The sequence below is a fragment of the Oncorhynchus clarkii genome, chromosome 12 (assembly GCF_045791955.1).
Source record: "Oncorhynchus clarkii lewisi isolate Uvic-CL-2024 chromosome 12, UVic_Ocla_1.0, whole genome shotgun sequence".
In the NCBI taxonomy this organism is placed as follows: Eukaryota; Metazoa; Chordata; class Actinopteri; order Salmoniformes; family Salmonidae; genus Oncorhynchus; species Oncorhynchus clarkii.
The window spans coordinates 12,587,300-12,659,388 of record NC_092158.1 but is presented as its reverse complement, the minus strand read 5'-3'; the positions used below and the strand labels follow the sequence as shown (position 1 = coordinate 12,659,388).

The following is a 72,089-nucleotide window of genomic DNA, read 5'->3' as shown; positions in this document are numbered from 1 at the left end:
TGGTTTTCAACAGTGAATGACCAAGTCTTTTCATTCAAGACACAACAAAACTAGTTTTTCCCACCACCCTCTCCTTCTCTTTCACTTTTGTGGTTAAGGTCTGGGAAAATTCCCTCAGCATAGACCTGACCAAGACAGTGGGTAACATTTCTGGCAAGCTCCTAGTGGATTTGGATGGTTCAATTGACCTTTGGTCCACTTCCTCTTTGCAAAGCTGGGGTAAAGAGAGGAGTGCTAAAGGAAGCGTACATGGGACTGGGGTCCAAAACAGTCCCTGAAAGAAGAACTGAAAGAGAGTGAATGAAGGGAAAAGGAGAGAGAAAGAGATAGCGGAAACACAACCCTTAGAGAGACTTTGGTCTAAATGGCACCCTATACCCTAGGGTAGTGTGGTTCCAAACTGTTTATAGTCCCGCACCCCTTAAACCTCCAGCTGCGTACCCCCTCTAGCACCAGAGTCAGCACACTCTCAAATTTATTTTTTTCCCCGTCATTGTAAGCCTACCACACACACACACACACGATATGATACATTTATTAAACATAAGAATGAGTGTGAGTTTTTAGTCACTCTTATAGGACCAGAACACAAATAATAATATAATAATAATCAATAATTTTGCTCTTTATGTTATTACCCCCTTTTCGTGGTATCCAATAGTTAGTAGTTACTATCTTGTCTCATCGCTACAACTCCCGTACGGGCTCGGGAGAGACGAAGGTCGAAAGCCATGCGTCCTCCGAAACACAACCAAGCCGCACTGCTTCTTAACACAGCGCGCATCCAACCCAGAAGCCAGCCGCACCAATGTGTCGGAGGAAACACCGTGCACCTGGCTACCTTGGTTAGCGCGCACTGCGCCCGGCCAGCCACAGGAGTCGCTGGTGCGCAATGAGACAAGGATATCCCTACCGGCCAAGCCCTCCCTAACCCGGACGACGCTAGGCCAATTGTGCGTTGCCCCACGGTCATTGCATAATGCAGAAAATACACGAGAGTTCAGGGGCCTTGCTTTAACAAAAGGTAACCATTTTTACTGTAGTGTCCAAAACATATTTCAAGCTGTCAGGCATTCCCTTGGCAGCAAGAGCCTCTCGGTGGATGCTGCAGTGTACCCAAGTGGCGTCGGGAGCAACTGCTTGCACGCGCGTTACCACTCCACTATGTCTCCCTGTCATGGCTTTGCGCCATCAGTACATCAGTACAGACAACACATATTGACCACCAGTCCATTTAATGTCACAAAGCTGTCCAGTACTTAAAAAATATCCTCTCCTGTTATCCTGGTTTCCAGAAGAGGAAGTCTTCCTTAATTGACCCCCCATAAACATAACAGACATATACCAGGAGCTGTGCCAGGCCCGCCACGTCTGTTGACTCATCCAGCTGTAACACACAGAATTCACTGGCTTTGTATGCAAAGCAGTAATTGTTTCAAAACATCTCCTGCCATGTCACTGATGTGCCGTGAAACAGTATTGTTTTTGGGGCCTTTTCTCCCAGCCATATCCGAGGCAGCAGGAAGAATTAAGTCCTCTACAATAGTATGGGGCTTTCCTGTCCTAGCCACTCCTCTACAATAGTATGGGGCTTTCCTGTCCTAGCCACACGGTAGCTCACCATATAAGACGCTTCTAGACCCTTCTTATTAATGGTATCTGTTGCTTTTACACGTCTTACAACTCGAAAGTCGTCTTAATTCTCTCTCTAAAAACTCCCGTGGCTTATTTTTCAAATTGGCATGTTTAGTTTCTAAATGTCTCCACAAGAGTTAAGGTTTCATTGAGTTGTGAGATAGTACTTTTGCACATGTAAAATATATATGTGAATCATATTTTTATTTGGCTTACCCGCGACGGCATTGCGCGTACCCCCTATTCCCTACGTGGCACCCTATTCCCTACGTGGCACCCTATTCCCTACGTGGCACCCTAATCCCTACGTGGCACCCTATTCCCTACATGGCACCCTATTCCCTACGTGGCACCCTATTCCCTACGTGGCACCCCGGGACTTTGGTATTGCCTCTCCACTCTGTAGCCCGGAGGCCCGGGGACTTTGGTATTGCCTCTCCACTCTGTAGCCTGGAGGCCCGGGGACTTTGGTTTTGCCTCTCCACTCTGTAGCCTGGAGGCTCGGGGACTTTGGTATTGCCTCTCCACTCTGTAGCTTGGAGGCCCGGGGACTTTGGTTTTGCCTCTCCACTCTGTAGCCTGGAGGCCCGGGGACTTTGGTATTTCCTCTCCACTCTGTAGCCTGGAGGCCCGGGGACTTTGGTATTTCCTCTCCACTGTGTAGCCTGGAGGCCCGGGGACTTTGGTATTTCCTCTCCACTCTGTAGCCTGGAGGCCCGGGGACTTTGGTATTTCCTCTCCACTGTGTAGCCTGGAGGCCCAGGGACTTTAGTCAAATTAAATTCAATTCTATTGGTCGCGTACACATATTTTTCAGATGTTATCGCAGGTGCAGCAAAATGCTGATTTTTCTAGCTCCAACAGTGCCTCTCCTCTGTGTAGCCTGGAGGCCCAGGGAGTTTCAAAGAAACACATTCACAAAGACAGGGTTTATCTGATTCTCAAAGCAATTTCTTCCAATCTGATCCTTTCAACCCTGTACAAGCACTGCAAATCCTGGGTTTTCTTCTAGAGGAATTCATAAATTAAAATCCATAGCAGGGCCCCTCGTTTAATTAAATATTTTGGGAGGGTAAAGACAACAGTGTTTGGGATTGTATGGCTTTAAGTCTAAAACCAAATCAACGGTTGTATGAAAATATGTAAACATGTATTAAATCTGATGCATTTCACATCAAATCTATGAGATATAAAACATCTTTATAACTTCCCATAGAAGCCTATCTATTTAAAATCATAGAAATCAAACATAATAACAGATGCATAACAGCAAACAACATCAAACAAGACAGACTTCACCTTGCGTTTACTTCACAACAGTCTACCAGTGCCACAGTTGGTACACATCCAGCCACAAAACCAACTATATACACCAACAGAGGGACATAAAGCTTATTCAAAGCCAATGGGGGTATACCATCAGATGATTGGTCCAAACCAAATGACGGCTAATACCAAGCCGATAAAGTCTTCCACCAATACCAGTGGATAAAACAAACAAACAGGGGGTAGATAGATAAATCACTGACAGACAACTTTCAATTGGTTCATTTACTCCCTCTCCCTTGCAACTATACCAAGTGTCTTTGCTGTAAAAGAGAATGTGTTCTCAGTATATTTACCTAGTAAAGTAAGAGTTAATCATCTACTCACATGGGAACCAGGTGCTCAGTCAGTGAGGGGAACGGGATGGTCGACGCCCCCTGTCTGTCCCTGAGGGCGTGTGGTGTGGGGGATATTATGGCTCACCTTTTTTTAACAACCTACAAGTTAAAGGGCAAAGAAGCTTCAGTGTGCTTAAACTTTGCACCTCCTCCCCCATCCACCTCTCCTCTTCCTTTAACTCCATCAGCTCCTCAAGTCCAAAGAGGAGTTTCTGGTTTATCTCCATGGTAATGAAGGGAAAGGAAGGACAGGGGAGGGGGTGCTTGAGGCCTTCTGACTTAATTAAGGAGATGGCAGCTCCCACCATGTGCTTGTTGTGATAGTCTTTCTAACACAAACCATTCTTGAGATCAATGGTTTTATACGACGTCACATACATGACCACAATGATCGAATGGCATACAGTATGTGACGTAGTGACGAGAGGACATTCGTCCCCTGCTGTATTCACATACCATTGTCAGACCTAACGAGATGGCTACCATCACAAAGAGTGGAGATAGACAGTAGCGGTTCGTTGAAGGTCTTTAACGCCGAGTAGTAGTTTCACCGCCACCCAATACTCCAGTTATAATGGACCAGTCACCTCCAGGCCTCCGGGTGTTGGTGTCATTAAGCTGGTCTAACTGGGAGGCAGTTCGCCTGGCAGGGATTAGGAGATTGCCCTCAAAACAGCCCTCCACCTCTCCCCTGTGGTGTGGTCTGCCTGCATCAGAAAAGACTACACCCTGATCTGGAGACTCTTCCCAGTGTGACCATATGCTCCTAGATATTTTGCTGTGCGTCAGTGCAACCAGGAAACAAATCACCCGGATAACAATTGTTGTACTGATAGGCTTTCACTGTGCAGTTGTTTCCGAGTGCCCTAGAGAAAAAAATATAGTGCAGATTAATTCAATCCAAAGTCTACATATAAGGAATATTAAAGGATGCATCAGTGATTTGTATTTCTTGCTCCTTTCTGAAGAGTTGATGGCATGGGAATGCCTGTAACTACCACATTGTGCAGTCAGTTAGCAATGACGAAAACAGTCATTTCTAAAGAGTTTTCCCTAAAAAGTTCCAAATGAAACGCTCACTGCAAGTAGGCTTACTTGGCAGAAGGATAAGATATCATGATGATTTGTATCAATCGTATCAATCGGGTGCTCTTTTGTCAAACAACACCCACTTGTCACAGACGTCTATTCCACGTTGGTTCAATGTGATTTCATTCAGTGTGTGCCCAGTGGGATAGGACAGTCTCTTGAAGTGAACAATTCAAATTACAGGGCAACTATACCCTCCAAAATATATATTTTTATTTACTTCCTCAGACCTCAAAAGTGTTCTCCTGAAGTGGTTTAAGCATCCAATTGACTTGTTTTTCTATTCAAATAGTGTGATTTTGAGAGTGAAAATCGAAACCTGGAAAAACAAAACTGATACATTTTTTTGTGTGGTTTTAGGTGTTATTATGGCTAATAAATGCATTGGCCTATAATTCTGAGTGGCTGGTATATTTTTTCATCTACCTGCCACAGTGGATGGTGGACCAAGAAGTTAGTTTTTATTTATCTAGGCAAGTCAGTTAAGAACATATTCTTATTTTCAATGACAGCCTAGGAATAGTGGGTTAACTGCCTTGCTCAGGGGCAGAACAACAGCTTTTTACCTTGTCAGCTCAGGGATTTGATCTTGCAACCTTTCGGTTACGAGTCCAACACTCTAACCACTAGGCTTCCTGCCTCCCCAGTTTGGAGGTACAGAAAGAAAAGGAAAGGGATAGCTTCTTTAGAATATCAACGATCATCACAATGAATGAATGAATGACTGATCTCTTGCATGTTATCACTCACAACATGAGACAGTGTAGAATTTGCTATGTATTACATCTCAATAGGTAGTGCTTTTACACAATTTTTAGCATAGGCCCACTATGCTATAGCTCAATCAATAAAAATAAAAACATCTTCTGGTGCTCCTGGTGCTTCTGATGTTTTTAAGTTGGGAACACCAGTGCTACTGAAAAAACGTTAATTTAATGCCTGTGGATTCTGTCAGACCAGAGATGGATAGAGAGGCTGAGTGTATGTGTGAGAAAGAGTGAGAAAGGAGCGAGAGGAAGACAGAGAGAGAGAGAGAGAGAGAGAGAGAGAGAGAGAGAGAGAGAGAGAGAGAGAGAGAGAGGAAAAGAGAGAGAGAGAGAGAGTCCCCCAAGCAAGCTGGTCCTGGGGCTCTGTTCACAAACACAAACACACCCTACAGAGCCCCAGGACAACAGCACAATTAGACCCAACCAAATCATGAGAAAACAAAAAGATAATTACTTGACACATTGGAAAGAATTAACAAAAAAACAGAGCAAACTAGAATGCTATTTGGCCCTAAACAGAGAGTACACAGCGGCAGAATACCTGACCACTGTGACTGACCCAAAATTAAGGAAAGCTTTGACTATGTACAGACTCAGTGAGCATAGCCTTGCTATTGAGAAAGGCCGCCGTAGGCAAACATGGCTCTCAAGAGAAGACAGGCTATGTGCTCACTGCCCACAAAATGAGGTGGAAACTGAGCTGCACTTCCTAACCTCCTGCCCAATGTATGACCATATTAGAGAGACATATTTCCCTCAGATTACACAGATCCACAAAGAATTCGAAAACAAATCCAAATTTGAAAAACTCCCATATCTACTGGGTGAAATTCCACAGTGTGCCATCACAGCAGCAAGATTTGTGACCTGTTGCCACGAGAAAAGGGCAACCAGTGAAGAACACACACCATTGTAAATACAACCCATATTTATGCTTATTTATTTTATCTTGTGTCCTTTAACCATTTGTACATTGTTAAAACACTGTATATATATATATATAATATGACATTTGTAATGTCTTTACTGTTTTGAAACCTCTGTATGTGTAATGTTTACTGTTAATTTTTGTTGTTTTTCACTTTATATTTTCACTTTGTATGTTGTCTACCTCACTTGCTTTGGCAATGTTAACACATGTTTCCCATGCCAATAAAGCCCTTGAATTGAATTGAATTGAATTGAGAGAGAGGAAAAGAGAGAGAGAGAGAGAGAGGAAAAGAGAGAGAGAGAGAGAGAGAGAGGAAAAGAGAGAGAGAGGAAAAAAAAGAGAGAAAAAGAGAGAGATCGAGAGAGCTTGACGGAAAGAGAGAGAGGAGGGAGGAAGAGCCAAAGAGAGAGCGAGACGAAGACAGGGACAGAGGAAGCGAGTGCAAAAGAGTAAGGTTGAAGCCAACAATCCCCCAGCAGCCTTGGCGACATACAGGAACCCTCAGCAGCATTCCCAGCTTTCTCTGTTCCGCTCGGAAAACAGCCGCCACATCCGGAGAAGGAAACATCTCCTGCCAACATCACAACAACAATCACACCAGCTAGATCTTTCCCACATCCTAGAACCGTTGAATGTAATGGCTTTTTCCATCGCAATTATAAGAATATAAAGATAGTTGTTGGTGGGGTATTTTGGATCTATCTATCTATCTATCTATCTATCTATCTATCTATCTATCTATCTATCTATCTATATCTATCTATATCTATCTATCTATATCTATCTATCTATCTATCTATATCTATCTATCTATCTATCTATCTATCGATCTATCGATCTATCTATCGACCTATCATGTTATTCCCCTTCATTTTACAGCAATTGAAAAATGTTCCATTGCAATTTCAAAGACATTTCAAGGATGGTTGTTGGTGCTGTGTATTGGAGCTCAGCTATCAAGTTGTACGTAATCCCTTTTTGATTGTGGACTTTCTGGTTAAATAACGGTGTTACTAAGGCAGGGCCTGATCTGACGTCAGCTGCAGTGTTCCATGTGTCGCTGTATGGTTTGGTCAGAGTGTGTGAGGCAGTGGAGGAGAGAGTCATCACAGAGAGAGTGAGACGGATGTGCGGAGCCCGAGGGGTGGTGGGGTGGGTGGTGTGATACATGCATGGAAGGACTGTGGCGAGGTCACATAATCGACATTGACGGTCTGACATTCCTGTGAAGGAACAATGCTGAGTCATAGAGTGACCTACACATCCCCTCTAACCCACTGCAACCCCCTCTAACCCAATCTACCCAATGTAACTCACTCTAACCCACTGTAACGCACTCTAACCCATTTTAACCCCTATAAACCACTGTAACCCACTGTAACCCCTCTAATCCACTCTAATCCACTGTAACCCACTGTAACCCACTGTAACCCACTCTAACCCACTGTAACCCACTGTAACCACTGTAACCCACTCTAACCCACTGTAACCCACTGTAACCCACTGTAACCCACTGTAACCCCTCTAACCCACTGTAACACACTGTAACCCACTGTAACCCCTCTAACCCACTGTAACCCCCTCTAACCCAATGTAACCCCTCTAACCCACTGTAACACACTGTAACCCACTGTAACCTACTGTAACCCCTCAAACCCACTGTAACCCACCACGCTCTCAGTCAGGACAGTAGCAGGATGTACTAACTCTCTCTCTCCACAAAGTATTCTGCAGTGCAGACTCATAAGGGAAGGGCCAGGCAGGAAGGGCCAGGCAGGAAGGGCCAGGCAGGAAGGGCAAGGCAGGAAGGGCAGGGCAGGAAGGGCCAGGCAGGAAGGGCAGGGCAGGAAGGGCCAGGCAGGAAGGGAAGGGCAGGAAGGGCCAGGCAGGAAGGGCCAGACAGGAAGGGCAAGGCAGGAAGGGCAGGGCAGGAAGGGCCAGGCAGGAAGGGCCAGGCAGGAAGGGCCAGGCAGGAAGGGCCAGGCAGGAAGGGCAAGGCAGGAAGGGAAAGGCAGGAAGGGCCAGGCAGGAAGGGCCAGGCAGGAAGGGCAGGGCAGGAAGGGCCAGGCAGGAAGGGCCAGGCAGGAAGAGCAGGACAGGAAGGGCCCTAAATGGAACTGTTGGCTCGACGCCACCGTCTGATTGAAACCAATTGTCTTGATTTCATACAATTAAAGTTCACCAGATGAGATAAAACGTTTGAAAAGAACAGGGATTAATCAGCTGTGTGTGTGTGTGTGTGTGTGTGTGTGTGTGTGTGTGTGTGTGTGTGTGTGTGTGTGTGTGTGTGTGCGCGTGCGCGTGTCCACAGTCATCTTCGGCATACCAGGGTAGCCTATTACTCTCAATCTCTTTATCATTAGGGGTAGCAAGCTGGTGGATTTAACAGGCAGACCATGGGGTCTTTGTATGGGTCCACGGCATACCCCTGTTTAAGCAGCGTGACAATGTGCTATTCACAGACTGAATGAGGAATATGCCACCAGTATAACCTCTTCCATGGGTTGTCATACTTGGTCTGAAACCACCAAAATGACACTGGTCTCAGGCCTCAGATATGTCGAGGCTCCTTCCACCCCTGCTCTTTCTACGGATTAGTGGGCAGAGAGAGACTGTATGACAATGTGTATGTGAGTCACCATTTGCAGCCTAGCGTGACTGTGTCCTAAAGGGGTAGCACTACTATAGCTCCTCTCTCTCTGACATTGACGTTTACATTTGTGTCAGAAATATAAAGCAACCAAAATGACATTTCAGGAAGATTATGGTGGTGGGAGCTATACTGTCATCATAGACTTCTCAAAGTCAGCGTTTCACAAAATGTCATATGATATCCACACTGTGAGAAAACCCACCACAGCCTTTAGACAAGCTCATATTCAGGAGGGGGGAAAAATATGATTTTTTAAATAATAAAATGTGACTTGTTTCAGGAAACTAGGTACAGTTGAGGTCGGAGGTTTACATACACCATAGCCAAATACATTTAAACACAAGTTTTCACAATTCCTGACATTTAATCATAGTAAAAATTCCCTGTCTCAGGTCAGTTAAGATCACCACTTTATTTTAAGAATGTGAAATGTCAGAATAATAGTAGAGAGAATGATTTATTGCAGCTTTATTTCTTTCATCACATTCCCAGTGGGTCAGAAGCTTACAATTAGTATTTGGTAGCATTGCCTTTAAATTGTTTAACTTGGGTCAAACATTTTAGGTAGCCTTCCACAAGCTTCCCACAATAAGTTGGGTGAATTTTGTCTCATTCCTCCTGACAGAGCTGGTGTAACTGAGTCAGGTTTGTAGGACTCCTTGCTCACACATGGTTTTTCAGTTTTGGTCAGGGCTTTGTGACGGCCACTCCAATACCTTGACTTTGTTGTCCTTAAAACTTCTTGGCGCACCCATCCATTTAGCGGGATCATTTTCGTCAACATCCGCTGAATTTTCATGAAATCACAAGTGCAATATAGCAAAACACAGCTTAGCTTGTTGTTAATCCACCTGGCGTGTCAGATTTCAAAAAAGCTTTTCGGCAAAAGCTATCCAAGCGTTTATGTAAGGACATCTCTCTCAGCAGACAAAACATTACAAACAGCTAGCAGCAAAGTAGATTGGTCACGAAAGTCAGAAAAGCAATAAAATGAATCACTTACCTTTGATGATCTTCGGATGTTTGCACTCACGAGACTCCCAGTTACACAATAAATGTTCCTTTTGTTCCATCAAGATTATTTTTATATCCAAAATACCTCCATTTGGTTGGCGCGTTATGTTCAGAAATCCACAGGCTCGAGCGGTCACGAAGGGGCAGACAAAAATTCCAAATAGTATCCGTAAAGTTCGTAGGAACATGTCAAACGTTTTTTATAATCAATCCTAAGGTTGTTTTTACAATAAATAATCGCTAATATTTCAACCGGACCGTAGCATTTTCAATAGGAGAGAGAGAGAAAATGTCTGCTCCAAGCTGCTTGTGCATGCAAAACGCTGCTGGCACCCAGCCATCCACTTTCTCGCAAATTTTTCAGAATAAAAGCCTGAAACTATGTCTAAAGACTGTTCTGACCATGTGGAAGCCATAGGAAAAGGAATCTGGTTGATATCCCTTTAAATGGAGGGAAGGCATGCAATGGAACAGGGAGCTTTCAAAATAGAAGGCACTTCTTCTTTGGATTTTCCTCAGGTTTTCGCCTGCATGATCAGTTCTGTTATACTCACAGATAATATTTTGACAGTTTTGTAAACTGTTTTCTATCCTAATCTGACAATTATATGCATATTATAGATTCTGAGCTTGAGAAATAGACAGTTTCATTTGGGTACGTTTTTCATCCAAACATCAAAATACTGCCCCCTACACTCAAGAGGTTAAGCCACAACTTTGGAAGTATGCTTGGGGTCATTGTCCATTTAGAAGACCCAAGCTTCAACTTCCTGACTGATGTCTTGAGATGTTGCTTCAATATATCCACATCATTTTCCTGCCTCACGATGCCATCTATTTTGTGAAGTGCACTAGTCCCTCCTGCAGCAAAGCACCCACAAAGCACCCACACAACGTGATGCTGCCACCACCGTGCTTCTCGGTTGGGATGGTGTTCTTCAGCTTGCAAGCCTCCCCCCATTTCCTCCAAACATAACGATGGTCATTATGGCCAAACAGTTATATTTTTATTTCATCAGACCAGAGGACATTTCTCCAAAAAGTAAGATCTTTGTCCCCATGTGCAGTTGCAAACCGTAGTCTGGCTTTTTTATGGTGGTTTTGGAGCAGTGGCTTCTTCCTTGCTGAGCAGCCTTTCAGGTTGTCGATATAAGATTAGTTTTACTGTGGATATAGATACTTTTGTACCTGTTTCCTCCAGCATCTTCCCAAGGTCCTTTGCTGTTGTTCTTTTGCACCAAAGTACGTTCATCTCTAGGAGACAGAACACGTCTCCTTCCTGAGCGGTATGACGGCTGCTTGGTCACATGGTGTTTATTGCTCCCAAGTATGAACCAGACTTGTGGAGGTTTACAATTTTTTTTTCTGAGGTCTTGACTGATTTCTTTTGATTTTCTCATGATGTCAAGCAAAGAGGAATTGAGTTTGAAGTTAGGCCTTGAAATACATCCACAGGTACATCTCCAATTGACTCAAATGATGTCAATTAGCCTATCAGATGCTTCTGAAGTCATGACATAATTTTCTGGAATTTTCCAAGCTGTTTAAAGGCACAGTCAACTTAGTGTATGTAATCTTCTGACCCATTGGAATTGTGATTCATTGAATTATATAAGTGAAATAATCTGTCTGTAAACAATTGTTGGAAAAATTACTTGTGTCATGCACAAAGTAGATGTCCTAACCGACTTGCCAAAACTATAGTTTGTTAACAAGAAATTTGTGGAGGTGTTGAAAAACGAGTTTTAATGACTCCAACCTAAGTGTATGTAAACTTCCAACTTCAATTCTATATGTCGCGTGTCACTACTTCACAGGAGAGGCATTTGAACGTTAACATGTATTTTTTTCATCAAAATACGTTTTTGGACAGAAATGCTTTCTGGAACAAGCTATGGGTGCGTACTTAGTCCCCTCCTGTACTCCCTGTTCACCCACGAATGCGTGGCGCGCACTACTCCAACACCATCTTTAAGTTTGCCGACAACATGACAGTGGTAGGTCTGATCACCCGACGATGATGAGACAGCCTATAGGGAGGAGGTCAAAGACCTGGCAGTGTGGTGCTATTGACAACTACAGGAAACATAGGGCCGAGCACGCCCCTATTCACATTGACGGGGCTATATTGGAGCGGATCAAGAGCTTCAAGTTCCTCGGAGTCCACATTACTAACAATCTATCATGGTCCACACACACCAACACAGTCATGGAGGTCCAGAACAAATTCAAGGAAACGTACCGTATTATACAAAGCCATGAGTGCATGGAACTCCCGTCCATCTCATATAGTGCAAGTGAACAGCAAACACCTCACGGCACAACATCTCTCCCCCATGTGACCTACTTGTTGTGTTTATGTGTAACTGATAGATGCACACACACACTACATGTTAATGTCTTTAAATGTTCAGTATGTAAATTGTAAAGTATTTTGTCTGTACTGTATTATTTGTTATGTATCGGATCCCAGTAAGACTAGCTGTTGCTATTGGCGTTGGCTAATGGGGATCCTAATAAATCAAAAAATAAATCAAAGAGAACACAGCAATGCCTCTTTCCCCCCAGAAGGCTGAAACTATTTGGCATCGGCCCTCAGATCCTCAAAAAGTTCTACAGCTGCACCATTGGGAGCATCTTGACCAGCTGCATCACTGCTTGGAATGGCAACTGCTTGACCGCAAGGTGCTACAGAGAGTAGCACGTATAGCCCAGTACATCGCTGGTGCTGTGCTCCCTGCCATCCATGAGCTCTTTACCAGGCGGTGTCAAAGGAAGGCCCTAATAATTGTCAAAGGCTCCAGCCACCCAAGTCATAGACTGTTCTCTCAGCTACTGCACGGCAAGAGGCACAGATGCACCAAGTCTAGAACCAACAGGACCCTGAACAGCTTCTACCCCCAAGCCATAAGAACGCTAAATAGTTGGTCTGGGTAGCTATTTGGTTAATTATTTAACTATCTGCGTTGACCCTTTTGATGCTGCTGCTACTGTTTATTATATGTCACTTTATTCCTAGTTACACCTGTATGTACAGTGCCTGTATGTACAGTGCCTGTATGTACAGTGCATGTATGTACAGTGCCTGTATGTTGTCACATTACAGCCTTATTTTAAAATTGATTAAATAAAACATTTTCCTTAGCAAAACCCCATAATGACACAATAATGACACAATACCCCATAATGACACAATAATGACACAATACCCCATAATGACACAATAATGACACAATACCCCATAATGACACAATACCCCATAATGACACAATAATGACACAATACCCCATAATGACACAATAATGACACAATACCCCATAATGACACAATAATGACACAATACCCCATAATGACACAATAATGACACAATACCCCATAATGACAAAGCGAAAACAGGTTTAAAGAATCTTTTGCAAATCTAGTAAATATAAAAAACAGAAGTACCTTATTTACATAAGTATTCAGACCCTTTGCTATGAGACTCGAAATTGAGCTCAGGTGCTTTCTTGAGCTTAATTTAAAACACAACCCCCCCAAAAACTCAAATGACAGAACATAGATTTTGGTTGAATATTGTGCCGAATATCATGTCGATTTAAGACAAAAACACAAAAAATATAAAATAAGTTGAGCTCAGGTGCATTTCCATTGATTATCCTTGAGATGTTTCTACAACTTGATTGTAGTCCACTTTTGGTACATGTTATTGATTGGACATGATTTGGAAAGGCACACACCTATCTATATAAGGTCCCACATTTGACAGTGCATGTCAGAGCAAAAACCAAGCCATGAGGTCGAAGGAATTGTCTGCAGAGCTCCGAGACAGGATTGTGTCGAGGCACAGATCTGGGAAAGGGTACCAAAACATTTATGCAGCATTGAAGGTCATGGAGTTTGCCAAAAGGCACCTAAAGACTCTCAGACCATGAGAAACAAGATTCTCTGGTCTTAAAAAACCAAGATTTAACTCTTTGACCTGAATGCCAAGCGTCACGTCTGGAGCATGGTGGTGGCAGCATCATGTTGTGGGGATGTTTTTCAGCAGCAGGGAGCAGGGAGACTAGTCAGGATTGAGGCAAAGATTAACAGAGCAAAGTACAGAGAGATCCTTGATGAAAACCATTTTATATATTTTTTTAAAATAAATAAATTAGGGAACATTTCTAAAAAACTGTTTTTGCTCTGTCATTATGGGGTATTGTGTGTAGATTCATGAGGAACTAATGTAATTTAATCAATTTTAGAATAAGGCTGTAACGTAAAAAAGTGTGGAAAATGTCAAGGGGTCTGAATACTTCCCAAAGGCACTGTACATATCTATCTCAATTATTTTGTACCCCGTGTATCATTACTCATTGTGTATTTACTAAAAACTTGTATTGTTACGTGTTTAACTTTTATGTTATTTCTCTATTTTCTTTCTCTCTTCATTGTTGGGAAGGGCCCGTATATAAGATTTTTACTGTTAGTCTACACCTGTCGAAGCATGTGATGAATAACATTTGATTTGAAACCATCTCTAGGACTGGGCAGAGAAAGCGGCATCTCTGAGGCTGCAAGAAAGGCTCTTACAGACATATTTCTGAAATATTGAGCGCTGTACACACATGCACGCAAGCACACACACACACACACACACACACACACACACACACACACACACACACACACACACACACACACACACACACACACACACACACACACAGCCACACACACACACACAGCCACACAAACACACACAGACAAATGGCGCAGTACCCCATGTGAGCTAGTGATCCAGAGTGGAAACAACATCCTGCAGGCAGCAGCATGACAAGGCATTTCCTGACCCACCACATAGGCTGCATCCCAACTGGCACCCTATTTGACCAGACCTCTGTGGACCCTATGGGCCCTGGTCAAAAGAGAGAGGGTGAGAGAGAGAGAGAGAGAGAGAGAGAGAGATAGGGAAAGAGAGAAAGAGATAGGCAGATAAATATATGCGGAGAGAGAGCAGGGCTATGGATCGAGGAGCATGGAGGTTCCCTGTATGTGCGATTTATAGCCCTCTGTCTCCCCTGCCTGCCTGTTCTACACAGGCATTACTCATCTGGACCAGCCGTGACGTGGTAGGGCCACTACCCAGCCAAACACTGCTCTGGGGGACACAGCAGGCTTCGACCAATGATTGGCCCGGACCCAACCTGTGTGTGTGAGTGTGTGCGCACGTTTCTGTGTGTGCGTGTGTGTGTGTTTGGTGAGGGCCAGGCCATTCAGTGAGTGATAAACACACAGAGGTGATGATATCGGCTCTATTGTAACTCTTAAGCAGGGCAGGGGGTTGCCGGAGTGGAGGGATCAACCACTGAATCACCAGACCTGACTCAGACAGGAAAAGAGAATGGGAAGATGGAAGAGGCACAGCTGCTGCTCATGGAGGTCAATCCAGCTAATATAACAAACATCCAGAGGAAAACAGTCACTCAGGATTCAGGAGTGTGTGAGTGGCTTTTGTGTATGTTTAGGAATGTCTTGTCACTATAGTTACCATAAATGGACTGTTTTGTCCCACTTTCCATAGGAAGCTGAGGTTAATGACTGACACTTCATTCATCCATTCATTCATTTGAAACTCTTTCTTCAAAAAACAGACCAAACCAGAATGCTATTTGGCCCTAAACAGAGAGTACACAATGGCACCTAACCACTGTGACTGACCCAAAATGAAGGAAATATTTGACTATGTAGACTCAGTGAGTGTAACAGTGTTACTTTAAACCGTCCCCTCGCCCATACCCGGGCGCGAACCAGGGACCCTCTGCACACATCAACAACAGTCACCCACGAAGCATCGTTACCCATCGCTCCACAAAAGCCGCGGCCCTTGCAGAGCAAGGGGAACCACTACTTCAAGGTCTCAGAGCAAGTGATGTCACCGATTGAAATGCTATTTAGAGCGCACCACCGCTAACTAGCTAGCCGTTTCACATCCGTTACACTCACCCCCCTTTTGACCTCCTCCTTTTCTGCAGCAACCAGTGATCCGGGTCAACAGCATCAATGTAACAGTATAACTTTAGACCGTCCCCTCACCCATACCCGGGCGCAAACCAGGGACCCTATTGAGAATATCCACTGAAGGCAGATCTGGCTCTCAAGAGAAGACAGGCTTTGTGCTCACTGCCCACAAAATGAGGTGGAAACTGAGCTGCACTTCCTAACCTCCTGCCCAATGTATGACCATATTAGAGACACATATTTCCCTCAGATTACACAGACCCACAAAGAATTTGAAAACAAATCCAAATTTGATAAACTCCCATATCTATCGGGTGAAATACCACAGTGTGCCATCACAGCAGCAATATTTGTGACCTGTTGCCACAAGAAAATGTCAACCAGTGAAAAACAAACACCATTGTAAATACAACCCATATTTATGTTTATTTACTTTCCCTTTTGTACTTTAACTATTTGCACATCATTACAACACTGTATATAGACATAATATGACATTTGAAATGTCTTTATTCTTTTGGAACTTTTGTGAGTGTCATGTTGATTGTTAATTTTGTATTGTTTATTTCACTTTTGTTTATTATCTATTTCACTTGCTTTGGCAATGTAAACATATGTTTCCCATGCCAATAAAGCCCCTTAAATTGACATTGCGAGAGAGACAAAGAGAGAGAGAGAGAGAGAGAGAGAGAGAGAGAGAGAGAGAGAGAGAGAGAGAGAGAGAGAGAGAGAGAGAGAGAGAGTTTACAAAATCCAGCACTGTCATTATGTGGTGTCCATCAGGAAGGGATATAGACACACACACAGTCCTGAGCTGTTGCCAAACTTAGAGGTGATCATTGAATAATTTGAATAATTAAATCCGGTGTGAGGTTTCCGCTAGGTACAAATCAAAATATTAGTGGGGAAAATGCCAAAGTGCCCCAAGATCAGCGTCTTGGGGACTGAGCGACAGGGGTAGGTATTAAAGCCTAGGGTAGGTATTACCTTAGCGTGCCAACTCAAGTCTTTTGTTTTCAGTCTTCTCTCACAGGCATAAACATGTTTGTTGTCACAGTAACCCGCTTCTGTAATTGTTCCACTGCTATAGGATGCATTTACCTCATCACCTGTCTAAACTGTACTCTCTCCCACTCATACTGTGCACGTACTCTGGACTACCTCAAGGCATTAAAATACATCCTTCACAGTTTCGGTGCTGTGTCATCACTCACAAAGGGACTTTCCACCATGTCTGGTATGAGCTTCTCATAGACCTATAATCCATTGTGAAACTAAATGTATTTATATTTCACTTTAGGCAACAATTGCTGTCATCAAGGCAAAGGGTGGCTACTTTGAAGAATCACAAATATAAAATATATTTTGATTTGTTTAACACTTTTTTGGTGTTATGTGTTATTTCATAGTTTTGATGTCTTCACTATTATTCTACAATGTAGAAAATGGTAAAAAATAAAGAAAAAAACTTTAATGAGTAGGTGTGTCCAAACGTTTGACTGGTACTGTATGTTTGTCCAAGAAAACATTGAAAATCACATTAACCTGCCTACTTATCAGGTTTCTGGTCAAATAAAGTCAACACCAATGTCACCAAGTATCTGATCTGTTGTCTCCATCGACTGGCCTTTACTGCGCATTACAAATCACTGGGTACTGGGCAGGAGCTTTCCACATACATTTCCAATTGTTGACGAACAGAGAAAGCATAATTATACAATGCTGCCCTCTGGTGGCAAAATTATGTAGGTTCGTTGTGTCCGTTGAACCCCAAACTGGATCAAAGTATGTTCTTGTTCATCAAACTAAACCTCCCCATAAAAACATGCATCCCCTCTTTATTTTTGGCAAGTAGCCTACAGTAGGTAGCCTACACAAATTGCATTAAAAGTGCAATACTCTTAATATAACCGTGTGTGAGTGTGGCTTTTTTTGTGAATTTATGTAAATCACGAAGCTCATCTGCAGGAAGATTCTCAGCAACAAAAGAGTGATCAAATTAACATCTTCCACCTGTATATACAGCAGTAGGTCTGCCTATGTAATTACCATGTAAACGGTCGCAACGATAATAACATGTGCATAACTGTACCCTTCTGCTCAGGTAATTACCATGATCTAAGTATATCTAAATAATGAACTCTCTGCCTATGCGCGTGTGTCCACGCGCGAGAACCTGTCCTCTGACTGTAAATGGTCCTATACCTGTAGCATTACTACTCTAGACACACACACCTCTGATTGGCTAATCCTCCCACTATTTCCCAATCAGAGAGCTCGGCTTGCTCGAGCTGCCACATCATAGCAATGGCGGACCGAAGTAGCAGGAATTCCGCGTCCTTGTATTTCCAATCCGGTAGGGAGCCGTTGCTGAGCGACCAGCGGAGATCCCAGAAGTCCGCTAACCAGCTGTTGGCTGCTTTTTTTTTGCGCTCTCGTCAGATCCAGCTGTTTTGGTCGGAAGACAAAACAGACTGGGACATACCCGGGAGAAACCAAACTGACTGCTTTGATGCTTGAAGTTGGACGTCTGCCGCGTATTGACACCTCGAGGATTAGACATAGGGAACACTCCAAGTGAAGGGTTCCACAGTAACAGAAATATGGATTTGTTTAGGGTTTTGAATTTGGACGAACTGTCCCATGGACTGGCTGGTCTGTCCATGTTTCCATACTTTGACACGGCGCACTATACTGTGTCAGTGATGGCTCTACGAGAACAGCCAGGTAAGCAAAGGACATTCAACAACGGGTTGTGTTGGACAGGTCCAGCTCATTACAATTGTTCAAACTTTTTTTTATATAGCCTAATATACCAGCCTATTGAATGGTTTGGTTCTTTACTTCTCATATTTTAATGGCAATTTGTTGAATGTTAGGCCAGGCTACACTTTTTGCTCACCCCAGAGACAGACTTCAGCCTCTAGCCGCTAAATTAGCGTGTTTGAAAGAACATGAAACTTTAGAGAACGTTCCACACAATTCTCCCTATTTGGCCACGTTGATATTGAGATCGTTTACTATCATGTTTTCATTTTCTAAATCCCCACAACTGGATGGCATACTAAAATTATGCAATGGATTATTGCTGCACGGATATTTTGAGATCCCTCATTTTTAAGAGTAACATTTATGCTTTAGTCCGCTTATGGTTGACCTATTTGCCCAGTTAAAACGAATCACAAGTCACACCACACAAGTCTCACCACTTTTGCATTCTTGATGTATTTAAAAATAACTTTTGAAGTACATATTTGTAAACAAAATACATGTGTTGTCCCAGTGATCTTTACACACACACACACACACACACCACCCTGTGCTGTATCAGGGTGGTTAGACTCATCATACCACAGATCCAGACTGTACTGCCGAAGCTTTGCAGACTTATTATATTCCTTTTGATACTCATTGCCAGGGATGGGAGGCGAGGCCCATCAATAATGGAATAGTCCTCCTTTCTGGTTATTTTTCTGCCATCAAGGTTGCCTCAAGACTCACTGAGGAAACACATGGCCCAAATAAATGATAACAGAAGTGGATTATAACACAGCATGTGTAATTCTAGTAGGAACAGGGCTACTGTACCTTGAGTTGCCTGACACTATTCCACATCTGTTATGTTTATATGTAACTCTGGTCGTGGCTCAGTCTGAAGACAGGTGGACTTTTACTGCCTCAACATGGACCTGTTCTCCAAACAAACAACACATGGGTTCAAGTACTATTTGAAATGATTCAAACACTTTTAGTATTTACTCTAGTCTCATTGGAGTGCCAGATAGGCCAGGTTTGCACTTTTGCAATTTTCTATTGGTTCCATTGCAGTAGGCAAGTTCAATCAAGCCCAGATAAAGTATTTGAGATGATTTGAAATAGTGTTTGGGCTCAGGTCTGGATCAAACCTCCCATTGTTGTCCCTGGCGACCACAGTGTAACAGCAGTCTATTTTAGAGCAGTGTGGCTTCAACTTACTTGTGTGGCATCTCATTCCCTCTGGCCTAGTGTCAATACCTCAGCCTGTACTCATATAGGCTATGGTTGTGTCTTAAATGGCACCTTATTCCCTATATACAGTAGTGCACTATTTTGACTGGAGCCCTATGGGTCAAAGGTAGTGCACTATATAAGGAATAGGGTAGCACTGGGGATATAGGCTCTGTCTCCCACAGGCTCTCTGGGAGTGATTGAGGGATTGAGTAATGGAAGGGTTGGCCTGGTGCAGTTTCCCTTGGCTGTCAAACCATCCCAAAATATCACACGGTCATCCAACACACACCGAGGGTCTTCATGTCACCCCTCCTCTGGGTGTGTGTGTTTGTTTTTTTATTTTTTTAAATTTCTTATTCCACCTTTATTAAACTTGTCTTTATGTGTGTGTAACACAATATGTTTGTGGCCTTCATTTTCATGGATTCTACAACACATCAAGCCAAACGCTAATAATGGAGTCTAGAGCCATATCAGAGATAGATTGTAGAACTTAAAACATTAGAACACCGGAGCAGGAGCTTGTTAGAACACCGGAGCTTATTAGAACACCGGAGCTTATTAGAACACCGGAGCTTATTAGAACACCGGAGCCGGAGCTTATTAGAACACCGGAGCTTATTAGAACACCGGAGCCGGAGCTTATTAGAACACCGGGGCCGGAGCTTATTAGAACACCGGAGCTTATTAGAACACCGGTTCTTATTAGAACACCGGTGCTTATTAGAACACCGGTGCTTATTAGAACACCGGAGCTTATTAGAACACCGGAGCTTATTAGAACACCGGAGCTTATTAGAACACCGGAGCCGGAGCTTATTAGAACACCGGTGCTTATTAGAACACCGGAGCTTATTAGAACACCAGAGCTTATTAGAACACCGGAGCCGGAGCTTATTAGAACACCGGAGCTTATTAGAACACCGGAGCTTATTAGAACACCGGAGCCGGAGCTTATTGGAACACCGGAGCCGGAGCTTATTAGAACACCGGAGCCGGAGCTTATTAGAACACCGGTGCTTATTAGAACACCGGTGCTTATTAGAACACCGGTGCTTATTAGAACACCGGAGCTTATTAGAACACCGGTGCTTATTAGAACACTGGTGCTTATTAGAACACCTGTGCTTATTAGAACACTGGTGCCAGAGCTTATTAGAACACTGGTGCTTATTAGAACACTGGTGCTTATTAGAACACTGGTGCTTATTAGAACACCGGTGCTTATTAGAACACCGGTGCTTATTAGAACACCGGTGTAAGCACCGTAGCTGCTCTCTATTTTTAGACAGTGCTGGATCTAGTCATGATTCCCACAAAACACTTGGACTTTACATTTTTCCTTATAGTAGCTGGCACATTTTAGACTAGAGGCTCAACGAAAAGCGCTACTGAACATTAGTTTGCCCTTTACTGTTTATTACAGACTTATAAATAGTAAGATTATAATTATTTTTCACAGGGACACTTTTACTTGTCTTTATAAAGAAGAGTTATCTCAAGCACTGTCCAAACTACACTGAGTGAGGTCTAACATGGAAAACAGAACATTAGTTATAAGACATTGTACTGTGAACAATCTGTAACCTAATAACAAGTGTTCCATCCTCTAGCAGGATGCTCAGAGCAGAGAGAGCAGAGAGAGCAGAGAGAGCAGAGAGAGAGAGAGAGAGAGCAGAGAGAGAGAGAGAGAGAGAGAGAGAGAGAGAGAGAGAGAGCAGAGAGAGAGAGAGCAGAGAGAGAGAGCAGAGAGAGCAGAGAGAGAGCAGAGAGAGAGAGAGCAGAGAGAGAGAGCAGAGAGAGCAGAGAGCAGAGAGCAGAGAGCAGAGAGCAGAGAGAGAGAGAGAGAGCAGAGAGAGCAGAGAGCAGAGAGCGAGAGAGAGAGACTCTCCCCAGTCTCTCCCAAACTCTAATGGACTATGTGATATAAGACTGTTTCCTCAGGATGACATCTAAAGACCCATAAAAGTGTTTTATGAACAGGCCTCTATAGAAACAAGGTGCTGTTTGCAACGTAATGAATATACTCTGTAGACCGGAACTACAGAAAGACAGTGAGACAGGTTACACTACATTCGGTCCCTTCTGTTTGGAGAGCATTTGAAATGATCACAGACTGGGGCCATCTCTTCTAGCCTGGTTCCAGATCTGTTTGTGCTGTATAGCCAACTCCTATGTGGTCGTTGTTATTGAATGTGACGAGACAGCAAAAAACAGATATGTGAACAGGCTATAAGTCCCAAGGATAACACCTGAAGTGCAGGTAGAGCTCAGAGGTGTGTTCAGTTTGTCATTGCATCAGATATTTTCTCCACTTTACCCACAGGTAAGATTTGACTTGCAAATGTCCTCTGAATGCAAATCAAGCTGATTACCACAAGGTATCTTGAGTCCTGCTAGTCATGGTGTGACCTACACAGTCTGCTTAGAGATAGTGTACATCAGAGGAGGCTGGTGGGAGGTGCTATAGTAGGACAGGCTCATTGTAATGACTGGAATGGAATAATGGAATGGTACATAACACATCCAACACATGTAGACAACATGTTGGATTCAATTCCATTTCTTTCTATTATAGCCATTACAATGAGCCTATTGCCCTATACGTCCTCCCACCAGCCTCCTCTGGTGTGCAGTGCCTTCTATACTGTCAACTAAACAAGCTGTTCCTACAGTGTGTCTCACTCTGCTGGTGTTTGGGATTCTGTGTCTCACTCGGCTGGTGTTTGGGATTCTGTGTCTCACTCTGCTGGTGTTTGGGACTCTGTGTCTCACTCGGCTGGTGTTTGGGATTCTGTGTCTCACTCTGCTGGTGTTTGGGACTCTGTGTCTCACTCTGCTGGTGTTTGGGACTCTGTGTCTCACTCTGCTGGTGTTTGGGACTCTGTGTCTCACTCTGCTGGTGTTTGGGACTCTGTGTCTCACTCTGCTGGTGTTTGGGATTCTGTGTCTCACTCTGCTGGTGTTTGGGACTCTGTGTCTCACTCTGCTGGTGTTTGGGACTATGTGTCTCACTCTGCTGGTGTTTGGGACTCTGTGTCTCACTCTGCTGGTGTTTGGGACTCTGTGTCTCACTCTGCTGGTGTTTGGGACTCTGTGTCTCACTCTGCTGGTGTTTGGGATTCTGTGTCTCACTCTGCTGGTGTTTGGGATTCTGTGTCTCACTCTGCTGGTGTTTGGGACTCTGTGTCTAAGTGAGTTCCCAGTGGGAGATTGGATTCCAGCAAGCATTCATTGTGTCATTCATAACAATTTACCTACAGTACATGTCAGAATGCAGAAGTAAAGTGCTCACCAAACCTTCACAGTGTAAACACTGCCTATCTCTCTCAGTACTGTATATTGTTGTGGAAATTCTAACAAGTGAAAGAGACTGTCATTTCTTCAAACCAATAATTTGTATTAATAAAAATTGCAACAATGAAGCTGGTCGGCCACTCTCGAGTGTAGGACCGAGAGCTCAACAACACCGAAAATGCAGAAGTCTTATATAGTAGACCTAAAAATGCTTAATCATGGCTGGTTCCACCCCTCCCCGGTAGATCAGGGCATCATAAACTATCAGGTGTGTGAAATCATAGCGCTAAAACAAGTGATAACGCCAGTTCCGTTACTCCATTTTCTCAAGCCAGCCTCTGTTCTCTTCATATCTCAACACAGTTATGCCCTTGAAAGATAAAAAAGAACAGCTGCGGTCACTCTCAAAGGCTTTTTTGTCTTTGGCCACACACCAAGTTTCCCAGGAGCAAAGATGATTAGAAACAGGTCTATTCTATTCCTCAAGTTATCTCTAATTGGAGTCACACCATGAGACCAGTAGACAGAAACCAGTAGACAGAGACCTGTAGGCAGGGACCTGTAGGCAGGGACCTGTAGGCAGGGACCGGTAGCAGGGACCGGTAGGCAGGGACCGGTAGGCAGGGACCAGCTGCAGGGGAACCATCCTTTCTCAGAAGGACAGCATTGGTAGTTATGAAAATCTCTTACTATTGTAAGAGGGAAAGGGTGATACCTAGTCAGTTGTACAACTGAATGCATTCAACTGAAATGTGTCTTCCGCATTTAACCCAACCCCTCTGAATCAGAGAGTCAATATTCATGCAGATATAGTAAACAAAGCAGATAACTACTTCATTTTCCCTCACAATATCCACTGGGAAAATACTGTAATTCACAAAAAGGGACATTCAGTAGTTTCCATGACATAGTGTAGATGAAATATTTGAGGCTCTTCATGGGACTCTTGAAACACAAACATCTCTTGGACTCACTCTTTAAGTTCCCTTTACTCGTCATGGAGCAACCTCTTCTACATGCAGAGTAGCAACAACCCACTCAATGAATAATGGTCGCTAGCTGGCAGCATAGCATTCACCCATTCTTAATGGCTTCTCTGTACCAAGGCATAGACAATTAGCCTGGTCCCAGGTCTGCTTTTGCTGTTTTTCCAAATGAGCTTGGTCCCAAATCTGCTTATGCCTCTTGCAAGCTGTTGGGACCTTTGGAAAGACAGCACAAACTGATGTGGGACCAGGATAATAGACAAAGCACAAGCTTCACTAATTACAAATGTACTCAAGCTGTATGCAGTGGAACTAAAAGCGTTGGTTGACAAAACCTCTTGTTTAGTTCTGCTTTCTGAACCCACTAGGGACTAGGCCTGCTGTAAATGATAGTCTGTAAATATCAGTTTCAAAGTTGTTGATAAGATCCCAAGAAAATGTCATTAGTTATCTATACATATTTTAATAACAGCTACAGTAGCATTTAAAGAGTAAAAAAGCATTAAATGAATTGTTTTTACTTACTTGCGTAGCTAGGTACTAAATAATGTACATAGTCATTAATGTTGTGCCTTTGCTGATGTTGCAGGTTATGTGTCCCAGTAGACAGGTATGTTATTATTTCACCAGTCATTATTGTAACCATCCCATCCACCTGCTACTGTACTACTACAGTACTACTAGTACTACTGCTACAGTACTACTACAACAGCACTACTGCTACCGTACTACTGCTACAGTACTACTACAGTGCTACAGTACTACTGCTACAGTACTACTACAGTACTACTAGTACTACTGCTACAGTACTACTACAGTACTACTAGTACTACTGCTACAGTACTACTGCTACAGTACTACTACAACAGTACTACAGCTACAATACTACTGCTACAGTACTACTACAATAGTACTACTGCTACAGTACTACTACAGTACTACTGCTACAGTACTACTACTACAGTACTACTACAGTACTACTGCTACAGCACTACTACTACAGTACTACTACAGTACTACTAGTACTACTGCTACAGTACTATAACAGTACTACTGCTACAGTACTACTACAACAGTACTACTGCTACAGTACTACTACAACAGTACTACTGCTAAAGTACTACTACAACAGTACTACTGCTACAGTACTACTACAACAGTACTACTGCTACAGTACTACTGCTACAGTACTACTACAGTGCTACAGTACTACTGCTACAGTACTACTACAGTACTACTAGTACTACTGCTACAGTACTGCTACAGTTCTACAACAGTGCTACTGCTACAGTACTACTACAACAGTACTACTGCTACAGTACTACAACAACAGTACTACTGCTACAGTACTACTACAACAGTACTACTGCTACAGTACTACTACAACAGTACTACTACAACAGTACTACTGCTACAGTACTACTGCTACAGTACTACTACTACTGTACTACTACAGTACTACAGAACTACTACTATAGAACTACAACAGTACTACTGCTACAGCACTACTGCTACAGTACTACTGCTACAGTACTACTACAACAGTACTACTGCTACAGTACTGCTACAGTAGTACTACAACTGTACTACTACAGTACTACAGAACTACAGTAGTACTACTACAACAGTACTACTACAACAGTACTTCTACTACAGTACTACTGCTATAGTTAAGATATATATTGTATGTCTCTGAGTAAATCCAGCTTCAGGGATCCACTGTCGATAAGTCTTTTTCCCAGAAGGCTTTGTCCCGGATCTGATGCATGCATGGATACCGCTCCATGCTTATTTTTTATTTTATTTTCTAACCTTTATTTTACCTAGCCTGGTCCCAGATCTGTTTGTGTGGACTTGACAACTGTTTGCATGAGGAGTTGGCAAGAGAGCACAAACAGATCTGGGACCAGGCTATATTTAAGCTTTGTTGCGTCTGTGTTATGGAGACGGAGCCATGGCTTTTCTCCTCTTCTAATCCAGCGACCACTATTCTATAACTGTTTCTTAAGCTTATTAAGAGGTTAATTAGGCTGTTAATAACCTGCCGTCAATTGACTACAACCTACTTTCAATTGATGATTTGCATGATTGCAGTTATTTTGATGAGTGACGTTGTTGTGGTGTTGAGGTACTATAACCACTATTTCAGTTACTGTGCTCCAATGCGCTCCAATGCCAAATGCTGGCGACCATGGAGGCTGTCAGTTCTGACGTACAGTGCCTTGCGAAAGTATTCGGCCCTCTTGAACTTGGCGACCTTTTGCCACATTTCAGGCTTCAAACATAAAGATATAAAACTGTATTTTTTTGTGAAGAATCAACAACAAGTGGGACACAATCATGAAGTGGAACGATATTTAAAACATTTTTAACAAATCAAAAACTGAAAAATTGGGCGTGCAAAATTATTCAGCCCCCTTAAGTTAATACTTTGTAGCGCCACCTTTTGCTGCGATTACAGCTGTAAGTCGCTTGGGGTATGTCTCTATCAGTTTTGCACATCGAGAGACTGACATTTTTTCCCATTCCTCCCTGCAAAACAGCTCGAGCTCAGTGAGGTTGGATGGAGAGCATTTGTGAACAGCAGTTTTCAGTTCTTTCCACAGATTCTCGATTGGATTCAGGTCTGGACTTTGACTTGGCCATTCTAACACCTGGATATGTTTATTTTTGAACCATTCCATTGTAGATTTTGCTTTACGTTTTGGATCATTGTCTTGTTGGAAGACAAATCTCCGTCCCAGTCTCAGGTCTTTTGCAGACTCCATCAGGTTTTCTTCCAGAATGGTCCTGTATTTGGCTCCATCCATCTTCCCATCAATTTTAACCATCTTCCCTGTCCCTGCTGAAGAAAAGCAGGCCCAAACCATGATGCTGCCACCACCATGTTTGACAGTGGGGATGGTGTGTTCAGCTGTGTTGCTTTTACGTCAAACATAACGTTTTGCATTGTTGCCAAAAAGTTCAATTTTGGTTTCATCTGACCAGAGCACCTTCTTCCACATGTTTGGTGTGTCTCCCAGGTGGCTTGTGGCAAACTTTAAACAACACTTTTTATGGATATCTTTAAGAAATGGCTTTCTTCTTGCCACTCTTCCATAAAGGCCAGATTTGTGCAATATACGACTGACTGATTGTTGTCCTATGGACAGAGTCTCCCACCTCAGCTGTAGATCTCTGCAGTTCATCCAGAGTGATCATGGGCCTCTTGGCTGCATCTCTGATCAGTCTTCTCCTTGTATGAGCTGAAAGTTTAGAGGGACGGCCAGGTCTTGGTAGATTTGCAGTGGTCTGATACTCCATCCATTTCAATATTATCGCTTGCACAGTGCTCCTTGGGATGTTTAAAGCTTGGGAAATCTTTTTGTATCCAAATCCGGCTTTAAACTTCTTCACAACAGTATCTCGGACCTGCCTGGTGTGTTCCTTGTTCTTCATGATGCTCTCTGCGCTTTTAACGGACCTCTGAGACTATCACAGTGCAGGTGCATTTATACGGAGACTTGATTACACACAGGTGGATTGTATTTATCATCATTAGTCATTTAGGTCAACATTGGATCATTCAGAGATCCTCACTGAACTTCTGGAGAGAGTTTGCTGCACTGAAAGTAAAGGGGCTGAATAATTTTGCACGCCCAATTTTTCAGTTTTTGATTTGTTAAAAAAGTTTGAAATATCCAATAAATGTCGTTCCACTTCATGATTGTGTCCCACTTGTTGTTGATTCTTCACAAAAAAATACAGTTTTATATCTTTATGTTTGAAGCCTGAAATGTGGCAAAAGGTCGCCAAGTTCAAGGGGGCCGAATACTTTCGCAAGGCACTGTACCTGTGTGTTCAGATGGCTACTGCTGTGCAAAGCTGGCTGTCCATCTGTAGTGAACAGTGATGCACAAAATGTGATTTAATCAGCTATTTAATGATTGTGCAAATGCTGGTTGTTGGTACGGCGACGCCTGCGAGTTGTAGTTGTGAAGAACCTGTGTGCGTGTGTGCGTGTGTGCGTGTGTGTGTGTGTGTGTGTGTGTGTGTGTGTGTGTGTGTGTGTGTGTGTGTGTGTGTGTGTGTGTGTGTGTGTTATAACCGTGTACCTGGGTAATCACTCATCTGTGATGTGATGTTTGATGATATTAAACAAGAGTGTGTGAGATGCCCAGTGATAGTGAATGTTCCACTGCTGTTAGTTTCTCCTGTTAAACCTGTTGATGCTGGCTGTTTTGTTGGAGTTTGGTCAGGCGGTAACATTGACTCTGCCAACTCCAGACCACTCATATCCCAGGAGATCTGCATGTGTTCCATCTCTCTCTCTTTCCATTTCTAATCCTGTTCTAATTTTCTCATTTCTAATGTTCCATTTTAAGTACAAAACATCTAAACCAGTTCGTTACTGGTGTTAGGTTCTAATTCTCAGAGTACAAACTCAACGGACACTACGAATGCTTTAAACCAAGTTTATTCATCCCAGAGGATCAATAAAACTGCATTAGACAAAAACATGGTTTCACCCGTGGTAGTATACATACCCCACTTTGGATGGAGTCTCCTCGTTATCGCAACACATTGCATCATTATTGCTAGGCAGGAAGCTGAATGATATGAGCCTTAAACGGTTCCTCCCCTTATCAGTACTGCCACGTGTGATCGTTTTCCCTGCACTCAGCCCCTCCCAAGCGTCAATATGACTCCACCCCTCATGTCTCTTTTAGAACTAATGATTCATCATAGTTAAAGCTCAGAAACCAGACCTACATGTATTTTACACAACACAACATTCTTGACCTTGTTGCTGTTGAGTTATTGAAACAAATATAAATAATTAAGTGTAGGTCTACTCTGCGATGTCTGCAGTATTATAAAGGGCCCTACAGTAGTTGTGGTCAGGAGATAGAACTGTAAACTACATGGCTACATAGTTAGAACTGTAAACTACATGGCTTCATAGTTAGAACTGTAAACTACATGGCTACATAGTTAGAACTGTAAACTACATGGCTACATAGTTAGAACTGTAAACTACATGGCTACATAGTTAGAACTGAAAACTACATGGCTACCTAGTTAGCACTGTAAACTACATGGCTTCATAGTTAGAACTGTAAACTTCATGGCTACATAGTTAGAACTGAAAACTACATGGCTACCTAGTTAGCACTGTAAACTACATGGCTTCATAGTTAGAACTGTAAACTACATGGCTACATAGTTAGAACTGTAAACTACATGGCTACATAGTTAGAATAGTAAACTACATGGCTACATAGTTAGAACTGTAAACTACATGGCTACATAGTTAGAACTGTAAACTGCATGGCTTCATAGTTAGAACTGTAAACTGTAAACTACATGGCTTCATAGTTAGAACTGTAAACTACATGGCTACTACATGGCTTCATAGTTAGAACTGTAAACTACATGGCTACATAGTTAGAACTGTAAACTACATGGCTTCATAGTTAGAACTGTAAACTACATGGCTACTACATGGCTACATAGTTAGAACTGTAAACTACACGGCTACTACATGGCTACAACATGGCTACCTAGTTTGAACTGTAAACTACATGGCTACTACATGGCTTCATAGTTAGAACTGTAAACTACATGGCTACATAGTTAGAACTGTAAACTACATGGCTACATAGTTAGAACTGAAAACTACATGGCTACCTAGTTAGCACTGTAAACTACATGGCTTCATAGTTAGAACTGTAAACTACATGGCTACATAGTTAGAACTGTAAACTACACGGCTACTACATGGCTACTACATGGCTACCTAGTTAGAACTGTAAACTACATGGCTACTACATGGCTACATAGTCATAACTGTAAACTACATGGCTACATAGTTAGAACTGTAAACTACATGGCTTCATAGTTAGAACTGTAAACTGTAAACTCCATGGCTACCTAGTTAGAACTGTAAACTACATGGCTACATAGTTAGAACTATAAACTACATGGCTTCATAGTTAGAACTGTAAACTACATGGCTACTACATGGCTACATAGTTCGAATTGTAAACTACATGGCTACATAGTTAGAATTGTAAACTACATGGCTACATAGTTAGAACTGTAAACTACATGGCTTCATAGTTAGAACTGTATACTGTAAACTACATGGCTACCTAGTTAGAACTGTATAATACATGGCTACATAGTTAGAACTATAAACTACATGGCTTCATAGTTAGAACTGTAAACTACATGGCTACATAGTTAGAACTGTAAACTACATGGCTACTACATGGCTTTATAGTTAGAACTGTAAACTACATGGCTACTACATGGCTACATAGTTAGAACTGTAAACTACATGGCTACACAGTTAGAACTGTAAACTACATGGCTTCATAGTTAGAACTGTAAACTACATGGCTACTACATGGCTACATAGTTAGAACTGTAAACTACATGGCTTCATAGTTAGAACTGTAAACTACATGGCTTCTTAGTTAGAACTGTAAACTACATGGCTACATAGTTAGAACTGTAAACTACATGGCTACATAGTTAGAACAGTATGCTACATAGTTAGAACTGTAAACTACATGGCTACATAGTTAGAACTGTAAACTACATTGCTACATAGTTAGAACTGTAAACTACATGGCTACATAGTTAGAACTGTAAACTACATGGCTTCATAGTTAGAACTGTAAACTACATGGCTACATAGTTAGAACTGTAAACTACATGGCTACATAGTTAGAACTGTAAACTACATGGCTACATAGTTAGAACTGTAAACTACATGGCTACATAGTTAGAACTGTAAACTACATGGCTACTACATGGCTTCATAGTTAGAACTGTAAACTACATGGCTTCATAGTTAGAACTGTAAACTACATGGCTACATAGTTAGAACTGTAAACTACATGGCTACTACATGGCTACATAGTTAGAGCTGTAAACTACACGGCTACTACATGGCTACTACATGGCTACCTAGTTAGAACTGTAAACTACATGGCTACTACATGGCTTCATAGTTAGAACTGTAAACTACATGGCTACATAGTTAGAACTGTAAACTACATGGCTTCATAGTTAGAACTGTAAACTACATGGCTTCATAGTTAGAACTGTAAACTACATGGCTACATAGTTAGAACTGTAAACTACATGGCTTCATAGTTAGAACTGTAAACTACATGACTACTACATGGCTTCATAGTTAGAACTGTAAACTACATGGCTTCATAGTTAGAACTGTAAACTACATGGCTACATAGTTAGAACTGTAAACTACATGGCTACTACATGGCTACTACATGGCTACATAGTTAGAACTGTAAACTACACGGCTACTACATGGCTACTACATGGCTACCTAGTTAGAACTGTAAACTACATGGCTACTACATGGCTACATAGTCATAACTGTAAACTACATGGCTACATAGTTATAACTGTAAACTACATGGCTTCATAGTTAGAACTGTAAACTACATGTCTTCATAGTTATAACTGTAAACTACATGGCTACATAGTTAGAACTGTAAACTACATGGCTACTACATGGCTACATAGTTAGAGCTGTAAACTACACGGCTACTACATGGCTACTACATGGCTACCTAGTTAGAACTGTAAACTACATGGCTACTACATGGCTTCATAGTTAGAACTGTAAACTACATGGCTACATAGTTAGAACTGTAAACTACATGGCTTCATAGTTAGAACTGTAAACTACATGGCTTCATAGTTAGAACTGTAAACTACATGGCTACATAGTTAGAACTGTAAACTACATGGCTTCATAGTTAGAACTGTAAACTACATGGCTACTACATGGCTTCATAGTTAGAACTGTAAACTACATGGCTTCATAGTTAGAACTGTAAACTACATGGCTACATAGTTAGAACTGTAAACTACATGGCTACTACATGGCTACTACATGGCTACATAGTTAGAACTGTAAACTACACGGCTACTACATGGCTACTACATGGCTACCTAGTTAGCACTGTAAACTACATGGCTACTACATGGCTACATAGTCATAACTGTAAACTACATGGCTACATAGTTATAACTGTAAACTACATGGCTTCATAGTTAGAACTGTAAACTACATGGCTACATAGTTAGAACTGTAAACTACATGGCTTCATAGTTAGAACTGTAAAGTGTAAACTACATGGCTACCTAGTTAGAACTGTAAACTACATGGCTACATAGTTAGAACTATAAACTTCATGGCTTCATAGTTAGAACTGTAAACTACATGGCTTCATAGTTTCAACTGTAAACTACATGGCTACATAGTTAGAACTGTAAACTACATGGCTACATAGTTAGAATTGTAAACTACATGGCTACATAGTTAGAATTGTAAACTACATGGCTACATAGTTAGAACTGTAAACTACATGGCTTCATAGTTAGAACTGTATACTGTAAACTACATGGCTACCTAGTTAGAACTGTAAACTACATGGCTACATAGTTAGAACCTTAAATACATGGCTTCATAGTTAGAACTGTAAACTACATGGCTACTACATGGCTACATAGTTAGAACTGTAAACTACATGGCTTCATAGTTAGAACTGTAAACTACATGGCTTCTTAGTTAGAACTGTAAACTACATGGCTACATAGTTAGAACTGTAAACTACATGGCTACTACATGGCTACATAGTTAGATCTGTAAACTACATGGCTACATAGTTAGAACTGTAAACTACATGGCTACATAGTTAGAACTGTAAACTACATGGCTACATAGTTAGAACTGTAAACTACATGACTACATAGTTAGAACTGTAAACTACATGGCTACTACATGGCTACATAGTTAGAACTGTAAACTACATGGCTTCATAGTTAGAACTGTAAACTACATGGCTACTACATGGCTACATAGTTAGAACTGTAAACTACATGGCTTCATAGTTAAAACTGTAAACTACATGGCTACTACATGGCTACATAGTTAGAACTGTAAACTACATGGCTTCATAGTTAGAACTGTAAACTACATGGCTTCATAGTTAGAACTGTAAACTACATGGCTACTACATGGCTACATAGTTAGAACTGTAAACTACATGGCTTCATAGTTAAGTTAGAACTGTAAACTACATGGCTTCATAGTTAGAACTGTAAACTACATGGCTACTACATGGCTACATAGTTAGAACTGTAAACTACATGGCTTCATAGTTAAGTTAGAACTGTAAACTACATGGCTACATAGTTATGCTTGTGTTTAGGACAGGAGGTTTCCCCGCCTGCCTCTCCAGGAGTCTTTGATCCTTCAGATTAACCAGCCGTACTCTACAGGACTTGGCTAGAGTTGGGATAACCTTGTACACAAGACCAGGAAGTAGATTACTTGGGAACTGGAAAATGAAGACTAAGAAGGGCCAGATTCATAGTGCTGTATTTGGCTCTTAAAAGGGCATCAGCTGGCGTGTACCTCCTATGCTCACATGATGGACTAGTCAAATACAAGATCAAGTAGTCAAGTACAGATGAAGTTGTTGGGAACCTGATGCTGTGCACCAGCTAGCTATAGCTAGGCTCATGATGTATTGCTTGTTTTCCTTTTATTTTGAAGCGCTTTGAGATAGTAGGAACTGGATCCTATTCTTGACCAGTACAACATCACCATGTGAGCATACTATATTTAGCCTTATTTTTAATTGACCGTAAAATGTGTTAGTCATAGTAGGTGGGGTTTATTAGCTTGCTTGCCACAGTTTGTGGTTTAATGACCTTTTGGCTGACCTGAGTGACCCCGCTACCAGTGTCTGTCCCTAATACTCAGAAGTCTTAAACTAGGATCCAGGATCAAGTAGTATCTAGAATGTATTTCTTTGAGGCAGTGTCCATAGTCACAATCCTGAAAGGCTTTGCATATGGGGAGACAGTACAGACACGAGCAGATACCAGCACTAATCAACAATCAACTTTTGAGCTCTAAACGGAATCTCATATCCATAGAAAATGGTGTGTAGGCGAGATGAGCACATATCGTGTCTCTGGGCATGACCTGTTCTCAATTGTATATCTACTGTCCCTGGAAGTCTGAAAGGACCTTCCTCAAACTGTTCATGAATGTTTAACAGCCCTGGAAGTCTGAAAGGACCTTCCTCAAACTTCATGAATGTTTAACAGTCCTGAAAGTCTGAAAGGACCTTCCTCAAACTGTTCATGAATGTTTAACAGCCCTGGAAGTCTGAAAGGACCTTCCTCAAACTGTTCATGAATGTTTAACAGCCCTGGAAGTATGAAAGGACCTTCCTCAAACTGTGACGCTCCTATAATGTGAAACTCCTCCACTGTAATCTCTCCTCTCACTATGAACATATTGCTCTGCTGGGCTTTAGCTCCTCTGCAGTTTTACAGCAACACGTTTCTAGAACTGACAAGAAGAGAGCATTAAACAAGAACACACTATACACTTCTTGTTCTATATAATTGTAGACTTGTTCTAATTAATCAATCAATCAAATGTAATTTATAGATCTCTTTTTTTTTTTACATCAGCAGTTGTCACAAAGTGCTTTACAGAGACCCATTGCAGCCTTTTACATCAGGTCAGCAGCTGTCACATTGTTCCAAAATAAGGTTAGGATGCTGATGAGAGAGAAAGTCTATCAATAGCTGATGACTTCAACATGTATGATGATGACGATGATGATGGAAGTCTCTGCTAATAGATTACGGTCAGGCTTTTTTTCTAAGCACCTCCAGTGTTTCTCATCATCCTTCACATGGTGTTTGATGTTATGTTGTACTTTTTTTGTTATTTGACTTTAGTTTTAGATGAACTACACTAACCTCTGCTGGTGACTGGGTTACAGGAGCCCTGGAGGTGGCGAGGAGGAGCCCGTTTGCCTGCTGGTTCAGTTCTATGCTCTATTGCTTCGGAGGGGGAATTCTCTCTGGCCTCATGATGGCTGAGGCCCCCATAGCCCCTCTGTCCAACAGCATCAACGTCCTCATGGCCTCAGTGATCTGGTGAGTGGAGTGGAGAGGAGAGAGAGAGTGGGGGAGGGAGGGAGGGAGGGAGGGAGGGAGGGAGGGAGGGAGGGAGGGAGGGAGGGAGAGAGAGAGGGGGAGGGGTTGAAGGAGGGGGAGAGAGGAAGACTGGGAGAGAAAGAGGCTGAGGTCACGATAGCCCTTCTGTCCAACAGCACTAACGTCCTCATGGCCTCTGTCATCTGGTGAGAGGAGGGGGGAGGGAGAGAGAGAGAGGAGGGAGGGAGGAGTGGGGAAGAAGAGAGGGAGAGTTCACAGGATAACATATGGTAAAGATATTTGACCAGTAGAATACTGTCTGTGGACCCTGAAAACCAGTAAATTCCCTATGAGGCTCAGTGGTGGAAAAAGTACTCAATTGTCATACTTGAATAAAAGTAAAGATAGAAAATGACTCAAGTAAAAGTGAAAGTCACCAAGTAAAATACTCCTTGAGTAAAAGTCTGAAAGCATTTGGTTTTAAATATACTTAAGTATCAAAATGCCTTTCATTAAGCAAACCAGACGGCACAATTAAATGTTATTATTATTTTTTGTACAGATAGCCAGGGGCACCTCCAACACTCAGACATAAGTTACAAACAAAGCATTTGTGTTATGTGAGCACCAGATCAGAGGCAGAGGATGACCAGGGATGTTCTATTCATAAATGCGTGAATTGGACCATGTTCCTATCAAAATATACATTTTACATTTGGGTGTCAGGAAAAATGTGTGGAGTAAAAAGTACCTTATTTCTTTATGAAATGTAGTAAAGTATAAGTTGGAAAAAATATAAATATTAAAGTACTTTTTATGGCAAGTCAGTTAAGAACAAATTCTTATTTACAATGACGGCCCAGGAACAGTGGGTTAACTGCCTTGTTCAGGGGGCAGAATGACAGATTTTTACCTTGTCAGCTCGGGGATTCAATCTAACAACCTTTCGGTTACTGGCCCAATGCTCTAACCACTAGGTTACCTGCCACCCTTACACCAGTGATGAGGCTCCCACATTCCGGATACACTATAACACAGCAGTAAACAGCTGATAGAGAAATGCTATTTTTGAAAAAAATAATTGAGGGATGGGGGGATGTATCGGAGCAACTGGTGTGTGATGGAAAAATAGAGGATCCATTGAGCTCCTTGATTAAAAAACATCCACCATGCCTCCTCTTCAATACCATAGCGTTTTAGTGCCCTCTGCTGGGCTGAAATCCAACATGTATTTTAAATCAAATCAAAAGCTAATGGTCACATACACACACATGTTTAGCAGATGTTAGTGTAGGTGTAGTGAAATGCTTGTGTTCCTAGCTCCAGCAGGGCAGTAATATCTAACAATTCACAACAATACACACAGATCTAAAAGTAAAAGAATGGAATTAAGAAATATATAAATATTAGGGTGTTCAATGTCAGAGTCCAAAGAATAAATATATATATATATATAAAGACATTATGGACAGTATGTGGGTAGAATATTTAGTATACAATACCGGTCAAAAGTTTTAGAACACCTACTCATTAAAGGTTTTTTCTTTATTTTACTATGTTTTTACCATTGTAGAATAATAGTGAAGACATCAAAACTGTGAAATAACACATGTAATCATATAGTAAACAAAGTGTTAAACAAATCAAAGTATATTTTATATTTGAGATTCTTCAAATAGCCACCATGTTCCTATCAAAATATAAGTACATTTGGGTGTCAGGAAAAATGTGTGGAGTTAAAAGTACCTTATTTCTTTATGAAATGTAGTAAAGTAAAAGTTGGAAAAAATATAAATATTAAAGTACAGATACCCCCAAAAAACTACATAAGTAGTACTTTTACTTAAGTACTTTTTATGGCAAGTCAGTTAAGAACAAATTCTTATTTACAATGACGGCCCAGGAACAGTGGGTTAACTGTCTTGTTCAGGGGGCAGAATGACAGATTTTTGCCTTTATGACAGCTTTGCACACTCTTGGCGTTCTCTCAGCCAGTCTCATGAGGTTGTCACCTGGAATGCATTTCTTTTAACGGGTGCCTTCTTCAAAGTTCATTTGTGTAATTTCTTTCTTTCTTAATGCGTTTGAGCAAATCAGTTGTGTTGTGACAAGGTAGAGGTGGTACACAGAAGATAGCCCTATTTGGTAAAAGACCAAATTCATATTATGGCAAGAACAGCTCAAATAAGCAAAGAGAAACAACAGTCCATTTATTACATTAAGACATGAAGGTCAGTCAATCCGGAAAATTTCAAGAACTTTGAAAGTTTCTTCAAGTGCAGTCACAAAAACTATCAAGCACTATGATTAAACTGACTCTCATGAGGACTGCCACAGGAAAGGAAGACCCAGTTACCTCTGCTGCAGAGGATAAGTTCATTAGAGTTACCAGCCTCAGAAATTGCAGCCCAGATAAATGCTTCACTGAGTTCAAGTAATAGACACATCTCAACATCAACTGTTCAGAGGAGACTGTGTGAATCAGGCCTTCATGGTCAAATTGCTGCAAAGAAACAATGACTTAAGGACACTAATAAGAAGAAGAGACTTGCTTGGGCCAAGAAACATGAGCATTGGACATTAGACCGGGAGAAATATGTTCTTTGGTCAGGAGTCCAAATTGGAGATTTTTGGTTCCAACCGCCGTGTCTTTGTGAGACGCGGTGCGGGTGAACGGAGGATCTCTGCATGTGTATTTCCCACCGTAAAGCATGGAGGAGATGGTGTTATGGTCTGGGGGTGCTTTGCTGGTGACACTGTCTGTGATTTATTTAGAATTCAAGGCACATTTAACCAGCATGGCTACCACAGAATTCTGCAGCGATACACCATCCCATCTGGTTTGGGCTTAGTGGGACTATCATTTGTTTTTCAACAGGACAATGGCCCAACACACCTCCAGGCTGTGTAAGGGCTATTTGACCAAGAAGGAGAGTGATGAGTGCTGCATCAGATGACCTGGTCTCCACAATCACCTGACCTCAACCCAATTGAGATGGTTTGGGATGAGTCGGACCGCAGAGTGAAGGAAAAGCAGCCAACAAGTGCTCAACATATGTGGGAACTCCTTCAAGACTTTTTGAAAAAGCATTGCAGGTGAAGCTGGTTGAGAGAATACCAAGAGTGTGCAAAGCTGTCATCAAGGCAAATGGTGGTTATGTTAAGAATCTCAAATATAAAATATATTTAGATTTGTTTAACACTTTTTTTGGTTCCTATATGACTCCATATGTGTTATTTCATAGTTTTGATGTCTTCACTATTATTCTACAATGTAGAAAGTAGTAAAACTAAAGAAAGACCTTTGAATGAGTAGGTATATCTGTAGAATAAGTAGGATAGAATAGTATATATAGAGCAATAGTTGAATGGGATGGCATTGACTAGAGTTCAGTATATAAAGTGTCTTCGGAAAATATTCAGCCCCCCTTACTTTTCCCACATTTTGTTAGGTTCCAGTCTTGTTCTAAAATTGATTAAAACAATCCCCCCCCCCCCCCCCTCATCAATCTACACACATTACCCCATAATGACAAACCAAAAGGTTTTGCTAATACATTTTTTTTAATAAACTGAAATATCACATTTACATAGAGTTGAAGTTGGAAGTTTACATTACACCTTGGCCAAATACATTTAAACTCTTTTTTGACAATTCCTTACATACAATCCTAGTAAAAATTCCCTGTCTTTGGTCAGTTAGGATCACCACTTTATTTTAAGAATGTGAAATGTCAGAATAATAGTAGAGAGAATGATTTATTTCAGTTTTATTTCAGTTTTCACATTCTCAGTGTGACAGAAGTTTACATACACTCAATTAGTATTTGGTAGCATTGCCTTTAAATTGTTTAACTTGGGTCAAATGTTTTGGGTAGCCTTTTCTGAGGTCTTGGCTGATTTCTTTTGATTTTCCCATGATGTCAAGCAAAGAGGCTTTGAGTTTGAAGATTGGCCTTGAAATACATCCACAGGTACACCTCAAATTGACTCAAATGATGTCAATTAGCCTATCAGAAGCTTCTAAAGCCATGACTTCCTTTTCTGGAATTTTCCAAGCTGTTTAAAGGCACAGTAAACATAGTGTATGTAAACTTCTGACCCACTGGAATTGTGATACAGTGAATTATAAGTGAAAAAATCTGTCTGTAAACAATTGTTGGAAAAATTATTTGTGTCGTGCACAAAGTAGATGTCCTAACCGACTTGCCAAAACTATAGTTTGTTAACAGAAATTTGTGTAGTGGTTGAAAAACAAGTTTTAATGACTCTAACCTATGTTTATGTAAACTTCTGACTTCAACTGTGCCTCTACTGGTATACCGTCAAGCCCTGGTGTTTTTCCAGACTGAAAAGATTTGATTGCCTCAAAGTTCCTCATCTGTAAGTTGACCTTCACACCAGTCTTTCTGTAAATGTGTTAATTTTTACATTATTATTATTATTATTAGGAAATACATCCTTACAGTTAACATCAATCAGTGGAGATGGAGGAGACTGAAAAGAAAACATATGTTTAAAATATTTAGCTTCCTCTTTCAAAATATAATTTGGTGAATCATGGATAACTCCATCATTTGTAACGTTTCTGTAAATTATTTTTGGTAGAATTTCCGTGTTGAAGATTCAAGGAAAATGTGAATTATTTTCCCATTTTCCATCCAATTCACTTTATTTTTTTGAATACATTACACTTGATGGTTCTTGAATAAGTCCCTGGGTTTCTTTGAGTTTTTCCTCTAACCTATTTTGTGCCTCTATAGTACAGTTTCCATTTCCATCTACCTGTGGTTTTACTTCCTCAATTTCCTTTATTAGTCTCATCTCTTTTGACCTAAACTACTTTTGTTTTAATGATGAGTATTATACTGAATGCCATGTAAAAATGGATCTTCTTTTTTTATGATCTGCTAAGCCATTACAATTATAACTTGCAATACTTATTTCCCCACTTACCATAACGATACCCAAGTGTCAATTATACTTACCACAACCAATGTTTGTAAACTTACCATTAAAAAGTGCCATTATGATTAAGTGTCCATATAGCTGTACCATAATAATGTGCACTGTTAAGCATACTGTAGCTGCAACTTGGTAAACATCCAATTGTCCTAATATTCCACCCACTAAAACCTCCCCCCATATCTAGGTCTGTTGTCACTAAGACCATCAGACCCTCTCCCTGACTCATGACGCACCTTTGCGTCCTAAGGCATACACTTGGCCGCCAATTTGCATTGGCCAGAGGGAAATATGGGCAGTCCCATAATAACATAATTGTCTATGAGAATGCCTAAGAGAACTAAACAAATAACATGGAAAAATAGTAACAAAAAACATAAAACAATAATAGATCATATCAATATAGATAATAACAGCACAATCTTATACATGCCTGCTCATATTTGAAAGTTCTAGCAAAGCTATAAGCATGTCAGCCCAGGCTGCTCAGTTCATTGGATGCAATTGTTCATAAAAAAAAAAGTAAATATGTGAAAAAAAGAAGAGAAAACAACCTAAATATATCACAAGACCAGTCCCTTTAAAAAGAAAAAAGGTCCTTTACATGCAAGACATATTTCATGTAGTCCTCATTATAACCTGTTGTATTCTGACAAAAAAAAGGAACGTCGATTCAAACAGCCGCTAATGACTGCAAGTCAAAATTTGTCTTAGGCATCACATTATATCCTGTTGTGTCGTGCCATGGCTGTGCCAGAGCCGAACGCAAGCCAACCCCGGGGTCTCCCTTATGGGAAGGCATACTCAAGTTCAACTCACAATCGATTCCGACACAACCACGGCACAACAGCCAAGAACACATGTAGTACTGACAATCCAGAGCGAGTAAACCTGTAAAACCAACCCTACACATTATGTTTTTTATTCCAGGGTCGTTGCTCTAATCACCTCTATCCACATTTCTTGGTTTTGGTAGGTTTTAAAAGTCACAGTGGGAACAACATCCCCTATACACTTCCTGATAAACTCAGTCACCGTGTCTGTGTATACATCAATGTTATTCTCAGAGGCAACCCGGAACATATCCCAGTACACGTGATCAAAACGATCTTGAAGCATGCATTCCGATTGGTCAGACCAACGTTGAACAGACCTTAGCACGGATACTTCCTGTTTGAGTTTCTGCCAGTATTTTTTTATAGAGTAGCTTACTGACTGTTGAACTAGATTGTTTGTTTATTTGGTCTCAATCCAATATTAAATTTACACATAGATTGTGTAATATTTAAATTAGATATGGATATTTAAGAACCTTTGTTTGTCAGGTTCTGGTTACCTTTTGCATTATACTGTATAAGTAAAATGGAAGAGTGGCTTCTGCCTTGAGAGCAGTTAATGGGGATCCCTACTAAAATACAACTAAGTAGTAGCCATATTAGGGATATTTTGATCAGTGGAGGCTGATGGGTGGAGCTATTTGAGGACGGGCTCATTGTAATGGCTGGAATGGAATTAATGGAATGGAGTCAAACATGTGGCATCCATTTGTTTGATGTGTTTGAAACCATTCCATTCTAGCCATTACAATAAGCCTGTCCTCCTATGGCTCCTCCCACCAACCTCCTCTGATTTAGATAGCATCCACATTGGATGATTGTGACTATGCGCTAGTGTGACAGAATATACAAATGAGCGGGTAAATGACCACACAGAGGAATGGACAATAAGCCAGTTATTCAGCCATTAGCCATGCTCCAGCCTGAGACGATGAATCACTGTATCATATCAACACACAAGCTCAAGCCAGGAAATGCACATCATAGAAAACCCAAAACAGAATCATCAGTGTTGACCTAAACACATTGTAACTTTGTCAACTGTGCAGTATTTGTCAGGCATTGAAGGATCGATTTGTTCTCCAGTGGGACGTGAATATTGTATTTATTCAGTTTACTACTTCCTGACTGTATATTCTTGCCCGGCGACCCCCGCCCGGCGACCTCCACCCGCCCGGCAACCCCCCCGCCCGGCGACCAAGGGAGTCACATCATATGTTAGAAAAACGCTCGTCACATGTCTTGTCTTATCATCAGGGGAATGATAATGGCAAGGGGAAGTCATCAACATTTTCAAATAAATAGAGACAGTAGATATTATTTCATTGTTTTTATCTCCTCAAAAATATAATCCCCGAGCTGCCAAGGCAAAAATCTGTCGTTCTGCCCCTGAACAAGGCAGTTAACCCACTGTTCCTAGGCTGTCATTGAAAATAAGAATTAGTTCTTAACTGACTTGCCTAGTAAAATAAATACATTTGAGAGAAATAAGCTTTTTGTCAGAATTATTTTTATTTCAGCTCATGAAACATAGGACCAACACTTTACCTGTTGCGTTTATATTTTTGTTCAGCATAATTGGAAGCGGAAGGATAAACTCTAACTTAGGAGTTACCTTTCAAGTTTATGGGCATTTTCATTAAGAGCAGCTGTTTAGCTGGTAAACAAAGGTTAGCCATGTGTTGGCAAAAATGTATTAAGTCAAGAAAGCTTACCAGCAGCCAGCAGCACTTGCAGCACTGGTAGCCTATTGACTGGTAGCCTGTTGACTGGTAGCCTGTTGACTGGTAGCCTGTTGACTGGTAGTCTATTGACTGGTAGCCTATGTAGTCTATTGACTGGTAGTCTATTGACTGGTAGCCTATTGACTGGTAGCCTATTGACGGGTAGTCTATTGACTGGTAGCCTATTGACTGGTAGCCTATGTAGTCTATTGACTGGTAGCCTATGTAGTCTATTGACTGGTAGCCTATTGACTGGTAGCCTATTGACTGGTAGTCTATTGACTGGTAGCCTATGTAGTCTATTGACTGGTAGCCTATTGACTGGTAGCCTATTGACTGGTAGCCTATTGACTGGTAGTCTATTGACTGGTAGCCTATGTAGTCTATTGACTGGTAGCCTATTGACTGGTAGTCTATTGACTGGTAGCCTATGTAGTCTATTGACTGGTAGTCTATTGACTGGTAGCCTATGTAGTCTATTGACTGGTAGTCTATTGACTGGTAGCCTATTGACTGGTAGCCTATGTAGTCTATTGACTGGTAGTCTATTGACTGGTAGCCTATGTAGTCTATTGACTGGTAGCCTATTGACTGGTAGTCTATTGACTGGTAGCCTATGTAGTCTATTGACTGGTAGTCTATTGACTGGTAGTCTATTGACTGGTAGCCTATGTAGTCTATTGACTGGTAGTCTATTGACTGGTAGTCTATTGACTGGTAGCCTATTGACTGGTAGCCTATTGACTGGTAGCCTATTGACTGGTAGCCTATGTAGTCTATTGACTGGTAGTCTATTGACTGGTAGCCTATTGACTGGTAGTCTTTGACTGGTAGCCTATTGACTGGTAGCCAGATTTTTCAAAGCCTATATCAGATACTCCAGTGAGTGTAATTTGCTTGACATTAGGTGTTGAGAAATGTTATTAGAATGAATGTAATTCAAAATGTGTTTATTCTGTTGTTGATCGTGATATTCATAACAACATTGGGGGGGGAAATGAAGTCTATGTGTCTTATATTCTAGGTACCTGGTGTTCTACTGCCCCCAGGACATGGTGTACTCCTGTACTGCCCTCTTCCCTGTGCGTCTGGTGCTGACGGGCATGAAGGAGGTGACCCGCACATGGAAAGTCCTGGGGGGCGTGGCTGAGGCACACAGCAAGTACAAGGATGGACTGCTGGTGATGATCGCTATAGGATGGGCTAAAGGTAGGAATATCACTTTTTTAATATATACTGTACATATATATATATATATATATACACACAGTCAAGTCTCTCTTCATGGTATAGTATAATTTGTTTTTAAGGTAAGTACCTTTGTTTATTGTATACTGACAAGTACATGACCAAAAGTATGTGGACACCCCTTCAAGTTATTGGATTAGGCTATTTCAGCCACACCCGTTGCTGACAGGTGAATAAAATCGAGCACACAGTCATGGAATCTTTATTGACAAAAACTGGCAGTAGAATGGACTTTCAGTAACTTTCAATGTGGCACCGTCATAGGATGCCACCTTTCCAACAAGTCAGTTCGTCAAATTTCTGCCCTGCTAGATCTGCCCCGGTCAACTGTAAGTGCTGTTATTGTGAAGTGGAAACGTCTAGGAGCAACAACTGCTCAGCCTCGAAGTGGTAGGCCACACAAGCTCACAGAATGAGACCACAGAGTGCTGAAGTGCGTAGCAAATAAAAATGGTCTGTCCTTGGTTGCATCACTCACTACGGAGTTCCAAACTGCCTCTGGAAGCAACGTCAGCACAAGAACTGTTCACCGGGAGCTTCATGAAATGGGTTTCCATGGCCGAGCAGCTGCACACAAGCCTAAGTTCACCATGCGCAATGCCAAGTGTCGGCTGGAGGGGTGTAACGCTCGCTGCCATTGGAGATGTGATGAATCACGCTTCACCATCTAGCAGTCCGACGGAGGAATCTGCGTTTGGTGGACGCACAACCTGCCCGAATGCATAGTGTCAACTGTAAAGTTTGGTGGAGAAGGAATAACAGTCTGGGGCTGTTTTTCATGGTTCAAGCTAGGCCCCTTAGTTCCAGTGAAGGGAAATCTTAACTCTAAAGCATACAATGACATTCTAGACGATTCTGTGCTTCCAACTTTGCTACCAACAGTTTGGGGAAGGCCCTTTCCTGTTTCAGTATAATAATGCCCCAGTGCACAATGCGAGGTCCATACAGAAATGGTTTGTCAATATCGGTGTGAAGAACTTGACTGGCCTGCACAGAGCCCTGACCTCAACCCCACGAACACCTTTGGGATGAATTGTAACGCCGACTGCGGGCCAGACCTAATCGCCCAACATGATTTTGGAATGAGATGTTCGACAAGCAGGTGTCCATATACTTTTGTGTATGTGTTGTGAATGCAATACACACAACCATACAGATTAAGGGCTTGTAAGTAAGCATTTCACTGTAAGGTCTACCTACACCTGTTGTCTACCTATACCTGTTGTTGCGCAAGTGACAAATACAATTTGATTTGATTCTGTGAACCTCTGGCCACCATGCGCTATGCTAGGGAACCACTACACAGTGGTGTAGTTCAGAGTAAACACAGGTAAATACAGTTTACCCACGTTTTGCAGGAAAATGCATTGAAAGTATAGGCAGCGTTACCTCTTTCACTGCGACCGACAGTCAGAGTTTACCCACCTATTTTTATTTTTTACCACTACATCACCAGTAGCATTGTGCGTGTACAAGCATGTGGAAGATATGGCCAGATCTAGTACACACACGCAGATATATAAACTCTCTCTCACACATTCAATATAAATTGGTTATAAATCAATTTTGGGGGGGGGGCTGTTGGTAATCAACAAGACAAATTTCAGGAATGTAATGGAAATTAAACTCATTACTATTGTGGTTATTAGTCCTGACCTTTTGGTCCGTACGAATGCTTCTAAATAACATGAGGTTGCATTGACACTAATTGTGATCCTGAAGATTATAGTTTCGCTGTTCAGACCTGTGCTTTGAATAGCAAGCAGTCCTCACACATCACAAAGAAATAGAGCTTTCTGATTTGACTTTGTTGAGTTGTTATTAGACATTAAGGCTATTCAGCTACTAGCCTGGTTGCAGATCTGTTTGTGCTTTCTAGTAAACTCCTTTTTATGCCAAACAGACCATAGGAGCCAGACAGCACAAACGGGTCTATAAAGATGTTCTACCAGTCCAGGACAATGACGCAGGGTCGTATCTCTTTCTCTTCAGGTGCTGGAGGAGGTCTGATCAGTAATTTTGAACAGCTGGTCAGAGGAGTCTGGAAGCCAGAAACCAATGAGCTTCTCAAGATGACCTAGTAAGTCTCCTCCTCTCCCAGAGCTCGTACTGTAGGATCAGTTAGTAATTCCCCTGCTCTCCCAGGGCTTGAACCATAGGTTCAGTTAGTATGTCCCCTCCTCTCTGAGGCCTCGTACTGTAGGATCAGTTAGTATGTCCCCTCCTCTCTGAGGCCTCGTACTGTAGGATCAGTTAGTATGTCCCCTCCTCTCTGAGGCCTCGTATTGTAGGATGTTAGTATGTCCCCTCCTCTCTGAGGCCTCGTATTGTAGGATCAGTTAGTATGTCCACTCCTCTCTGAGGCCTCGTACTGTAGGATCAGTTAGTATGTCCCCTCCTCTCTGAGGCCTCGTACTGTAGGATCAGTTAGTATGTCCCCTCCTCTCTGAGGCCTCGTACTGTAGGATCAGTTAGTATGTCCCCTCCTCTCTGAGGCCTCGTACTGTAGGATCAGTTAGTATGTCCCCTCCTCTCTGAGGCCTCGTACTGTAGGATCAGATCCTGCCAGTAGCATATGCTTGTCTCAAAGATTAAGCCATGCAAGTCTAAGTACACACGGCCGGTACAGTACGTTTAATGAGCCATTTGCAGTTTCACTGTACCGGCCGTGTGTACTTAGACTTGCATGGCTTAATCTTTGAGACAAGCATATGCTACTGGCAGGATCAACCAGGTAGCCACTCACAACTTAGATGTTGTACCTGTCCCCTCCTCTCTGAGGCCTCGTACTGTAGGATCAGTTAGTATGTCCCCTCTTCTCTGAGGCCTCGTACTGTAGGATCAGTTAGTATGTCCCCTCCTCTCTGAGGCCTCGTACTGTAGGATCAGTTAGTATGTCCCCTCCTCTCTGACGCCTCGTATTGTAGGATCAGTTAGTATGTCCCCTCCTCTCTGAGGCCTCGTACTGTAGGATCAGTTAGAAGGAGGATAGAATAATGTGTTGAGTGTCTGTGTTAGTCTGGTCCCACGTCTGTTTGTGTTGTTTATCGCTAACTCCTATGATCGGCATGACAATGACTAGCAACGCGCATGACCCGCCCTCCTGAGGATCTTTTTTCAGCCATCTATTTCCTGTGCAAAATCCACTTGTCATTTAAATCTCTGGATTCATTGCATTCATTTTACTCCTGCTACTCTTTCATACTTCTGTCGTTTTTTTCCCGTTAACTTTACGACCACGTAAAGATTTGTAATGACCTGTCAAACACATCCCAGTAATGGCTGAAATGGACTCAATGGAGTACATTGTCTTTCCGTTGCCTCTATAAGAACGATAAAGCTTAGTCGGGATTTAACGCATCATCTCAACACTTACAGAAAGAAAGATAACTTTATTTTTATGGGTGTTATTTTTTGTGGATTTGAAAAAAGTAATAATTTAATATACTTGAAATGATTACCAATGAAATGCCTTGAAATGAAAGCTACTTCCTGAAAATGAACATTCAGATTGTAGTGATGTTATGTCTGATCTCGCAAACATTGGAAAGTCTGTATACATGTTGATAGGTGTAATCTAGAGCCAAGCATGTTGATTTTTAATCTGAGGGCATCCGGCTGTTGACACACCTTGTTGAATTATGCAGCAGAATGTGACAACAACAGTAATTCATGACGCAGTCTATACAGCACAGGTGATTGCATGTAGGCCTAGGCCCCTAGATAGAGCAAGGTTTTGGTGGTTTCAGCCACGCCCCACCCCTTTACGTTAATGTATGCAAACATGCAAATACACCGGGGTGTTTATGCAAATGAAGCACATATAATTTTCTTTATTTTAACACAAAATACCTCATAACATTACAAAATGTATATATGACTGCAATCTAAGATAAAAAATAAAATAATACATTTGACAATAAATTGAATATCTGAATTCAAACAAAACCCTGGACTCATTATTTGTTAGAAGGTTTGGAGTATCTTCATCCATTGTCCAACTGTTGCGTTTATTACAATTGTTTAAAAAGACCAATTGACAATTTTGATGACTGTTGCTACAATGACGTGTCAAACTCATTCCATGGAGGGTCGAGTGTCTGCGGGTTTTCGCTCCACCCTTGTACTTGATTGATAAATTAAGGTCATTAATTACTAAGGAACCCCCCTTACCTGGTTGTCTAGGTCTTAATTGAAAGAAAAAAAGAAAAACCTGCACACTCAACCCCCCCGGTGGAATGAGTTTGATACCTCTGATGTAGGCTTTACAGCACAAACTGATCTGAGACCAGGCTAGGTCTGTGTAATGTTGTACACAGAAACCAAATTATGTAATTGGAGATTCACTGAGTGACACATCGGTTACTGGCTGGCTGAGTATGTAGACGTTGACCTCTAAAACCGCTGTGATGAATGATAATGCATGTCTTTATTCTCATATGAGAGAGAGAGAGACCCTTCTTGTCCACAACCAAGGAGGGCCTACTGCAACACCTAGATCTTCTGTCAGACCTGGGCCTGACAGTTCATCTCAGTAAGACACCATTGCCCTAGAGCTCACAAACAACTATATATACCTTGGCCTAAACATCAGCGCCACAGGTAACATCCACAAAGCTGTAAATGAGCTAAGTAGACAAGGCAAGAAGGGCCTTCTATGCCATTCAAAGGAACATAAAATTTGACATACCAATTAGGACCTGGCAAAAAATACTTGAATCAGTTACCCACCAAAGAATGCATGCAAAGAAGAATTAGGCCGACATCCGCTAATTATCAAAATCTAGAAAAGAGCCGTTTAATTTTACAACCACCTAAAAGGAAGCGATTCCCAAACCTTCCATAACAAAGCCATTACCTACAGAGAAATGAACCTAAAGAAGCATCTCCAATCCAAAGTTAAATCTAGAGTCAGCTTCCTATTTCGCAACAAAGCCTCCTTCACTCATGCTGCCAAACATACCCTCGTAAAACTGACCATCCTACCGATCCTCGACTTCGGCAATGTCATTTACAAAATAGCCTCCAACACTCTACTCAGCAAATTGGATGCAGTCTATCACAGTGCCATCCGTTTTGTCACCAAAGCCCCATATACTGCCCACCACTGCGACCTGTATGCTTTCGTTGGCTGGTCCTCGCTACATATATGTCACCAAACCCATTGGCTCCAGGTCATCTATAAATCTTTGCTAGGTAAATATCTCAGCTCACTGGTCTCCATAGCAAAACCCACCTGTAGCACCTATTTCACTGGTCATCCCCAAAGCCAACACCTGCTTTGGCCGCCTTTCCTTCCACCTCCTTCTGCTGCCAATGACTGGAACGAATGGCAAAAATCGCTGAAGTTGGAGACTTATATCTCCCTCACTAACTTTAAGCGTCAGCTGTCAGAGCAGCTTACTGATCGCTGCAGCTGTACACAGCCCATCTGTAAATAGCCCATCCAACCAACTACCTACCTCATCCCCATATTTGTTTTAGTTTTTCTGCTCTTTTGCACACCAGTATTTCTACTTGCACATCCTCGTCTGCACATATATCACTCCAGTGTAAACTGCTAAATTGTAATTACTTTGCCACTATTGGCCTATTTATTGCCTTACCTCCTTATTTATTTAGCACACACTGTATACAGATTTTTCTATTGTGTTATTGACTGTATGTTTGTTTATTCCATGTGTAACTCTGTGTTGTTTTTGTCGCCCTGCTTTGCTTTATCTTGGCCAGGCCACATAGTCGTAAATGAGAACTTGTTCTCAACTGGCCTACCTGGTTAAATAAAGGTGAAATAAAATCAATGAAAAAAGAGAGAGAGATCTGTTCATAGCCATAATGATGAAGTTACTGACCTGACTGACCTCTGACTGTGTGCAGCCCTACTAAGATCACCCTGATAGGAGCAGTGCTGTTCGCCCTGCAGCAGACCCAGTACCTGGCCATCCAGAAGCACCACCTCATGCTGCTGTACACCGTCTTCACTGTTGTCAACAAAGTCAGTCACTAACCTGATCCTAACCCTAGCCCTATCCCTCAACCCTAACACTCACAGGGCAGGGTCTCTACAAAGACATAGGGCCAGTTTCCTGGACCCAGATCAAGCGTAGTCCCAGATCTGTTTGTGCTATATAGCCAACTCCTATGGTCATTGTGGCACAATCAGATCTGTGATCAAGATAGATAAAGCCTACACCTGGACCAAAAAGCATGCTCAATGGAGAATCTCAACTACTTTTTAGTCCAGAAATGGCTTCAATCTTGATCTGGGAATCCTCCCAATACATAATGTTTATGGCAATCCAAAAACATTCTTTCTCCATGTTGACTGTCTCACAACATCCAGTCCATGTTATTTGAATGACCTATCTTATACTTATATTTAGTTATGACTCAACTTTAGTCTTGAATTGCCTCTAGCAGGAGAATTTTGCATCATTTTCTTCTCGTTGCATCATTCCTCCTCAATCCTCTCACAATGAGTGATGTCTCCTGCTCTTGACATCTTGCAAATCTAATCACAGGTTCTCAGAACTCGCCCAACTGTTCGATTAGAGTTCTCCCATCAACTCATTAAAGTTACATTTAATCTGATAAATCATAGGATAAATATTGTCTACTTCTTTATTAGTCACTGTTGTAGTCATTCTCATCACTCCATCATGTCTCTCCATCTCTTTAAATCCTTCCATCTATTCGTTTTCCCCCCCAGACAAGTATGACGCTGACCGGCTCCTCCTCTTCGCCCTTCGCTCCCATCGAGTCTGTTGTGCACCGCACGTTCTTTGCCGGGCCATCGCCATCCTTCACCTCTGAGACCAAGACCTCTGTAGTGAAGAAGGGCCCCGGTGAGAGTTTGAACAGAGCAGCGGTCCCTGAGACCTCCAAGGCCCCAGGGTCCTCGTCCAAGACTGCAGCACACAACAGGGGAAAGGGCTCACCAAAGAACGCCAAAGTGCAGTCGGAGAGCACTGAGACAGAGAGCTGCAAGAAGAGTGACTAGAGCCCTTATACTGCATTGTACTGTATAGAAATAGAATCTATAGAACGGACAGTTGTTTAGCACACTGCAATTTCACTGGTAAAACCATGGTGCACTTAATGGGGCTGATTCTATAAATTATATTTATATTCTGTACGGCCCTTCTTACCCTGGCTAGGACGATCTATTCTCTGTGTCCTGTGGCACTGTCATCCTGTGATAGGTCCCAATTTGCTACCACGCCTTTTTTTGTCCTAACCCTTTGATGTTTGTAGATCTGTAAGGTGGAAGCAATATGGTAGAAGCTTCACCACTACACTGCTTATGTTCATCGTATACCTATCCAGAACCTTCAGATCTTCAAATATGGAACGGTTATGGGCGAGCGGGAGGAGTAGGAAGCGAATTGGGTCTGTCTGTCTCACTCTAGAATGAGCAATAGAATATGTGATGATTTTAATATATTATACAGTAACGTAGCTTTATAATTCTGCGATGATGCATCCTGTTTTCTGCGGAGTTTTGGTGAAAAATAGTGTCCCTGATGCTGATCAGCCACTATTTATCTGTATATTAATAATAATATATTCTGTTTTATGTACCCGCACATTTCCTACTATGAAATGTTTTGAGATTTTACATGACAATTTATAAAATTATTACTCAGGTCTTCTATTATATTTATGCTTAAGAAAATGCACTTGAATGCAGGAATTTCTAAATGGAATGCTTTTTGCTGCACTTTGCTGCAAACACTGCCTCTTTTGTGAATACTTTAAATTCTATTGAAAAGTAAATGTTCACATGCACTTTGATCTGACTTGTTGTCGTTCTTATCACAACCGAAATACAAAAACTTGGACATTTGTAAACATCTGTGTGATAAACCTTTTAGTTTATAACCTTTTTAGTTAATCAACTTTTAGTTCATACAAGTAATGTATCTCCCGAGTGGAGCAGTGGTCTAAGGTACTGCATCTCAGTGCAAGAGGTGTCACTACAGTCCCTGGTTCAAATCCAGACTGTATCACATCTGGCTGTGATTCAGAGTCCCATAGGGTGGCGCACAATTGGCCAAGCGTCGTTTGGCTTTGGCCGGGGTAGGCCGTCAATGTAAATAAGAACAAATGATTAACTGTCTTGCCTAGTTAAGTGAATCATATTTTCAGATACACAGCCTACATGCTCTGTGGAGTCAGTTTGTTATGAATGTATTTTAAATATTCACATATTTCCTCCATGATATTCTGATCATTGGCAAGGTTCTATAGCTGTTGTTATTGTTAGCTGTGGTCATGTCCAGGGCAAGACACATTTAACAAGGCAAAGGAAAGATCAGATTTAGCTGAAGAAATACATCAATATCTCAGTATGCTTACCATTTAATTGGAAGAGAGGTGCAATTCTTTGAATTATGTAATTTTGTGCAATGTGCTGCCCTTATCTGTGTCTCTATCTATGGCTTGTAATTGCCCTAATGTTGTCTCTGATTTAGAACAGAAACCAACGGGAGCTCACAGACGTAACCTTTCTTCCTTTAAGATGAAAAAAGAGTGAAACATTGCATCATTGTAGCATCAGAATGTGATTGATACTTCATCCACTTTAAGCAGCGTAGGAAAATAAAATCCTGAAATCCCTTCAAATTCACAAGATTACCTTTAGAGAGTCCCACGGGAATACAAATTAAGAACAGAGGTAGTGCTCAAAGACTAGAAGTAAATGAGTGTTGTAGCAGATATCTGTCCATCTGTAATGATCGAAGTCCACAGAGGTGCCACCACCTCCGCATGTTAATTAGAGTACCATCTACCTATTGTGTGTGTACTGAGTCTCAGGGTGAACTCTGAGCCCTGGAAAGTTTAAAGTAACATTTACAGGCAGGGATTCTCTCTCTCTCTCTCTCTCTTTCTCTCTCTCTCTCTCTCTCTCTCTCTCTCTCTCTCTCTCTCTACACTATAGAATAATGCAGGTGAAGAACAGCTCTGCTCCCAGCCTAGCGCCCCCCCCCCCCCCCCCCCGGTACACAACGACCGTGGCATGGCCCGACAGGCCTGGGCAGGGGTCCCAGAATAAGCCAAGGGCATGGCATGCTATGCATTGGGACTGTCTGGTTGTCTCTCTGTGTCAAATGGAAAGGAGAGAGGAGATTAGGCTGGAATGGCTGCTCAGTTAAATAGAGGGTCTGTGTTCCAAATGGCCCCTGCTTTTGACCAATGCCCAGAGGACTCTGACTTTAACCAGTTAAAGTCAGACCATGAACACTCTATTATTCAAATGCTGGAAATTCCATTTAAGACAATATCACCACCCATGATGACATCACATCCCAAAGCACCAGGCATACACAACAGCGCTGTTGCTTGACAAATGGGCACGCTAGTTACCATACCAACAGAATGCTGGTTGCAGGGAGATTCTAATGTGTTTTAATCCCTTCCACCTGGACCGATTTGCCCTCTGATGTCAGTTGGAAATCCACACGGAATGATTCTCATTTAAATCCCAACCAACTGTAACAGACAGTCAGCAGAGTGCATTCCCTGGAGCTCTGGTCAAAAGCAGTGCACTATTTAGGGAATAAAGTGCTTCAGATGCACCCTCAGACTGGAGAGGCACACTATCACCCCCACCACTTGGTATTTCATCATCACGGTTGAAAGGGGTGCATGTACAGGTGTCTTCCACCGGGGGGCATGGGGCGTCCCTCCTTGTCTGGCTGGAGGAGGAGAGGAGAGAGGCAGCTATTGGCCGGGACGGGAGGAGAGGACGGTGCTGGTGGGCTGGCCAGCTGGGGGCTCCTCTCCCTCAGAGGGAATGGTAGCTGTCCACAGCACAGCCACAGAGTGGCACGTCCCTAACAAAGGCGAGCAGAGTCCATCAAAACCAAACAAAGAGACCTCAGTCACACACACACACACACGCGGCAGGCAGACACACACACGCATGAAAGTGCACATACACGGACACACATGTATGGACGTGCACACACACTTACACACACACACACTTCCTCCTCACACACACACATACACACACACACACACACACACACTTACACACACACACTTCCCACCAACGACCAGCGACCAGCCGTGCAGCCAGACGCAGATAAAGACCCTGTGTTCATCCTTCTCCACACACACCAATACCGAACACACACCGATACCGAACACACACCGATACCGAACACACACCAATACCGAACACAAACCGATACCGAACACACACCGATACCGAACACACACCAATACCGAACACACACCAATACCGAACACACACCGATACCGAACACACACCGATACCGAACACAAACCAATACCGAACACACACCAATACCGAACACACACCAATACCGAACACACACCGATACCGAACACAAACCAATACCGAACACACACCAATACCGAACACACACCAATACCGAACACACACTGATACCGAACACTCACACCAATACCGAACACACACCAATACCGAACACACACCGATACCGAACACACACCAATACCGAACACACACCGATACCGAACACACACCAATACCGAACACACACCAATACCGAACACACACCAATACCGAACACAAACCAATACCGAACACACACCAATACCGAACACACACCGATACCGAACACACACCAATACCGAACACTCACACCAATACCTAACACACACCAATACCGAACAAACACCAATACCTAACACACACCAATACCGAACACTCACACCAATACCTAACACACACCAATACCGAACACACACCGATACCGAACACACACCAATACCGAACACTCACACCAATACCTAACACACACCAATACCGAACACACACCGATACCGAACACACACCAATACCGAACACTCACACCAATACCGAACACACACCAATACCGAACACACATCAATACCTCACCCACACTAGTACCGAACACTCACACCAATACCGAACACACACCAATACCTCACCCACACCAATACCGAACACACACCAATACCGAACACACACCAATATCTCACCCACACCAATACCGAACACACACCAATACCTCACCCACACCAATACCTCACACACACCAATAACTCACCCACACAATACCTCACACACACCAATACCTCACACACACCAATACCTCACCCACACCAATACCGAACACACACCAATACCTCACACACACCAATACCGAACACACACCGAACACACACCAATACCGAACACACACCAATACTGAACACTCACACCAATACCGAACACACACCAATACCGAACACACACCAATACCTCACCCACACCAATACCGAACACACACCAATAGCGAACACACACCAATACCTCACCCACAACAAAAATATAAAGAAGTGTTTTTTTAAAGTACCTCACACACACCAATACCGAACACTCACACCAATACCTAACACACACCAATACCGAACACACACCAATACCGAACACACACCAATACCGAACACTTACACCAATACCGAACACACACCAATACCGAACACTCACACCAATACCGAACACTCACACCAATACCGAACACTCACACCAATACCGAACACTCACACCAATACCGAACAAACACCAATACCTCACCCACAACAAAAATAAAAATAAATGTTTTTTTAAAGTACCGAACACACATCAATACCTCACCCACACTAGTACCGAACACTCACACCAATACCGAACACACACCAATACCTCACCCACACCAATACCGAACACACACCAATACCTCACCCACACCAATACCTCACACACACCAATACCGAACACACACCAATACCGAACACACACCAATACCGAACACACACCAATACCGAACACACACCAATACTGAACACACACCAATACCTCACCCACACCAATACCGAACACACACCAATACCGAACACACACCAATACCGAACACACACCAATACCGAACACACACCAATACCGAACACACACCAATACCTCACCCACACCAATACCGAACACACACCAATACCGAACACACACCAATACCGAACACACACCAATACTGAACACTCACACCAATACCGAACACACACCAATACCGAACACACACCAATACCGAACACACACCAATACCTCACCCTCACCAATACCGAACACACACCAATACCGAACACACACCAATACCTCACCCACACCAATACAGACACACATCCTCCATGTCTTTATTCAACCTTGATCTAAGGTGGTTGCTTTTTTTTCAAAAGTAAAGGACATTAGCTACACTACAACATATGACATCCAAGATTTGGATTACAAATGTATGGTCCATCTTGTGTTTCTCACGGCCCCTGCAAGCAAACACTCTTGTATGGTGTTGGTGGTGTGTTCCTTCGGTTGTGTGATTGATAGTCGTCTGACTATCCTCTGGCCTTACAGTGGAAAGTGACAGGCTTCCCAGCTAACAATTCTAGGGAGAGAGAATGTTTTTATAATGTTAACCGTAATGTTTCCTGGATGTTTGAGTGTTCAGTTTTCCGTTAGTTAGGGGAACATTCTATGTATGTTAACAAAAAAAAAACATCCTGAGAACCTATTTAGTATGTTGTTAAAGATAGTAGAACATTCCCTCAATGTCAGACAGAACTTACAGAGAACGTGGTTGACAGAATATCCAATATTTATGTTCTAGACACGTTTCATTGGAACACTGAAAATAACATTTCTTTGTCCAGTTCTCTGAGGGTTAGGAGAATATTGCATCAACTTCCCACCAATCACACACAGAACATGGTTGTCATGTTCTCAGGATGTAAAATATTCATGTTCTAAACACGTTCCATGGGGACGTTGCAGGAACATTTATGTGTATCAGAAATCAGTGTACCCCCCCCCCCCCAAAATGGTTTCATTACAAATCCTGCCTTGCTACTGTTGCCGAGCCCATCAAGGCCCTGATTGGTGAACTACTGATCTGATCCATTCACAGCTCTTTGTCTGTTGTCAAGTTTAAAGACACACATACGCAGTGTTTTTAACATACGCTGTTTTCAACTTACATATTTGACACACTTTGACATACATGATTACATTATGCATGTTCGTTTTAAAAAAGTACTTACGATTCAGCATGTCCTCACCTTGGATTTGAACTCACAACCTCTTGGTTCATGGCATTCTAATATTTTTTGCTACATCACCATGTCTGTGTCAATTAACAATTAGTATGACTATTTTCTCATCATTGATTTCATTGACTTATTCAAGCAATTTTAGTGATCTAATGTTGGTGGGCCATTTTACCTTGTTTTAATGTTACTGAATCACTATGATCAGTAAAATAGTTGTTCTTGAGTGTGCCTTTCAACAGAACTGAAATCTACTTCAAAGTGATGTTTAGAATATCTACATAAATTCAGCAATTGCATTCTTCTATTACCCTGTAAGAGGGGGAGGGGGGGGGGAGCAAGTTTCTGACAGATGAGTGTGTCTTGGTGGTGGCAAGGACACACCCAAGAAACACCCACATCAAACCACACCCCCAACCCAACTCAGGTTTGGCTTCTGTCATGGCCACCAGAATTTCTTCAGGAGCAAGCCCAAAAAATGAGGCCAAATCAGCGGGTGCAGCTCCCCTTTAAAATATAATTTAGGGGTGTTGTAACTGTTGCCAAATAATGACATTAACATGTTTTGCTAAGAATGTGAGAAAATAACGTGACTCAAACTCAGGTCACCAGCGACGAACACCCAAACCACTGTTGCAATAAGGGATATCCCTAGGGCATGTGCTTATTAGGCCAGTGTCCAGACGTGAACCCTAACCCCCCCTCCATAAGCACTTGTGTAGATCTGAAACAACTGGATAGGTGTAAACAATAAGGGGAATGCACTTTGCAGTAACTTCAGCTCTGTTAAAAGGTACGCTCAAGAACAACCATTACTGGTCATAGTGATTCAGAAGTAACATTAAAACAGGTTCACATGCCCCATCAACATTAGACAACTGTACAGAAAGCCCTTAAATCGTTGAAATAAGTCAATCAAATCAATGATGAGAGAATAGTCAAATTAACTGCTAACTGGCACAGACATGGTGGTGTAGCAAAAGGATCAGAATGCTGAGAACCAAGAAATTGGGAGTTCAAATCCCATGTGAGGACATGTTGAATAATAATGACTGTATTAATGAACACGTGTAATGTAATTGCGTGTCAAATAAATTGGAAACCCTGTATGTTTAAAAGCATTGTTTGTTTGGGTGTGTTTCCCTAATCTTGCCAACAAACAAAGAGCTGTGAATGGATCAGTGATTGACCAGTCAGATCCTTGATGGGATTGGCCACAGTAACAAAGGGTAATGATGAAACAATCGTTGTTTTTGGGGGGAGAATGCTTCTTTGGGACCATCAGGCTGACGACTGATACACAGGACTGTTCTTCCAACGTTCCCATGAAACCTGTCTAGAACATTAATACGGTGAGCTCCAAAAGTAAACATGCATTGTGTCATTTTGCAATAATTTTTAAATTGTAAATAAGAATAGAATATGTTTCTAAACATTTCTACATCAATGTGGATGCTACCATGATTATGGATAATCCTGAATGAATCGTGAATAATGATGAGTGAGAAAGTTACAGATGTAACACAAATATCATACCCTTAATAAGACATGCTAACCTTTCAATAATACAATAACATGGGAGATTAGCATTTTTGGGGAGGTGTGATATTTATGCGTCTGTAACTTTCTCACTCATCATTATTCACGATTTATTCAGGACTATCTGTATCCATGGTAGCATGCACATTAATGTAGAAGTGTTCTTATTTGAAATTTAAAAAAGTGACTTCAAAATGACACAATAAATGAACACCCATTCATTTCTGTTGGGCACAAAATAATCTGAAACAAACAGCAAATGCATCCAACAAGTTTGTAAAGTCGCAAGCTTGATGTAGTCATTACGTGCTAAGAATATGGGACCAAATATTAAGCTTTTGACAACTTGAATAAACATACTGTTCCTAGGCCGTCATTGAAAATAAGAATTTGTTCTTAACTGACTTGCCTAGTTAAATAAAGATGAAATTAAAATAAAATAAAATTTGTTCCAATACTTTTGCTCCCTAAAATGGGGGGGACTACAGTATGCACAAAAAGTTCTGTAATTTCTAAACTGTTCACCGGTTATGGATGAAAATACCCTCAAATTAAAGCTGTCATCACTTCAAATCCAAAGTGCTGGAGTCCAGAACCAAAACAACAAATGTGTCACTGCCCCCAATACTTTTGGAGCTCACTGTATCTTCTGTTCTGAGAACATGGCAACCATGTCCTGTGTATGCTTGGTGGGACGTTGATGGAATATTCTCCTAACCCTCAGAAATCTGGACACATGAACGTTCTTGCAACATCCCATAAAACGCATCTAGAACATTAATGTTGTATATTCTGAGAACATTGTAACCACGATCTAGATAAGTTCTGCTTGACATGAAGGGAATGTTCTCCTAACTTTAACACCAAAACCTGCAAAGAAGGTTTTTGCTGACATAGAATGTTCCCCTAACTAATGAAAAACTGGACACTGAAACACTAGGGGAACATTACTAAAACGTTTTCTCTCCCTAGAATTGTTAGCTGGGAAGAGAGAGATATTTCCATCTTTTAATACATCTTCTGTTTGGCTCGAAAGGAGCAGAAAGCACCAACATGGTTGATGTTGCCAAGCTCTAGTCAGATTTGTACTAACGAGAGAGCGTGACCATGAGCCAGACAGAGAGAGAGAGGGGGGGGGGGGAGAGAGAGAGAGAGGGGGGGGGGGGGGGGGGAGAGAGAGAGAGGGGGGGGGGGGGGGGGGGGGGGGGGGAGAGAGAGGGGGGGTTCAAGGCTTTCAGCGCAATGGTGTCACGTCAGGCCATCATGACAGAGCAGCAGTGATGCACACTGCCTCTTTTCAGATAGAGAGAGAGAGAAAGAAAGGGAGAGAGATAGAGAAAGGAAGCATGATAGAGAAAGGGAGAGATATATAGAGAGAGAGCGAGATAGAGCGACCTGAACTGAATGCCAAAGCAACCCGCTGTCTGAGCTCTGAGCCCAGGCTATTCAAGATCTGACTTGTATAGTAGGAACAGCTGCAAAGAGAATGTAAAAAATGGAGCTGGCTTGGTACTCGCTCTTTAGACTGAGGGGAAAGCAAGTACCAACTGAACCAAATACAAAATGTTCTCTTGTTCTGCAATTCAATTTGAGGGTCAAAGGAGTAGCAGTATCCATGAACCTAACTCACTAATGTTCCCAACTGTTTCTAACAGGTGTTTTGGAGCTTCTTTTAAACTGTGGTTCTATACGTAGTTCCTCTCATCTTGGCTATGGAAGGTGAATCTGTAGTTCCTCTCATCTTGGCGATGGAAGGTGAATCTGTAGTTCCTCTCATCTTGGTGTTGGAAGGTGAATCTGTAGTTCCTCTTATCTTGGTGATGGAAGAAGAATCTGTAGTTCCTCTCATCTTGGCTATGGAAGGTGAATCTGTAGTTCCTCTCATCTTGGTGATGGAAGGTGAATCTGTAGTTCTTCTCATCTTGGTGATGGAAGGTGAATCTGTAGTTCCTCTTATCTTGGTGTTGGAAGGTGAATCTGTAGTTCCTCTCATCTTGGTGATGGAAGGTGAATCTGTAGTTCCTCTCATCTTGGTGATGGAAGAAGAATCTGTAGTTCCTCTCATCTTGGCGATGGAAGAAGAATCTGTAGTTCCTCTCATCTTGGCGATGGAAGAAGAATCTGTAGTTCCTCTCATCTTGGTGATGGAAGGTGAATCTGTAGTTCCTCTCATCTTGGCGATGGAAGGTGAATCTGTAGTTCCTCTCGTCTTGGCGATGGAAGAAGAATCTGTAGTTCCTCTCATCTTGGCGATGGAAGGTGAATCTGTAGTTCCTCTCATCTTGGCGATGGAAGAAGAATCTGTAGTTCCTCTCATCTTGGTTTATCTAGTCAGGTGAAGGCTTCCTTGATGTGATGAAACAATCTATCATCTCTTTTTGTTATGATCAGACAGATACATAGTTTAGATTGAGGTTCACTGGAGCAGCAGTATCCATGGACCAAACATCCATGAACTAACTCAATGTTTTGGACCTTCTTGTAGTCTGTAGACTAGTTCCTCTCAGCTTGGTTTATTTTGTCAGTTGAAGGTATCAGTCTCTTTTAATAAGGTCTCCTTTATACTATGATAAAAGAGCACACACATGGAACGGAAGGATCATGATCATGTGCCTCTGACCCCCCCCTCTTTTATTTGAGGTGAGCAGATGGCTGTTCTTCTCTAGTGTGACACTCCTCTCATTCTGGGTCCTTTTCATCAAGTCTTACAAAGCCATTATAGTAGACAGACTGTACCTTATGTGAGCAGCACAATCATGAAGGAAACATTCAACATAATGTCTGAGGACACTTTGTTCATAGCACAGTGCAGTATTGCCTACAGTATGTAGATGCTGTCTGTGGCTCTATGCTGCTCCCCCGAAATTACAGTGGGATTATGGTCTGTCTGTCTGTCTGTGGCTCTATGCTGCTCCTCCAAAATTACAGTGGGATTATGGTCTGTCTGTCTGTCTGTCTGTCTGTCTGTCTGTCTGTCTGTCTGTCTGTCTGCCGGTCTGTCTGTCTGTCTGTCTGTCCCTCCTATCACTCTTCTCTCTCTATTTCTCTTGCTTTCTTTCTCCCCTTCTTTCTCCCCCTGGGGGACCCATATATCACAGTGTCCCCTCCATCCCTTCGACCGACCCTCCCCCTCCCTCCTCTGTGCCCCTCCTGTATGCAAAGCAGGTGACAGGGTCCAGGAGGTGGGCGTGTCCCACCCGTCTCTCTCTCTCTCTCTCTCTCTCTCTCTCTCTCTCTCTCTCTCTCTCTCTCTCTCTCTCTCTCTCTCTCTCTCTCTCTCTCTCAATTCAATTCAATTCAATTCAAAGGACTTTATTGGCATGGGAAACATATGTTGACAATTCCAAAGCAAGTGAACAAGATAATAAACAAAAGTAAAATAAACAATAAAAATTAACAGTAAACATTACACTCACCAAAGTTTAAAAATAATAAAGACATTTCAAATAAATTAACATGAATATGGGTTTTTATCTACAATGGTGTTTGCTCTTCAACGGTTGCCCTTTTTTCTTGTGACAACAGGTCATAAATCTTGCTGCTGTGATGGCACACTGTGGAATTTCACCCAATAGATATGGGAGTTTATCAAAATTGGGTTTGTTTTCAAATTATTTGTGGATCTGAGTAATTTGAAGGAAATATGTTTCTCTAATATGGTCTTGCATAATCAATGCTTGGAGTTTGTCAGAATTGCTCCATCATGCTGGAAAAGGATTTGTTCTTCACCAAACTTTTCCTGGATGGTTGGGAGAAGTTGCTCTCGGAGGATGTGTTGGTACCATTCTTTATTCATGGCTGTGTTCTCAGGCAAAATTGTGAGTGAGCCCACTCTGAGAGAAGCAGCCCACTGGCAGAGAAGCAACCCCACACATGAATGGTCTCAGGATGCTTTACCGTTGGCATGACACAGGACTAATGGTAACGCTCACCTTGACTTCTCCGGATAAGCTTTTTGCCCGGATGCCCCAAACAATCGGAAAGGAGATTCATCAGAGAAAATGACTTTACCCCAGTCCTCAGCAGTCCAATCGCTGTACCTTTTTCAGAATATCAGTCTGTCCCTGATGTTTTTTCTGGAGAGAAGTGTCTTCTTTGCTGCCCTTCTTGACACCAGGTCATCCTCCAAAAGTCTTCGCTTCACTGTGCGTGCAGATGCAGTCACACCTGCCTGCTGCCATTCCTGAGCAAGCTCTGCACTGGTGGTGCCCCGATCCCGCAGCTGAATCAACTTTAGGAGACGGTCCTGGCGCTTGCTGGACTTTCTTGGGTGCCCTGAAGCCTTCTTCACAACAATTGAACCGCTCTCCTTGAAGTTCTTGATGATCCGATAGGTGCAATCTTACTGGCAGCAATATCCTTGCCTGTGAAGCCCTTTTTGTGCAAAGCAATGATGACAGCACGTGTTTGCTTGCAGGTAACCATGATTGACAGAAAGAACAATGATTCCAAGCACCACCCTCCTTTTGAAGCTTCCAGTCTGTTATTCAAACTCAATCAGCATGACAGAGTGATCTCCAGCCTTGTCCTCGTCAACACTCACACCTGTGCTAATGAGAGAATCACTGACATGATGTCAGCTGGTCCTTTTGTGGCAGGGCTGAAATGCAGTGGAAATGTTTTTTGGGATTCAATTAATTTGCATGGCAAAGAGGGACTTTGCAATTAATTGCAATTCATCTGATCACTCTTCATAACATTTTGGAGTATATGCAAATTGCCATCATACAAACTGAGGCAGCAGACTTTGTGAAAATTAATATTTGTGTCATTCTCCAAACTTTTGGCCACGACTGTAGTTTTGTTTTGATTGTGTTGTAATTCGTTTTATTCTGATTGATTGGATGTTCTGGTCCTGAAGCTTCAGTAGAACAGGTTTGTGAACTCAGCCCCAGGACCAGCTGGATGAGGGGACTCTTTTCTTTGCTCAGCTCTTGGCATTGCAGGACTTGGTAATGATATGAGAGGTTTCAAACGTTTCCAAAACTTAATTGCTATTTTTTTAGTTTTTATTATTAGTGGATATTGGCCTAATTCTCTCTCTCTCTCTCTCTCTCTCTCTCTCTCTCTCTCTCTCTCTCTCTCTCTGATGGAGGGACAGGAGTGTGTCATTAGTATTCCAGACGTATGTGCAGAAGGAGCAGTCGCAGCAGATGATGAAGAAGAAGACATTAATCCAAGAGGAGATTACCAGCACGGATATTTTATCAGTATTACAGCAATACATCCAGACTAATTCAATTTAAAACAATGCCTTTACATGAAAAGTGACGGAGAGGGAAACGTGAAAGAGCTCACCTTCACTATACACAGTGAAACAAGGCTGAGGCTGGAGCTGGAGACAGACTACTAACACCCAGAAACAAGGCTGAGGCTGGAGCTGAAGACAGACTACTAACACCCAGAAACAAGGCTGAGGCTGGAGCTGGAGACAGACTACTAACACCCAGAAACAAGGCTGAGGCTGGAGCTGGAGACAGACTACTAACACCCAGAAACAAGGCTGAGGCTGGAGCTGGAGACAGACTACTAACACCCAGAAACAAGGCTGAGGCTGGAGCTGGAGACAGACTACTAACACCCAGAAACAAGGCTGAGGCTGGAGCTGGAGACAGACTACTAACACCCAGAAACAAGGCTGAGGCTGGAGCTGGAGACAGACTACTAACACCCAGAAACAAGGCTGAGGCTGGAGCTGGAGACAGACTACTAACACCCAGAAACAAGGCTGAGGCTGGAGCTGGAGACAGACTACTAACACCCAGAAACAAGGCTGAGGCTGGAGCTGGAGACAGACTACTAACACCCAGAAACAAGGCTGAGGCTGGAGCTGGAGACAGACTACTAACACCCAGAAACAAGGCTGAGGCTGGAGCTGGAGACAGACTACTAACACCCAGAAACAAGGCTGAGGCTGGAGCTGGAGACAGACTACTAACACCCAGAAACAAGGCTGAGGCTGGAGCTGGAGACAGACTACTAACACCCAGAAACAAGGCTGAGGCTGGAGCTGGAGACAGACTACTAACACCCAGAAACAAGGCTGAGGCTGGAGCTGGAGACAGACTACTAACACCCAGAAACAAGGCTGAGGCTGGAGCTGGAGACAGACTACTAACACCCAGAAACAAGGCTGAGGCTGGAGCTGGAGACAGACTACTAACACCCAGAAACAAGGCTGAGGCTGGAGCTGGAGACAGACTACTAACACCCAGAAACAAGGCTGAGGCTGGAGCTGGAGACAGACTACTAACACCCAGAAACAAGGCTGAGGCTGGAGCTGGAGACAGACTACTAACACCCAGAAACAAGGCTGAGGCTGGAGCTGGAGACAGACTACTAACACCCAGAAACAAGGCTGAGGCTGGAGCTGGAGACAGACTACTAACACCCAGAAACAAGGCTGAGGCTGGAGCTGGAGACAGACTACTAACACCCAGAAACAAGGCTGAGGCTGGAGCTGGAGACAGACTACTAACACCCAGAAACAAGGCTGAGGCTGGAGCTGGAGACAGACTACTAACACCCAGAAACAAGGCTGAGGCTGGAGCTGGAGACAGACTACTAACACCCAGAAACAAGGCTGAGGCTGGAGCTGGAGACAGACTACTAACACCCAGAAACAAGGCTGAGGCTGGAGCTGGAGACAGACTACTAACACCCAGAAACAAGGCTGAGGCTGGAGCTGGAGACAGACTACTAACACCCAGAAACAAGGCTGAGGCTGGAGCTGGAGACAGACTACTAACACCCAGAAACAAGGCTGAGGCTGGAGCTGGAGACAGACTACTAACACCCAGAAACAAGGCTGAGGCTGGAGCTGGAGACAGACTACTAACACCCAGAAACAAGGCTGAGGCTGGAGCTGGAGACAGACTACTAACACCCAGAAACAAGGCTGAGGCTGGAGCTGGAGACAGACTACTAACACCCAGAAACAAGGCTGAGGCTGGAGCTGGAGACAGACTACTAACACCCAGAAACAAGGCTGAGGCTGGAGCTGGAGACAGACTACTAACACCCAGAAACAAGGCTGAGGCTGGAGCTGGAGACAGACTACTAACACCCAGAAACAAGGCTGAGGCTGGAGCTGGAGACAGACTACTAACACCCAGAAACAAGGCTGAGGCTGGAGCTGGAGACAGACTACTAACACCCAGAAACAAGGCTGAGGCTGGAGCTGGAGACAGACTACTAACACCCAGAAACAAGGCTGAGGCTGGAGCTGGAGACAGACTACTAACACCCAGAAACAAGGCTGAGGCTGGAGCTGGAGACAGACTACTAACACCCAGAAACAAGGCTGAGGCTGGAGCTGGAGACAGACTACTAACACCCAGAAACAAGGCTGAGGCTGGAGCTGGAGACAGACTACTAACACCCAGAAACAAGGCTGAGGCTGGAGCTGGAGACAGACTACTAACACCCAGAAACAAGGCTGAGGCTGGAGCTGGAGACAGACTACTAACACCCAGAAACAAGGCTGAGGCTGGAGCTGGAGACAGACTACTAACACCCAGAAACAAGGCTGAGGCTGGAGCTGGAGACAGACTACTAACACCCAGAAACAAGGCTGAGGCTGGAGCTGGAGACAGACTACTAACACCCAGAAACAAGGCTGAGGCTGGAGCTGGAGACAGACTACTAACACCCAGAAACAAGGCTGAGGCTGGAGCTGGAGACAGACTACTAACACCCAGAAACAAGGCTGAGGCTGGAGCTGGAGACAGACTACTAACACCCAGAAACAAGGCTGAGGCTGGAGCTGGAGACAGACTACTAACACCCAGAAACAAGGCTGAGGCTGGAGCTGGAGACAGACTACTAACACCCAGAAACAAGGCTGAGGCTGGAGCTGGAGACAGACTACTAACACCCAGAAACAAGGCTGAGGCTGGAGCTGGAGACAGACTACTAACACCCAGAAACAAGGCTGAGGCTGGAGCTGGAGACAGACTACTAACACCCAGAAACAAGGCTGAGGCTGGAGCTGGAGACAGACTACTAACACCCAGAAATTAGAAAGCTCATTTGAACTTCCTTTGACTGGCAGGGGCAGGACAGTTTGTGTGTGTGTGTGTGTGTGTGTGTGTGTGTGTGTGTGTGTGTGTGTGTGTGTGTGTGTGTGTGTGTGTGTGTGTGTGTGTGTGTGTGTGTGTGTGTGTGTGTGTGTGTGAGTGTGTTTGTGGTGTTTAAATGTAGATCAATATTCTGGAAGAGTCTCCTCCTACCACTGGAAGAGCCACAGATGTCCACTCCATGTTTGGACAATCACAATGTGTCTGTCTGCAGCACAACGGACAGCAGCTGGCTGGTTTTGATGCACCATGCTGTGCGTCTTCTAGTCTATTATCTTACATGTGTAATACACTGCCTTTGTCTAATGTTGAGAAAAGAGCCTCACACACAATTTTGCTGCTCATAGAAAACCAACCTATTGAGAATAATCAGGCTTGATCCTCAGTGGTTTTATTATCAGTGCTAGATATCTCCACAGTGACATTGTACTTGATTTTGAAACTATCAATGTAATATATGATGAGACAACTCAATTTGGCTATGGGACCATGATATAGTGTATTAGCTGAGTCAAATGAGCTTCTGAAGCAACTATGGGAATGATGAGAGATAGAAGAATGGGAACAAGATGAGCTAGAACAATGGGAACAAGATGACATAGAACAATTGGAACAATATGAGCTAGAACAATGGGAAAAATATGAGATAGAACAATGGGAACAACGGGAACAAGATGAGCTAGAACAATGGGAACAAGATGAGCTAGAACAATGGGAACAAGATGAGATAGAACAATGGGAACAATGGGAGACAGAACAATGGGAACAATGGGAACACTGTGATATACAACAATGGGAGATATAACAATGGAAACAAAATGATATAGAACACCAGGAACAATATGAGATAGAACAAGGGGAACACTAAAATATACAACACTGGGAACAATGAGTTAAACAACAATGGGAACACTGAGATATACAACAATGGGAACAATGGGATCAATAGGAGATAGACAAATGGAAACACAAGTATATAGAACACTGGGAACAATGGGAACAATACGATATACAAAAATAGGAACAATGAGTTAAACAACAATGGGAACAATACAAAAAACAACAATGGGAACAAGATGAGATATAACAATGGGAACCATGGGAACAATATGAGATAGAACAATGGGAACAAGATGAGATAGAACAATGGGAAAAAGATGAGATAGAACAATGCGAACAAGATGAGATGGAACAATGGGAACAAGATGAGATAGAACAACTGGAACAATATGAGATAGAACAATGGGAACAAGATGAGATAGAACAATGCGAACAAGATGAGATGGAACAATGGGAACAAGATGAGATAGAACAACGGGAACAATATGAGATAGAACAATGGGAACAAGATGAGATAGAACAATGGGAACAAGATGAGATAAAACTATTTGAACATTAAGAGATACAACAATAGGAACAAGATGAGATAGAACAATTTGAACATTAAGAGACACAACAATGGGAAGAAGATGAGATAGAACAATGGGAACAATGGGAACAAGATGAGATAGAACAATTTGAACATTAAGAGATAGAACAATGGGAACAAGATGAGATAGAACAATGGGAATAAGATGAGGTAGAACAATTTGAACATTAAGAGACAGAAAAATGGGAACAAGATGAGATGGAACAATTTTAACATTAAGAGATACAACAATGGGAACAAGATGAGATACAACAATGGGAACAAGATGAGATAGAACAATGGGAACAAGATGAGATAGAACAATTTGAACATTAAGAGATAGAACAATGGGAACAAGATGAGATAGAACAATTTGAACATTAAGAGATACAACAATGGGAACAAGATGAGATAGAACAATGGGACCAAGATGAGATAGAACAATGGGAACAAGATGAGATAGAACAATGGGAACAAGAAGTGATAGATCAATGGGAACGAGATGAGATAAAACTATTTGAACATTAAGAGATACAACAATAGGAACAAGATGAGATAGAACAATTTGAACATTAAGAGACACAACAATGGGAAGAAGATGAGATAGAACAATGGGAACAATGGGAACAAGATGAGATAGAACAATTTGAACATTAAGAGATAGAACAATGGGAACAAGATGAGATAGAACAATGGGAATAAGATGAGGTAGAACAATTTGAACATTAAGAGACAGAAAAATGGGAACAAGATGAGATGGAACAATTTTAACATTAAGAGATACAACAATGGGAACAAGATGAGATACAACAATGGGAACAAGATGAGATAGAACAATGGGAACAAGATGAGATAGAACAATTTGAACATTAAGAGATAGAACAATGGGAACAAGATGAGATAGAACAATTTGAACATTAAGAGATACAACAATGGGAACAAGATGAGATAGAACAATGGGACCAAGATGAGATAGAACAATGGGAACAAGATGAGATAGAACAATGGGAACAAGAAGTGATAGATCAATGGGAACGAGATGAGATAGAACAATGGGAACAAGATGAGATAGAACAATTTTAACATTAAGAGATAGAACAATGGGAACAAGATGAGATAGAACAATGGGAACAAGATGAGATAGAACAATGGGAACAAGATGAGATAGAACAATTTGAACATTAAGAGATACAACAATGGGAACAAGATGAGATAGAATAATGGGAACACGATGATATAGAACAATGGGAACAAGATGAGCTAGAACAATGGGAACAAGATGAGATAGAACAATGGGAACAAGATGAGATAGAACAATTTGAACATTAAGAGATACAACAATGGGAACAAGATGAGATGGAACAATTTGAACATTAAGAGATACAACAATGGGAACAAGATGAGATAGAATAATGGGAACACGATGATATAGAACAATGGGAACAAGATGAGCTAGAACAATGGGAACAAGATGAGATAGAACAATTTGAACATTAAGAGATACAACAATGGGAACAAGATGAGATAGAACAATTTGAACATTAAGAGATACAACAATGGGAAGAAGATAAGATAGAACAATGGGAACAAGATGAGATAGAACAATTTGAACATTAAGAGATACAACATTGGGAACAAGATGAGATATAACAATGGGAACAATGGGAACAAGGTGAGATAGAACAACGGGAACAAGATGAGATAGAACAATGGGAACAAGATGAGATAGAACAATGGGAACAAGATGAGATAGAACAATTTGAACATTAAGAGATACAACAATTGGAACAAGATGAGATTGATCAATGGGAACAAGATGAGATAGAACAATGGGAACAATGGGAACAAGATGAGATAGAACAATGGGAACAATATGAGATAGAACAATGGGAACAATGGGAACAAGATGAGATAGAACAATGGGAACAAGATGAGATAGAACAATTGGAACAAGATGAGACAGAACAATGGGAACGAGATGAGATAGAACAATGGGAACAAGATGAGATAGAACAATTTGAACATTAAGAGATACAATAATGGGAACAAGATGAGATAGAACAATGGGAACAAGATGAGATAGAACAATGGGAACAAGATGAGATACAACAATGGGAACAAGATGAGATACAACAATGGGAACAAGATGAGATTGATCAATGGGAACAAGATGAGATAGAACAATGGGAACAATGGGAACAAGATGAGATAGAACAATGGGAACAATATGAGATAGAACAATGGGAACAATGGGAACAAGATGAGATAGAACAATGGGAACAAGATGAGATAGAACAATTGGAACAAGATGAGACAGAACAATAGGAACGAGATGAGATAGAACAATGGGAACAAGATGAGATAGAACAATTTGAACATTAAGAGATACAATAATGGGAACAAGATGAGATAGAACAATGGGAACAAGATGAGATAGAACAATGGGAACAAGATGAGATACAACAATGGGAACAAGATGAGATACAACAATGGGAACAAGATGAGATAGAACAATTTGAACAGAGATACAACAATGGTAGTGGAAGATACAAGATTAAATAACACTTCAAAATAAATGCTTGGAATAAATCCTCTGCCTCTGTGGAATGAATCTTGAAATGATAAATGAGAGATGGAGAGAGAGAGAGACCACTACCTACAGCTTACATGTCCTGAGGAAAATATAATCTTCAGACTTTGCAGATAATGTTACCATGAGAACAGCAGACCCATCCATTGTGAGTAACGAAAGAGAGAGGGGGAGAGAGAGAGCGTAAGACGTGACAGAGACAAGGACAGAGACAAAGACAGAGACAGAGAGAGAGCCCAGACGTGCTCCAGCAACCATCAGTCTCACCAGTCTTACAGTTATGATGTCATGGACCAGACCAGACCCAGCATTAGTCTCAGCCCACCTCTGGAATGCCTCAAGTCAAGTCAATCCAGGACTTGGGAATGAGGAGAGATGAAGAGGAGAGATGAAGAGGAGAGAGGAAAAGGAGAGATGAAGAGGAGAGATGAAGAGGAAAAACGGGCAACAGTTTGAAACCACAGCTGAGAAAAGTGGTGGACCAATAAGATTAACAGTGAAGAACACCCTTCTGTTGTCACAGAACTCACAAATGAATCTCCTCTTTTTACTTTAGTAACCATAAAACCTCTGTGTCTTTTTTGTGGAGCAACTCTGAGTATGTCATGCAGAGGTTCAGCAATGGTTTCACTCAGCACTGATCTAGTTTCTGACATCTCAGGGGAAGGAGCTGGATTCCCTCTCCATCTGTGTGAGATCAACAATTCATTCAGCTGGCAATCAGAGCGTCATGGTGGAAGTGGATCTGAGCCATGGTGCTCTAGAGACCTAATTTCCTCAATAAAGTGGTTGCGTCTGAAATGGAACCCTATTCACTATTTAGTGCACTACTTTAGACCAAAGACCTATGGGCCCTGGTCAAAAGTAGTGCACTACATATGGAATAGGGTGCGATTTGGGACTCAGTGTCTCAGAAGAATCTAGAGGAGCGTCACTGTTACCAGGGAAAATGAGGAATATTACAGTTGGTGCTGGTTGATGATGAAACACATAATGATACCATTCTACTGTACCGTGAGAAAGACCTACTCATCGTTCTGTTCTTATGAACAGACCACATTTGGATACATTTTCCAAGGAAGACCTGCCTGGCAAAGAGGGCCGCTGCAATTATATGCCTGAAGAGCGCGGTGGAGAGAACAGTGGAGAGAACGATGGAGAGGATGGTGGAGAGAACAGTGGAGAGCACAGTGGAGAGAATGGTGGAGAGAACTGTGGAGAGGATGGTGGAGAGAACAGTGGAGAGCACGGTGTAGAGCACAGTGGAGAGAACGGTGGAGAGCACGTGGAGAGCACGGTGGAGAGAATGGTGGAGAGCATGGTGGAGAGAATGGTGGAGAGCACAGTGAAGAGCACGGTGGAGAGAATGGTGGAGAGCACGGTGGAGAGCACGGTGAAGAGCACAGTGGAGAGAAGGGTGGAGAGCACGGTGAAGAGCACGGTCGAGAGAATGGTGGAGAGAATGGTGGAGAGCACGGCGGAGAGAATGGTGGAGAGAATGGTGGAGAGCACGGTGAAGAGCACGGTGGAGAGAATGGTGGAGAGCGCGGTGGGGAGAACAGTGGAGAGCACGGTGGAGAGAATGGTGGAGAGCATGGTGGAGAGCACGGTGAAG

At 42.3% G+C, this 72,089-nt stretch overlaps 1 protein-coding gene across 2 annotated transcripts; it reads left to right on the top strand.

Annotated features, from left to right (window-relative positions):
• Window positions 1-18,026: 18,026 nt before the first annotated feature.
• On the top strand, window positions 18,027-51,585 carry LOC139422718 (trimeric intracellular cation channel type B-like). 2 transcript variants are annotated; one of them, XM_071174027.1, is made up of 7 exons: window positions 18,074-18,483; window positions 24,619-24,639; window positions 34,862-35,018; window positions 43,568-43,752; window positions 45,784-45,871; window positions 49,669-49,786; window positions 50,501-51,585. In XM_071174027.1, the coding sequence occupies exons 3-7, from the start codon at window positions 34,912-34,914 to the stop codon at window positions 50,789-50,791; spliced, it is 789 nt and encodes a 262-aa protein (XP_071030128.1). In that variant the 5' UTR covers window positions 18,074-18,483; window positions 24,619-24,639; window positions 34,862-34,911; the 3' UTR covers window positions 50,792-51,585. The 2 variants fall into 2 exon arrangements, with proteins under 2 accessions (XP_071030127.1, XP_071030128.1); XM_071174026.1 differs by lacking the exon at window positions 24,619-24,639 and having other exon boundaries at window positions 18,027-18,483.
• The last annotated feature ends 20,504 nt before the right edge of the window (window positions 51,586-72,089 follow it).

What these genes read in the sequence shown, in the direction of transcription:
- LOC139422718 (XM_071174026.1), top strand. Translation starts at nt 18,360, where the DNA reads ATGGATTTGTTTAGGGTTTTGAATTTGGACGAACTGTCCCATGGACTG. An exon ending in CGCTATAGGATGGGCTAAAG is followed by an intron (nt 43,753 to 45,783) that starts GTAGGAATATCA and finishes CTTTCTCTTCAG; the next exon opens with GTGCTGGAGGAGGTCTGATC. An exon ending in GAGCTTCTCAAGATGACCTA is followed by an intron (nt 45,872 to 49,668) that starts GTAAGTCTCCTC and finishes GACTGTGTGCAG; the next exon opens with CCCTACTAAGATCACCCTGA.